The sequence below is a fragment of the Procambarus clarkii genome, chromosome 69, assembly GCF_040958095.1.
Source record: "Procambarus clarkii isolate CNS0578487 chromosome 69, FALCON_Pclarkii_2.0, whole genome shotgun sequence".
Taxonomy (NCBI): domain Eukaryota; kingdom Metazoa; phylum Arthropoda; class Malacostraca; order Decapoda; family Cambaridae; genus Procambarus; species Procambarus clarkii.
The window spans coordinates 17,603,481-17,675,569 of record NC_091218.1 but is presented as its reverse complement, the minus strand read 5'-3'; positions in this window follow the sequence as shown (position 1 = coordinate 17,675,569).

The following is a 72,089-nucleotide window of genomic DNA, read 5'->3' as shown; positions in this document are numbered from 1 at the left end:
CTTGCCAAGTCTCTATAGGACATAAAGCAAGTTTTTCCCACTGAATTTAATATGATACTTACAGAATTAGCGAACTTTTGTGCTCTGAAAAAATAAGCTAATTCCCTACCGTTGTATGTATCATCATCTCTGACTGACGTGTAGGGGTGCGAGGTGTCAACTGGTGACGAGAACTGCTGCTGAGGTCCCAATTCAGCAACTAAAGTTCGAGCTAGAGGAACTATGGCCCTCTTTGTCCTCCTACAGTCAGATTGCAGAAGATTGGGTACTCTTGACCCGGGGCAGACCACAGTACCAGGGTACCAATATGATGATCTGTCAGAATGAGAAATATTCAAGGGACATAGATGGTAAATACGAGTAATAACATGGAGGGAGAGATGACCAATTAAGAGTATGACTGAGGCCTACAGTCACCACGTAATCCAAAGTTGTCTCACCTTCACTATATGTTACTCTCGTAATGCACAATACACCGCACCTTATAAAAAATGAAATTGAATGAAAAATAGTAAAGCTACGTTAACAGAGTTAAATACGCTTACCATAAATTACCACTTGGCACCAGTACCTGAGTGAAGCTCCCGGACAGGCCCCCATATAACTTGTGACGGTAACGCGTTGGTGTTCGGCTGTTTAAGGCTAGGGGTATGGCCTCGTCACATAGTTATAAAAAAAAAATAGAAAAACTGGAACTTCGTCTGTGGTAAGGTAAGGAGAAGACACACAAAACACAAGTAAAACTTTAACAATGAAATTTTAATTACGTTAAATAAATCAAAACATGAAAATATGGACAAACAAATATGTATAATAAAATCAATCAATCAAAATAATAAGAATACTTAAATGACACAATGAAAAGTTACGTTAAGGCAAAATAACAAGAAGTGCAACACAAAGGTAAGTGGGAGGTGCTGGAATATTGGCTTAAAGCCACCACCTCTCTCAGTACACGCTAACGTCTAGCTGGGAGGAGTGCTGGCTACGAAAGCACGGAACATTCTGAGGACTGATGTTGGGGCGACCCCAGACATCAGGTAGTATTGGGGGCGAGTGCAGGTGCAGCCAGACCGGCGACCAATCAGCGGAGCCGTAGCGATCAACGGGTAGTTTGGTGGTTGGAGTTCGAACAGGTGGCTGGTTGCATACGTTTCTGCTCACCCTGGCAAGCCTTGCTGGTGCTGGTGTTGTTGTTGGACATTTCTTCCATAGTCTTTTATATAGTTGTGAAGACGTAATTTTGGAGGGAAGAGCAGGCTCAATCTCTTGAAGGAGATTATCGTCACAATATATATATATATATGTATATATATATATATATATATATATATATATATATATATATATATATATATATATATATATATATATATATATATATATATGTCGTACCTAGTAGCCAGAACTCACTTCTCAGCCTACTATTCAAGGCCCGATTTGCCTAATAAGCCAAGTTTTCCTGAATTAATATATTTACTATAATTTTTTTCTTATGAAATGATAAAGCAACCCTTTTCTCTATGTATGAGGTCAATTTTTTTTTATTGGAGTTAAAATTAACGTAGATATATGACCGAACCTAACCAACCCTACCTAACCTAACCTAACCTATATTTATAGGTAAGGTTAGGTTAGGTAGCCAAAAAAAGCTAGGTTAGGTTAGGTTAGGTAGGTTAGGTAGACGAAAAAACATTAATTCATGAAAACTTGGCTTATTAGGCAAATCGGGCCGTGAATATTAGGCTGAGAAGTGCGTTCTGGCTATTAGGTACGATATATATATATATATATATATATATATATATATATATATATATATATATATATATATATATATATATATATATATATATATATATATATTGGTTGGTGTAATTCTTTCTTGTAGACTTGTGCGGTTGAATTTGCCAGAAAGAGTTAATCAACGATTCTACCATGAATCTTCTTAATGTTTCCTATGTACTTGGGAAGTTCATATTACAAATGAACTCTGCCAGAGCACAATGCCCAGCAGACACATAACCTGTGTTTCTTCAGACGTATAACTTGGGCAGACGACCTTGTTACTCAGAGTAGATCACGAAGTATCCACGGAAGAGGGAAGAGCTGCTGGGGTAGCCAACCCAAGCTGATCCTTATACCGACGAAAGTATTGGCACCGCCAATTTAAAGGAAGTAACAAGAACCTACAAATATTTGGAACCGGTTCATCGGTAAACCTTCGAACCCATAGGATTGGAAACTTCCCCAAACATCAAGATCCCCCTCCCTGACTTTCCCAAAACGTCAAGAACCCTCTGAACTTCCCCAAACGTTGTCAAGAACCCTTGACCTTACCCCAAATGCCAAGAGCCCCTTGAATCCTTCACCATCGTCAAGAACCCCCCGTGACCGTCCCAGAACCTCAAGAGGCCTGTGACCTTCCCAAACGTCTTTTTCAAACGTCACGTTGTCATGAAACCCCCTGACATTCCTCAAACGTTGTCAAGAGCCCCGTGACGTCCTTCTAATGTTGTCAAGAGCCCCCTGACATTCCTCAAACGTTGTCAAGAGCCCCGTGACGTTCTTCTAACGTTGTTAATTTAAGAGCCCCCGGACCTTCTTCAAACGTTGTCAAGAGCCCCCCCGTTGTCAAGACTTTCTTCAAAAGTCTAGAATCCCTGACCTCTTTTCCCAACACAAGAGCAAAAACATACTGAATTACAAACTAAGGTTTTGGTGGAGTTCTGAGAGGCGGTAAGAAGCTCTTCCCTTTGTTACGACCCTCCTGAGGTAGAGCGCCTGTCAGGACAATACAAAATATAAAAGATCAGCCCTAGTCGAAGCTTAATTGGCTTGGAGGCGATGTTTCTACTTGTCCAGGCACTGATACTCAGTAGGGGGATGGGGGAATATGGATGGGGAACGGAGGGAGGGGAGCCAGATGGGATGGTGGGATGATAGTGGGATGGTAGAACCAGATGGGAAAATGAGAGAGAGAGCGGGATGGTCAACATAGTGGGCATAGAGGAGATAATTCAGAAGATAAGGGAAGAAATTATGGTGAGGGAGGAAGCGGGTTCCAGAGAGCTGAGTGGGGACCAAGATAGGTTCCAGGGAGGTGAGAGGGTCTCACAAGGTGGGCTCCACCACGTCTATTTCCCCTCTTCATTGTTCTCCGTCAATCGGTCTTCTTCCCCCCCTTGCCAAGAATCCACCTCCCTTACTCCCTAAACTGCCCCCCTCTCCCTTCATTCCCTCCCATTTCCTCCACTTTATGTCTCCAATCTTGTTCACCAAATCCTCCCACTCTTTTGCCTTTCCTTTACCTCCATCCCTCACTCCCTCGTCTACTTTTCCAGTCCTCTCCCTTCCCTCCCCTCCATCCAACTTATCCCTTCCCTTCCAGTCAACAATAACTCACCTGACTAAATTAATCCAATTGACTGGTCTACCTGTTCTCCCTGGCATCACACACACTCCCCCCCACCCCACACACACAAGGAGGGGGGGGGGAATATCTATATCATTCATCAAAGTAGTACACACACACACACACACACACACACACGCACACTCTTATGCAGCACATATAATCAGAAACAAAATGATTTAGCATTATTGCATTATCTGACCGTCAGCAAAAGGCCGATACCAAGGAGCTATAATGCTCGCCCTTCCAAGCACAATTCAGTGAGCACAACTTGGCGAGTCCCTGCTTTCAGCACCCTCATTCTGTATGCAAATTAAACCTATGAACCGATATCAGAACCAACTACCAGCAGCTGATAAGGATGAGGACAGGTCTATAACCTTCAGTGGTTGATGGTGGCCAGCACAGCCAACAAAAACGCATGCATTTTATGTGTAATAATTATCTGATATATATATTATAAATATAAATTAATAATTCGCCAAAATGCAACGAAAAAATACTAACAGACATGGAACTTCAGTGACCAGATAACCACTGACGATCATGCTAATTATTATAAAACCAAGTGCATAAACAGAAATAAACACTTTATTAAGCGAATATATACACAATATACACCAAAGAAATAACTGCATATTTACATAAACAAAAGTGGGTGGTAGGAGAAGACAGTATATAAGCGAACGAGGAAGCCAATTAAGGATACCTCCAGTGCTCCATTTTCTCTTCTCAGAGGTTTTGTATTGAGAGCTGGGTTTTTTATATGTATTGGGATTTTCAATAATAGTATATAAGAACAACATAAGAATAAAGGTAACTGTAGAAGGCCTATTGGCCTATACGAGGCAGCCCCAATTTATAACCACCCAATCCCAATATTGAGAATCTTTCTTGTGCCCACTACCACACGGGATGGGTATGGGGTGCATAATAAAGAAACTGAAATTGAATCTGGTTGCCTTAACACACATGCAATAATAAGTAAGTAATTATCAAAAGAAGAGGGGCCAAGCCTCCCACTATGTTCCACTCATGCAATAATAGAATTCTAATTATTCGTTTAAAATATTTTTGTTTAATTTATGTTGGTTGTTTGTTATTGCTTTCTCTTCCGCAAGAGAAGTAATGATCCTCAGTAATGACGTCCATTATTTTACCTGACACTGTTTTCAGTGTAATGGGACGATAATTGAGTGAATATTTTGTTGTCATTCTTGAATATTTGAGAGAGAAAGAGAAAGAGAGAGAGAGAGAGAGAGAGAGAGAGAGAGAGAGAGAGAGAGAGAGAGAGAGAGAGAGAGAGAGAGAGAGAGAGAGAGAGAGAGAGAGAGAGAGAGAGAGAGAGACTAAATCTATAGTAGATATAATAGAGAAAATGGGTACAGAGTCAGTACATTAGACAACCGCCAGTTAGAAAGGCGGGGTCCAAGAGCTAACAACTCGATCCTTCACTCATAAATAGTAGAAACAAATAGTAAATACACAGACACATTCATCCCAGAGAGGTGGTCACGTCTGTTTACCTCTGGTACTGAGAGAAGTGATGTATCCCACTTTAAGCCCACCTTCCTTGTCTTCAAAAACAATAACAAACAAGAAAAGCTGGCCCAGGAGCTGGGTCTAAACCGTCAGAGAAACAAGCGAGTGCAACGAGTATAACTAGTCGAGGATAGTTAACTACAGTTAGAGTTATTAAAGTAGCTATTATACAAGTTATTAAGTAGCTTTTAAATGTAGACTTAAATACGATAAGAGGATTTGTTTCCTATCTGCATATATATATATAAAATCCAACTCAATACACTTAAACGTTTAATCATAAATTCGCAAATTTATTGCGTGAAAAAGAATATACAGGATTAAGGGTCTCAGAAAGCATGATATATATACAGTAATAATACTATACAACCAGTACTATAATTCAATATGTTGAATTAACGCCTCTTAAATACCAATATACTGTCCTTCATCAAACATATTTCGCGTGTGAGGGTTATTCTTGTCCTTGTGAAGCCTGGATGGTCATGGAAAGTCCTGTGCGGCTTGGAAGCTCTCTAGTAGTTCGTAGAAATCATCTAGAACCCAAGACGGTCGCTGCGAGGGTCCTGCATGGATGCTCCTCTAAGAACGTTCTTGTAGGATCTGGGAGGTTACCTACTTTGTGGTTACCTTCAGTTGGTTCCTGGGATCAACGTCTCCGCGGCCCTGTCTCAGACCAGGCCTCCTCGGTGATCTGATCAACCAGATTGTTAAACGCTGATTATTACACCACTATTCATGCATCAGCTCGCAGCCTGATGCATGAATCACCTGGTTGATCAGGTATCCTTTGAAGGTGTTTATCAAGTTGTCTTTTGAACACAAGGAGAGGTACCTGAGAGAGGCTTCGGGAGGGTTCTAGGAGAGGCACTGAGAAGCCTAGAGGAATGGGCCCGGGGGGGACATTAGTCCTAGATAGATCCTTTTTCTGGGGGTAGGGGGGAAGGGGTAAAGAGGTTGAGGGGGTACAGAAGGAATGGTCGTTGAAAAGTTTAATACAGTGAAAAGTTATGATAGCAGGCAGGCTGTCCGCCTTGCTTACACGGTGTGTTTGGAAGCTGAACTATACTAGCTCTCTTTTACACGGTGATTGGCGAGTATTTATAAGGTCCTTCACATGTATTTCAACATACATGGGCGTACAAAGGTGAATACTTTGTAGCACTCATGTATACACACTCAGATGCTTATGTATATGTTTATGTTGTTTTGTTTATGTATTATCGTGGATGTTTCTTGGTCTGTATTTTATCTTGGAATTATATATTGTTGCGCTTATTTACTTTCGAGTACATCTAAGCTCTTGGGCTACCAGAGTAGGGAGCTGCTGGCCCAGGAGCTTGTACTCACCTAGTTGTGCTTGCGGGGGGTGAGCTTTTGGCTCTTTGGTCCCGCCTCTCAACTGTCAATCAACTAATCTTGGATCTTGGGAACTATGGAAGTCCTTTGAAAGTGGTTCTGGAGTGGGGAAGGGGGACTGAGGGGGTCTGATAGGGTAATGGGTGGGTGGGGGGGGGGGAGCCTGTTGATGATGTTAGCGCCACTGTGAGAAACCCAACAGTGTGGTGAGGGGACAGACCGCGGGAGGCTGGTGTTGAGTGTCAGGGGCGGGACGCCTTTTGATTCCACTTTTCTAGACGGTGGGTGTTGGGCGGTGGGTTGTGGGATATGGGGGGTGGGTGGGCGGCTGTTGGGTGGGTTGTGAGAGAGAGGTGGGTCGATGGTTTGGATGGGCTGCAGCTGGGTGATGGGAACGGGTGGTAATAGGTGGTGACAAGGAGGTAAACTCTGGTTGCCATGAGTCAGTAGTCTGGAATGAATGATAGTATGAGACGGATCCCCTACTATCCCAGGAAGGGACTGGAGGGGTAATCACTATCCCTTGGACTTGATGGGTTACCACTATTCCATGATGCGACTGGAGGGGGTCACCACTACCCAAGAAGAGGAAGGAGGAGCCACCACTATCCCAGGAAAGGACTGGAAGGGTCACAACTATCCCAGAAAGGGACTGGATGGGTCACCACTATCCTAGGAAGGGGACAGGAGGGGGGTCACCACTATCCCAGGAAGGGACAGGAGGGGGGTCACCACTATCCCAGGAAAGGACGGCTGGTCGAGGTCTGTCTTCCCTGCCGTTCTTGTCATCTGGTGAGGCCACAGACCCTGTAATCACGAGGTAAATGGCCCTCCCGCCTTGCCCTTCCCATCTTCCTCCCTCCATCTGCTTTCTTACTCACCATCTCTCAGTACTTCACATCTCCTATAACCTCTTTCCCACCGTCTTTTACTTCTTACCTATCATCTCCTACATATTCCCTACCCTCTCCAACAGGTCGCGTTTTGAATGTTATGGTAGACAACGTTACAAATGCAACCTACTATGACAAATAACGACTCACAAATGTCTAATGTTTTCTATGCATAGGACTCGATAAGTTAGGTGGGTTGCTTGGGTTGGTACGTTTCTTGTTAGGTTAAAAGGTTGAACTTGTGGCATGTCAAGAGAACTGGCTGTCTGTCAGAACCTAAATTACTGGAACACGCAACATGAGAGCCATGCTCACTGGATTAAAAATACCTTGATATATTTGGAGCTTTTATTCCTTAATTCGTGGCATCACCGAACAATGTTGTCATCTGTAGTGCTGTTGAACATAAGAACAATAGGAATACTGCAATAGGCCTACTGGTCTATTCGAGGCAGGTGAATGAATGGATGAGTGATTGGGTGCACTGAGTACTCATCTACATGGGATCGAGCTTTAACTCCTGTGCCTTGACATTCCAGTTATTGAAATCTCTAATGCAGTGACTCCAAATTCTTCAGTTTCTTGTCATCTAGATGCTGTAGCATTCAGGAGAGAGAGAGAGAGAGAGAGAGAGAGAGAGAGAGAGAGAGAGAGAGAGAGAGAGAGAGAGAGAGAGAGAGAGAGAGAGAGAGAGAGAGAGAGAGAATGAGTGAGTGTGTATTTAACTAATGGTGGCCTCATTTCCTCTTTCCTCTGGTCTGGCGTATTTCAAGTGAACCGCAAATACCTGCTAACCCCCACACCCCCTCCCTTATCCCCCCAAGCAAACCATTTACCCCAAAACGCTACCCACAAGGTCCGTTCATTTCCTGCCCTTCCCTCCTCCCCACCATTCCCTACACCCAAACTGCCCCACGAAGAGATCGTCCCCCCCTCTCTCCCTCTCCCCCCCGACCTCCGAGCCTTACCCACAGGACTACCACGGTAAACACGGCCATAAAGCGGGACTTGGTAAGGGCTAATCTCCTTAGACCATACCGTCCATTGTACCATACAACAGGCTGAGTGGGATTTTATGAGAGGGGTGAGCCATTAGCCTCTTGTGTTACCCATTTGGCACAGGGTGCAATATGAATGGTCCAATTACTTGTGATATTCAAACACTGGAGAGGTATCTCATATTCTAATTTTTAAACATCTGTCTCATTTTTGGACAATACTAGATCTATATTTGCTATGGTCTCTTACTCTTGTTGGTTCTGTAACATGCTGTAATATGTCTACCACTCATGCTATCCCCGTCTCATCACCCTGGTGGTGGTCTTTATTTATCCAGTCTTCTTCCTTGAGGTTGAAGTCCCCTAGTATTGTATTCCCATTGTTCCCTTTGACACTGTGGTAGCTTTTTCCAATGCCTTCAAGCAGTTCTCATTTCATTTCTCGTATTCTTCCTTAGGCCTTTTATAGTTTAGTGGGTGTTAATAAACCACTGCTTTCATTATCTTATGTCTCCTTCTGTTGCTATTCATAGTATGAACGCTAGTTGTCGGATTCTTCTGATAATTTTTTGTCTTCAAAGATGCAGTGTAACTATAGCAACAGGTCTCCACCATTCATCTTTCTGCACTTTATTGTCTTATGTATGACCCTCTGTCCTGCGTGACAGTGAATACCAGCATTATCCTCACTTAAGATTTAATCGAAATCCTCAGATTAGGCAAAATTGTAATTAATTTTGTCAATAAAATGTTAACAATAATAATCTATCTTCCCTTACTTTTGGTGGTGGTGCTAATAGTGGTGATGGTGACATCGATGGTGATAATGATAATGGTGGTGGTGGCGGTGACAGCAAGAAACAGTGTTGGTTCACCAGATTAACGATGTACTTGGACAAAAGGTCCTATTGTACTGGAGCGGTGTTTTCTCTCAACTGTCAGGACAACTAGTTGAGGCTAAGTACCTATCATAATAAACAGCAGCAGAGGCTGTCGTCATCTGTCGCTCGTCCAGTCTCCTGACACCAGGCTCGACAGCTGTCACCCGCCCAAGCTCCTGACACCCGTTTCGTCAGTTATTACTCATCCAGGCTCTTGACAATAATATTTTAAAAGAACAAATAAGTAATAATTACGAGTTCACTTATTAAGTAATAAGTGAACAAATATAATAACAGAGGTGATGCCATAATCACACATATAATTAGCAGGTGATTTGCAATCAGATATTTGAAGGTAGAATTCTCCGTCTTAGCAATACTATTGTTTACAAATCTGAATTTTAAGTGGAATAAATTTAACTCCCTTGACACCGCCGTTGAATACTGTCTAGAACTAGGTTCTTCCACCTCATCACGTCAGCAGAAGCAATAGTATAAACACCAGCAATTACAAATAAGGTTCCTATTGGGGTGTAGGTGGCATGTTCACTCACAGGATGAGTGACACTGCCCAATACTGTCCGTCCGTTTGGATGATATAAATTAAATGCGCAAAAAATGTAATTGAGGAGGCAGACTCCATACTTAGCTTCAAATGAAGATATGATTGAGTCTATTAGACTTTAAAACGTGTTCACCAGTTGATTGAAGGTTGATTAACAGAACCAAACAGCTGAAGCTCAACCCATGCAAGCATAATTGGGTGATTACAGCTGTAGCAGCAAGAACACAAGCAGAGCCCAACACAAGCAGGGGGAGAAGCCCAGGCCACCACCAGGCGGGGCAACTGAGTCTACTTTGATGTTATCTTGCCCCAAGACCAGCCAGTAACCTGACCCCAACCTCCTTTCACGAAGATGTGTTATCTCCCCTCACTCATAGATAACTCCCCACCATTACCTCTCCCCCTTACCATAATGGTAACCCCCAACAACACCATCCCCACTTCCCCTCTTATTTCTTAACTCTCCACCACCTCCATTAACACAACTATCACCACTTTATTTCTTCCCCATTTCACCCCCAACAACAGCTTTACTGTGCCAGCAAGAGGTATTTACCACCACCACCTCCCACAATCACCTTCTATCACGACAAACAAACAATAATTCCTTCCCTCATCCCTACCAGGACAATTAACTTCCCTTCCTCGACTCCTCCAATCACCACCAAGACAATCAACCTCTTTTCCTCAACCCACATTACCCCCAGAGTGCCGGACGAGGTTATCTCCTACCCAACATTTAAGAAACAACTGGTCTCATTCATCACATTCATCGCTTCTAATGTAGTGAGGGTTGCAGCTACAGCGCAACAACAAATAGACTAATGTATTATTCCCTACACTACCTAATGAACTCCCTTCTTCTTACCTTATGCCTGCCTTCTGCTCACTTTATGCCTGCCTTCTGCTAGTCATGTGGTAACGCCCCGGACCAAGTGTTCTCTCACACACTGCTCGGTGTCCACCTGACCCCTCTCTTAACACATGCACTCTGGTTAATGACTCCTTTAAAGGTAACATGAATAATGAAACTATTATAAGTACACTACACCTCGCATCACTCACAAAACCTGTCACACTCACTTAACCCATCACATCTTCTTAACCAATCATACTTCATTCTCTTGTACTTCAAGCAATGGATTTAAATATTTTTATTTTCTTCGATAGTTTTCAATGTAAATTAGTTATTTTCTTTACATGTTTACTCAATAATTATAACCGGTTATTGGATAGCCGAGATTGATTTACTTGCTTCCTTTGTAATTCCTTTTTAACAAATACAACCTATTTGATCTTACTTGGTTAATTATATAATTGGAAAGGCTGGTGACTTAAAATTAGGTTATTAATATTAACACACACACACACACACATATATATATATATATATATATATATATATATATATATATATACATATATATATATATATATATATATATATATATATATATATATATATATATATATATTATTAAATATGACCGAAAAAGTAAGATTAATAATTCTAACATGAATTTTCTCAATCTTTCGTACATTACGCTTCACTGTTGGAGGTAAATCAAAAATCACTTCTCCAAAATTCATTTTTATTTCTAGTCTGACGCGACACGGGCGCGTTTCGTAAAACTTATTACATTTTCAAAGACTTCACAAATACACAACTGATTAGAACTTGCGTTTCCCTGATTTTATATCTACATTTGAGTGAGGTGGGAAGGATGATGTGGCATTAACACAAGACAGAACACTAGGGGATATTAATAGGGTATTAAAAGTATCAACACAAGACAGAACAGAAACAATGGGTATTGAATAGAAGTGTTTGTAGAAAGCCTATTGGTCCATATTTCTTGATGCTTCTATATTGGAGCGGAGTCTTGAGGTGGGTAGAATATAGTTGTGCAATAATTGGCTGTTGATTGCTGGTGTTGACTTCTTGATGTGTAGTGCCTCGCAAACGTCAAGCCGCCTGCTATCGCTGTATCTATCGATGATTTCTGTGTTGTTTACTAGGATTTCTCTGGCGATGGTTTGGTTATGGGAAGAGATTATATGTTCCTTAATGGAGCCCTGTTGCTTATGCATCGTTAAACGCCTAGAAAGAGATGTTGTTGTCTTGCCTATATACTGGGTTTTTTGGAGCTTACAGTCCCCAAGTGGGCATTTGAAGGCATAGACGACGTTAGTCTCTTTTAAAGCGTTCTGTTTTGTGTCTGGAGAGTTTCTCATGAGTAGGCTGGCCGTTTTTCTGGTTTTATAGTAAATCGTCAGTTGTATCCTCTGATTTTTGTCTGTAGGGATAACATTTCTATTAACAATATCTTTCAGGACCCTTTCCTCCGTTTTATGAGCTGTGGAAAAGAAGTTCCTGTAAAATAGTCTAATAGGGGGTATAGGTGTTGTGTTAGTTGTCTCTTCGGAGGTTGCATGGCTTTTCACTTTCCTTCTTATGATGTCTTCGATGAAACCATTGGAGAAGCCGTTATTGACTAGGACCTGCCTTACCCTACAGAGTTCTTCGTCGACTTGCTTCCATTCTGAGCTATGGCTGAGAGCACGGTCGACGTATGCGTTAACAACACTCCTCTTGTACCTGTCAGGGCAGTCGCTGTTGGCATTTAGGCACATTCCTATGTTTGTTTCCTTTGTGTAGACTGCAGTGTGGAAACCTCCGCCCTTTTCCATGACTGTTACATCTAGAAAAGGCAGCTTCCCATCCTTTTCCGTCTCGTAAGTGAAACGCAGCACGGAACTCTGCTCAAATGCCTCCTTCAGCTCCTGCAGATGTCTGACATCAGGTACCTGTGTAAAAATGTCGTCAACATACCTGCAGTATATGGCCGGTTTCAAGTTCATGTCGACTAAGACTTTTTGCTCGATGGTACCCATGTAGAAGTTTGCAAACAGGACACCTAGGGGAGAACCCATGGCGACCCCATCTACTTGCTTATACATGTGCCCATCCGGGCTCAAGAAGGGTGCCTCTTTAGTACAAGCTTGGAGTAGTTTCCTCAGAATACTTTCTGGCATGTCAAGAGGAGTACAGGCTGGATCACGATACACTCTGTCGGCTATCATTCCGATTGTCTCGTCCACAGGTACGTTGGTAAACAGCGATTCTACGTCCAACGAGGCTCTTATCCCTGTGGCCGTGCGCCCCGCAGTAAGTCCACAAATTCCTTTGGAGACTTCAGGCTGAAGGCGCAAGGAACATAAGGAGTCAGCAGGCCGTTGAGTCGCTTCGCCAGTCTGTACGTGGGTGTGGGTATCTGGCTAATGATTGGCCGAAGTGGGTTTCCAGGCTTGTGCGTCTTGACATTTCCATACGCATATCCAGGTTTATATTCCCCAATGATCTTTGGCAGGTGGAGTCCGGATTTCTTGGCGTTCACAGTTTCGATCAGTTTGTTGACCTTTGCTTTTAATTCGGCTGTAGTGTCCTTCGTTACCCTTTGGAACTTAGTTTGGTCAGAGAGTATGATGTTCATTTTCGCCAGATATTCGTCTTTTTTAAGAATGACATATATTGGCGACTTGTCACCTCTCCTGACAACTATCTCCTTGTTCTCACGAAGGCTTTTAGCTGCCGCTTTAAGCTCGGGGGACAGTATGGTGCTTCTGTAGTTGCCTCGATTCTTTCCTCCTTCTGCAATAAGTTCTGCTTGTAAGGTATCTTTGGTAGTGACCTTCTTTTGTGTCTCAAGGTCGAATATGTCGTCCAACAGAATTTCCAACTCTACTTTCCGGGCCATTTCATTGTGTTAATGCCACATCATCCTTCCCACCTCACTCAAATGTAGATATAAAATCAGGGAAACGCAAGTTCTAATCAGTTGTGTATTTGTGAAGTCTTTGAAAATGTAATAAGTTTTACGAAACGTGCCCGTGTCGCGTCAGACTAGAAATAAAAATGAATTTTGGAGAAGTGATTTTTGATTTACCTCCAACAGTGAAGCGTAATGTACGAAAGATTGAGAAAATTCGTGTTAGAATTATTAATCTTACTTTTTCGGTCATATTTAATAATATATGTCTACAGGAAAGACTGCTACCAAAATATACTAATGTTAAAGTGCACGACCCAGCAGCAAGGAATCAAGCTTTCACGATAAAATATCGCCAGGATCTGATTCGTGATCAGATATACAAGGCAGAGAATGAAATCAAAGACAACAAAACGCAACTACTTCATGCTACAAACGAGTGGAGAAATAGCAACATCGACCATAGTATCCGTACCCGCATTGAACAACACCTCGACATCCTCACAGACCAACATCGCCTCAGCACCGAAACAAGGATTATCAAGAAACTAACAACATTGTATGGAGGACCTATGGCAATTCCACGACCAAGAGATGGCTTCCTGAACCTTGCAGGAATTAACCTCACTGAGGACCAAGTCACTCTCCTAAATCTGGGCATAAACTGTCATGTTATGTCCAGACCAAGTGAAATGGCCCGGAAAGTAGAGTTGGAAATTCTGTTGGACGACATATTCGACCTTGAGACACAAAAGAAGGTCACTACCAAAGATACCTTACAAGCAGAACTTATTGCAGAAGGAGGAAAGAATCGAGGCAACTACAGAAGCACCATACTGTCCCCCGAGCTTAAAGCGGCAGCTAAAAGCCTTCGTGAGAACAAGGAGATAGTTGTCAGGAGAGGTGACAAGTCGCCAATATATGTCATTCTTAAAAAAGACGAATATCTGGCGAAAATGAACATCATACTCTCTGACCAAACTAAGTTCCAAAGGGTAACGAAGGACACTACAGCCGAATTAAAAGCAAAGGTCAACAAACTGATCGAAACTGTGAACGCCAAGAAATCCGGACTCCACCTGCCAAAGATCATTGGGGAATATAAACCTGGATATGCGTATGGAAATGTCAAGACGCACAAGCCTGGAAACCCACTTCGGCCAATCATTAGCCAGATACCCACACCCACGTACAGACTGGCGAAGCGACTCAACGGCCTGCTGACTCCTTATGTTCCTTGCGCCTTCAGCCTGAAGTCTCCAAAGGAATTTGTGGACTTACTGCGGGGCGCACGGGCCACAGGGATAAGAGCCTCGTTGGACGTAGAATCGCTGTTTACCAACGTACCTGTGGACGAGACAATCGGAATGATAGCCGACAGAGTGTATCGTGATCCAGCCTGTACTCCTCTTGACATGCCAGAAAGTATTCTGAGGAAACTACTCCAAGCTTGTACTAAAGAGGCACCCTTCTTGAGCCCGGATGGGCACATGTATAAGCAAGTAGATGGGGTCGCCATGGGTTCTCCCCTAGGTGTCCTGTTTGCAAACTTCTACATGGGTACCATCGAGCAAAAAGTCTTAGTCGACATGAACTTGAAACCGGCCATATACTGCAGGTATGTTGACGACATTTTTACACAGGTACCTGATGTCAGACATCTGCAGGAGCTGAAGGAGGCATTTGAGCAGAGTTCCGTGCTGCGTTTCACTTACGAGACGGAAAAGGATGGGAAGCTGCCTTTTCTAGATGTAACAGTCATGGAAAAGGGCGGAGGTTTCCACACTGCAGTCTACACAAAGGAAACAAACATAGGAATGTGCCTAAATGCCAACAGTGACTGCCCTGACAGGTACAAGAGGAGTGTTGTTAACGCATACGTCGACCGTGCTCTCAGCCATAGCTCAGAATGGAAGCAAGTCGACGAAGAACTCTGTAGGGTAAGGCAGGTCCTAGTCAATAACGGCTTCTCCAATGGTTTCATCGAAGACATCATAAGAAGGAAAGTGAAAAGCCATGCAACCTCCGAAGAGACAACTAACACAACACCTATACCCCCTATTAGACTATTTTACAGGAACTTCTTTTCCACAGCTCATAAAACGGAGGAAAGGGTCCTGAAAGATATTGTTAATAGAAACGTTATCCCTACAGACAAAAATCAGAGGATACAACTGACGATTTACTATAAAACCAGAAAAACGGCCAGCCTACTCATGAGAAACTCTCCAGACACAAAACAGAACGCTTTAAAAGAGACTAACGTCGTCTATGCCTTCAAATGCCCACTTGGGGACTGTAAGCTCCAAAAAACCCAGTATATAGGCAAGACAACAACATCTCTTTCTAGGCGTTTAACGATGCATAAGCAACAGGGCTCCATTAAGGAACATATAATCTCTTCCCATAACCAAACCATCGCCAGAGAAATCCTAGTAAACAACACAGAAATCATCGATAGATACAGCGATAGCAGGCGGCTTGACGTTTGCGAGGCACTACACATCAAGAAGTCAACACCAGCAATCAACAGCCAATTATTGCACAACTATATTCTACCCACCTCAAGACTCCGCTCCAATATAGAAGCATCAAGAAATATGGACCAATAGGCTTTCTACAAACACTTCTATTCAATACCCATTGTTTCTGTTCTGTCTTGTGTTGATACTTTTAATACCCTATTAATATCCCCTAGTGTTCTGTCTTGTGTTAATGCCACATCATCCTTCCCACCTCACTCAAATGTAGATATAAAATCAGGGAAACGCAAGTTCTAATCAGTTGTGTATTTGTGAAGTCTTTGAAAATGTAATAAGTTTTACGAAACGCGCCCGTGTCGCGTCAGACTAGAAATAAAAATGAATTTTGGAGAAGTGATTTTTGATTTACCTCCAACAGTGAAGCGTAATGTACGAAAGATTGAGAAAATTCGTGTTAGAATTATTAATCTTACTTTTTCGGTCATATTTAATAATATATGTCTACAGGAAAGACTGCTACCAAAATATATATATATATATATATATATATATATATATATATATATATATATATATATATATATATATATATATATATATATATATATATATATATATATTAGTATATTTTGGTAGCAGTCTTTCCTGTAGACATATATTATTAAATATGACCGAAAAAGTAAGATTAATAATTCTAACACGAATTTTCTCAATCTTTCGTACATTTCTTTTCACTGTTGGAGGTAAATCAAAAATCAATTCTCCAAAATTCATTTTTATTTCTAGTCTGACGCGACACGAGCGCGTTTCGTAAAACTTATTACATTTTCAAAGACTTTAGTTTACAAATACACAACGATATATATATATATATATATATATATATATATATATATATATATATATATATATATATATATATATATATATATATATATATATATATCTATATCGCCTCTAGGAACTGCATACAAGTACTGGCTTAGCGCTTTCTCCTAATGACTTTACACGGTCAGGTCAAACTAATTTATTTATCTTTTAATCATTTCAGTGTACTGTGTAAAGTGATAATTGAAAACTAAATTATGACAAGTTAATTAACTTTTCCTTCTATAATGAATCCCTGCAGAGAATCGATCCCAATTTAATCTCAAATACCATATCCACGACACCCATAATCCCCCATCCCTATACTCCCCCTATTATTAAGATCCCATATTATTTCTTATTAACATGCCCATTCTAGAGTCACCAATACTTCTACGCCATCCTAGGTTATTGTTGTTGTTGTGGTTTTTAGATTCAGCTACTCAGAACAATAATTCCAAGTAGCAGGAGCTATGGTGAGCCCGTAGTGAACTTACCTGGCACAGGATACCCATCCTAGCGTATCCCTTGTCCCTAAATCCTACCTGTAAGTCGATCCTTTTCGTCAACAGGACAAATCCTGCTAATCCCGGCGTTTCCTTACACATATCCCAACCATTACCCTACTTTCCCTGCCCACTACTACCACTCTACGCAATCCTGAGTCACGTATCAGATGGTCTACCTATTACTGTTTGTCCCCACGGAGCCATGCTTATCCTTAACCATCTTTACTCAACTCTACCAGCTTAAACAAATTCTTACTCGCCCCATAACTCATTACCCATCTTTTCCCCTCCTATCACACATACTTGCCCTATTTATCCCTTTCCACCTCATCATCCATCTCCACCAATCACATAATGCATCCATACCCACCTTAAAACCAATCCGATGGGTGATCGTTCTAATCCGATCACCCATCTCTACCCACCCTCCCTACCCATTTAATCACCCAGGGTCCGAGAGGTCAATCCAGGTTACTGGAGGGGCAGAAAGGAGTCTGACCTGTCTTTCAAATTAATCCTAATAACACTCACACGCTGGACACAGATCACATTGGTCGAGAATTCCTTGGTTGACATCACTCCTGTGAAGTGCTCTTTGTTTACTGTACAATAAATATGAACACAATATTATTAGTTGTTAAGGAGGACAAGCGTAGCAACCAGAGGCAGGTGTAAATCAGCATATTTATATAGTAGTTAGTAGATGGAATCGTAGGGTATTAGTGTTAAGAACAGAAACGCTAGCAACGACAGCTGCGGCGGCTGTTGTAAGAAACATAGTAATAGAAGTCCCTTTTACACCCAAACCATTGTCACTCGTTTATCCATTCTTATATATTTCCCAAACTACGGTAGCGTAGCCTAGCCTAATCTAACCAATCTTAAACTTTAAATTGGTTCAAAAGTGGTGTGGTATAGAAGCTGACTTTTTCCCTTGTAAGTACATCTAAGTGGGTAAACCTAGGTGAGTACATCTAGACGAGTACATCTAAGTTATCTTGAGATGATTTCGGGGCTTAGCGTCCTTTCGGCCCGGTTCTCGACCAGGCCTCTTTTTTTTTAAACACCCCAAGGAAGCAGCTGTCTAACTCCCGGGTACCTATTTACTGCTATGTGAACAAGGGACATCAGTATGAAAGAAACTCTTCCCATTTGTTTCCGCCTCCACCGGGGATCGAACCCGGAACCTCAGGACTACTAATCCCAAACGCCAAATAGAGACGTTTGACGTAAGACGTCCATAAATTACTTACATTTATATGCATAAATAAATTATAACATAGTGAATAACTTGTAAACACCTTGTTTATTACATTACAGATTAAGTAATTTTTTCCCAATTGAAGAGTCATAACAGCAGTTGTAAAACTTACTACTACCAGGAAATATGTTAATAGTGCATTAACGCTTCTACGAATTAATAACAGCAGCGCATATATAGGCAAATGTGCAGCTGATATTTCAGCAGCAACCAATGGAAAAGTTAGATGTTTGAAAGTAATTATCGAAAGATAGATGATTGAAAATAAACTGATGTTCGAAAATCCTAGCACTATTATGTTGTATTAGTACACTGGTTTCTAAATGAACCGAACTTTAAATTTGAATTTAAAAACAACAGCAGCAGTATACCATACTTCTAAATTTTAGACTTAAATATACAAAGTAGACGTTGAATTAGGTCTATCAGGTTGAGGCAGAAGCACAACTAGGAGAGTACTTACATACCACTTAACATAGTCTTGAATATGACTCTGTACATTTAAAACTTCGAGAGGAAACACTACACTTAAGATCTCGAAAATAAACAGTAATGTATCTTAATTCTATATTATCAAGGAGGCTTTTATCTTCATAATTACAGTGACCCCAAAACAGAGAGAGACAGAGTGCAAGGCCCAAATACATCACTAATCAACTCCCCTGAGTACTATCAATCATTTCCCCTACTCTTTTTTTCCTCCCTAACTCAACTCATTCACCCCCAGCACACGAAACACTAGTGAATATATTAAGATAATTCGTAGATTCCCCATTTAGAGTGGGACAAGAGCACTCAGTGGCCCTCGCCCGGGGCCAGGCAGGCAAACAGCCTCGTCCTTGTGTGTGTGTACCCAGCTGAAGATTTATGTTTAGTCAACCTGGACGGGGGTGTCTATAAATCACCGCACCGTCCTGCTTGTTTGTCTGTGTCTCGCTGCCGATCCCAAGTCGAACAGGCATCAAAGAGGCAGATAACTGGCGTGCAGGAGTGAATAACGGGCGTTTACGTGAGCGTAATTTGCAGCGCGAATACAATACTGGCATTTAGAGTGGAGTGATGATCCACACGTCAGCTGAAGGGGTCATCCGGCAAGCTCTGGCGAGTCTTGGCGGGGTTTGTGGGGGAGGGAGTGTTTGTTTTGCTGCTCGGTGCTTGTGGGGGGAACGAGGGGAAAGGGACCACTAACGTGAAAGCAGAACTCTTGTCATATTACAGATGGTGAAGGAGCCTCCCTGGATAATCACAGCTGCCATATACTTAATGCACTGCTCTTCCCTATTTTATCTCCGGGTTATCTTGAGATGATTTCGGGGCTTAGCGTCCCCGCGGCCCGGTCCTCGACCAGGCCTCCTTTTTGTTACACACCCCCAGGAAGCCTTGAAAGGCTTGTAGTGTAGGTCGGTCCGTCCAGAGCTTGGTAGCGTGACTTAATTTACAGGAAGAGCTGGCTGGTGTCTACGTGAAGACGGTGGTCGTTTCGTTGTTCCCGAGTCACACACAACTGCTCCAGTTGTTTTTAATAAGTGTACTAGTATTCTGCTCTTGATGTCAAGCTAAATTATGTTGCAGCAACTACGCTAATGATGTTGCTGCTGCTTAGTTTCCATCTCTTCTGGATCGCTAAACGTTTGCTAGTTGCATAATTTCTACAACACACGTGAAGTGTTAAGTCTCAAGTGTTGCAGTGTTGCGAGAAGGCACGCACGCATGCAAAGTTAATATTTGCAAAATATATTTGCGCTGTCGGAGTGGTTGAGTACAGTTGTGAGGGGCCCGGGGCAGGTGAAGACATTATCCTCATTTACATGGTTAAGCGCAGGTAATATATCTTAGTGGACTGGTTGCCAGGGAGTGCTTGCTTTGCCTCCCTAGTCGGGTACACCACGCTGCACACACATGCTCGCTAATTGTCTGCATGTGTATATATATATATATATATATATATATATATATATATATATATATATATATATATATATATATATATATATATATATATATATATATATAATTACATACTGCATGTAATAGTTGGTATCTCAAGCATAATAAACGTATCTTTCAAGCAGATTTTTTCTAAATATATTTTTCAACAAGCAGGAAAATGTTTGTGGTATAATCTCAGTTGGCATTACAGCAACATGAAGTTGTGGTATAATATTTTGTATTAAATATTCAGCACAGTAGATAGTTTGAACATAAGGCAAATGTAGAAATTTGTAGTTATTAACTGCAATAATGTGTATTATCTGGGGATCATACAAATTGGGCTTTTCGGCAGCAAGTTTCTCTTAACTGGAGTGCAAAGTGCTTTCAATTGCAAAGTGCAGAACTGAGGAGTGTATTAATGATGACTGAGGAGTGAGCTGAGCACGCAAACACACTTTTTTCATACAAAAACTGTATTTTAACGCAGTCTATAATTCAGTGTATGATGTATGAAGGTCTCCCTCTTCATAATGTAGAAATCTTCGTTTTGGCTTTACTTTTTTACTTTTCATTCATCATTCTAAGTTTCATTAGATGAGGATTCCGCGCAGGTACTGCACATTGTAGCCCTACTCTCCCGTAGGTTGTGCATATTGTGTAGAGTCATAACTTAAGTTTTTGAACGTCGTTCTTGAGTTCGTTAATTTTCCAGATGCCGCTGATGTTATTATATTTAAATGTTCTTAATGTTTAATTGCCGGTATGTCTACTTACCAGTCTTCTGATACTTGCCTATCTCTAATGGTGATGCTTGCTTGAGGTCTTCTCCCTTTCCCATTTTCATTTCCTTACTTGCTAGGGTTTAAATCTACCAGCCTGGAGTCTCCTCACCCCAGCAGTTTGTTAACATTTTTTTTTTTGTGGGGAGGAGATAAAGAGGATTCAAAGATACAGGTGAAGGGAAAAGTTTAGAAATGGGAAATGAGTTATGATAGCAGGCGGGTTCTTCCTTTGCTGACACGACGAGTAAGTGTTTTATAGCTATGTTAATCTTGATCACTTTTGTTAAACATCACTCTACAGTCTCCTTTAGTTTGTGCTATCCTAATTAGTTTAGGATATATTCAATAACATGTACGAATTCACTTTTTCCAGTAAATTGTTAATGTAGATTAAAACAAGCAACTGGTCCACGACAGAGCTTTAAGTGATGCCAGATTTCTCCGTTCCAATGTGTCTTATCTTAGACCCTTTGTTTTCTGCTAGTTAGGTACTTTTTTTTACCCAGTTTTCACAGCCTGCCTCTCCGCCTTATGCATTAGTCATTTGTGAGGAGCTTTATCAAGTCCTCTTTTTTGGGGGGCCAGTGTACATTCTCCAGAGCCGTCTCTCTCCCTTCCCATATCATGTGATATCGTCTGATAGACAAGATATCCACTTTCCTCAAGACAATTCCTGTCTCTCTGGTACAGATTTTATTCTTTCCAGATGCTGCATGAATAGCTTTTGGATAATTGTTTCCAGTACTGTGAATGCCTTATGCGTGTTGTGAATGACATATGAGTACTGTAAATGAGACATGTAAGTACTATAAGTGAGACATGAGTATTCTGAATGAGACATATGAGTACTGTGATTGAGACATGAATAATGTTGAAAAAAAGCTTTATTCTAAATGGTTATTCAGTTATAATTGGGAACGTTTACACAAAATTACAATACGTTAATTAACACTTGAGATTATTGTCATTATCAAAATCATAAACTTAATTCGTAACAACTTATACAAATCCTCTGCCGCCATTTTATATAAAACTCGGCAATTGGTGAACGACTATTTTTTAACGCGAATTTCAAAATAAAACTTTAGAATACCCGATCTGTTTTGTTAACAAATACGATGTACCATCAATGGGGATGAGTGATGACACTGGATGACAGATAGCAGCACCGTCGTTACGGTGCCGCTTAATGTAAACAAAGAGCACGTGGTCAGAGGACAGGGAATGATCAGTTAACGGGCAGTGGGATTGAGCAGGGGAAGGGGCTTGAGTTGAAGTTGGCTGAGTTGAATGTAGTTATTGGTGAAAGGGTTGTGGGGACGATGGTTGTCAATGAGATGGGATATGGATTGAGGCGGAGGGATGATTGGGACTGGGGTGCATAGAATACCAAACCTCCCCTCGGGTCCCTACCCACATACTTGGATTCAATCCAAGTCTGTGGGTAGGGAGACGAGGGAGCCCTCTCCCTTTCCAAAACCCGTGTCAATACAATTTAGACATCAGTGACAGATGTAATTAGGAAAGAAGACGATTAGCAAGCCACACGGCAGCAGTGTGGGCCTGGGGCCATGGGCCTCGGGAGGCCAGGTAGCAGAGCATGTTCTTTTGAAGCCTAGAAAGTGGTGACAAAAGTAGGTTAATGCTCTTCAGGTAATATTCACTGGTTTATTTAGAGTAGAAAACAAGTGTTGCTGTAATAGTAGTAGTAGTAGTAGCAGCAATAGAAGTTGTAGCAACAACAGCAGTAATAGTAGTAGTAACAGTAGAAGCAGGGGCAGTAGTAAGAACATAACACAGTAAACTGAAGGCCAATTTACCCATGCGAGGCAGCTCCTGCTTCCACGCACCCAAACTCAGTTATGTATGTCTATATCTTTTTCTTAAAACAATTCAGCGATCCGGGTTCTATTATGTTACCCGGTAATTTGTCCCATAAATCAACAACCCTATTTCCAAACCAGTTTTTTTTTATTAGTATTTATCCTGGTCTCTTCAGTGTATGTACACCGAGAAACGGGGTACTTCAGTTGCTGTATATATCTCTGGCCAACTGGGATGCATATTATATCCTGTAATAGTTGAGAGAGTATATGTAGGTGTAATATCTTGAAACCCAGATGAGAGGATAATACGAGGAAAGTTTATTTTTCACATAACGGAAAGGACAAGTATATGAACGGGAGGGGGGACGCAGAAGTAGTCACTCATCCAGTTACTGGCCAGAGAAGACGGTTGTTAACATGACTGAGAGACATGTACAATTGTACATCATCCATTAATTACACTACTAGGATAGAATGTTAGGAAAAGTTGGGGGGGGGGGGTATGCCATGTGTGTGTGTGTGTGTTGGGGAGGGGGGGTATGCCATGTGTGTGTGTGTGTGTTGGGGAGGGGGGGTATGCCATGTGTGTGTGTGTTGGGGAGGGTGTGTGAGGAGTGGGAGGGGGAGAGCGCAACGAGTGGGGGGAGGGGGAAGTGTAACGAGTGGTGGGAGACAGAGAGGAGTGGAAGTATGTATGGCGTATGAATGTAACGAGTGAGGACAGGAAGGGAGAGGGAGGGGGGGGGGGAGGGTGAGCAAGCGAGCATGCGCCCGTCAAATGATCATTTGAAGCCTCGACGAGTACGGACACTCTGAGTGTTCCTTTGTTTCAACAGCACGGCGAAAGTCACTAAAAAACAGCTCCCGCACTATAAACTTTGCCATTAGAGTGCATGCGAATGACACATTTCATGGGGCAAGCGCCTTTTGCAGACCAGACGTTGAACACTTTAAGATGGTTCAAAATAAGTCATGTAGGATGAAGTTTAAGGAGGCTCCTTAATTTTCTCGTGTGTGTGTGAGAGAGAGAGAGAGAGAGAGAGAGAGAGAGAGAGAGAGAGAGAGAGAGAGAGAGAGAGAGAGAGAGAGAGAGAGAGAGAGAGAGAGAAAGAGAGAGAGAGAGAAAGAGAGAGAGAGAGAGAGACTATATTACTGAACGAGGGGTAGATTGGGTGAAGGGGTGAGAGGTGGAGGGTAATCACAGCAATGAGAAGTGACCCCCTTTGTCAGGCAACGGATACCCCCCTCCCCCCCTCCCTTCCCACAACACCTGCCCCAACACAAATTCTCGCAGCTGGAATTTGGGGTTTCCAAGTATTTTTAAGATATTTTTGTTATTAATGTCGTCAATGGATTTGTATTAATTTGTTATTTGATTGTCGACAATATTATTATTTATTTAGAAAAGTAGTCTCATACATTTTACTTTAATTACTTTAGGCTAGACAATTATTTGTATATTATATAAATACTTTAGTGTATGTACAGGTAAAAGTTAGACCAGTCTTCTCACTTCATTAATTAATTTGCCTGTCAGCTAGTTTGCATGTCTATTTCCCTATCTATTTGTTCTGTTTGTCAGCTAGGCTATCTCTTTGTATATATGTCTGTCTGTCTGTGTCTGTCTGCCTACCTGTCTGACTGTGTGAACTGCTTGTGACCTCCTAGCAGCCACACCTCTGGCTTTGCTGTTCTTGTGTCGCCCATATCGGAGAGTGGATGTATCTCAGCTTACCCTGCTGCCTGTCAGCCTGCTTTCCCTGCCGTCTGCCCCTTCTGCTTCCTCTGCTCCTGCCAGTTCATGTCTCAGCTACCCTGCTGTACTCCTTCCAGCTATATCTGTTAATCTTTGCAGCTCTCACAGTCAACTTATAAACTTTGAACGTGTAAGGAAGTGACAAGCGTAAAATGTATGCGTTTCTACAGTACTAAAGTGTGCATTGTCTACGCTTCTATCGTATCAACAAAGCTAAACTGTTTACACCGATTTTCATTTATTCTGAACGTCGAAATATCTATCAGAAATTGTACATATATAATATTTTATAAACCTTTCTTACCATCCCATTATCTACTTATTGCTTTTATTACTGACATACTAAGGTACCTGAACTCAAATAGCTATCCTAGACTATATGAAGGGTTACTTAGCGTGCCAAGAGTTCGCCAGGTATTATTATAATCACCATCTTGCTGGATGGTTAGTCACACAGGGCCATGCGATCAGTAGTCTACACTGGCAAACTTTAGGTGTACTGAGGGGATATTCTCAAGAACACGGGAGTGCATGAAGCAATTGCAAAGCTCCAAGTACCTCATACCGGCGGGTCTGAAGTGCCTAGTGACTGGATGTTCAATACTGTAGTTTGTGAGATCATGACCCAGTTCCTCCTGTTCACACAAGTTTACACTTGGAGTGCTCACGATAAAATTAGTTTTAGCAGAGAAATATTTTGCAGCTCAGAGATCAGTCTCAAAGTGTTGTATATTATGTCATCTTCTCTAGGTAACAATTTCTTTCCCGAGTGAACTTATTATTTCGAAGGAACTTTTCATAATTTGGATGCAGAATCGAGCTATTACAAGCAATCTGAATGGTGAAATTACGAGTAATATTGTCACTAACAAGATGGTTGTGAACTGTGGCAAATTTAGCATACTGGCAGTACTTGCATATTGCTCAAGTAGCATAGCGGAGGTAGCAGGTGATTGGCAGGCAAGTTGAGTGTCCACAGACTCCCTGCCCTCCCTCCTCTCGCCCACCTCCACTATCAATCTCCGACCCACACCCCTCCATTGACCCCTCCCCAAGTGCCCTCGCTCTCACTAACACTGTTCCTCCATTTCTGTTGAATATCCGCTGTATTGCTACGATTATCCGGCATTCAGCTCCTCGAGCCACTAAGAGCTACGGACACTAGACTTCCCTGTGGAATATCCGACCAAAGGGAGCCGCGCGAACCTAACCTGGGCGCTACACTAGAGACTTCGCGGATGACGCTGGTGCATTATGAGTTATCTGGGGACAGCTGGTGTTATCGGTGCCCAGGGCGGTGGAACACTCTTCACCCCCATCACGTGCCCAGGGCGGCGGAGCACCAGTGCCCAGGGCGGAGGAGCACCAGTGCCTGCAGCGGAGACTACACAATACTCACACAGCATTCACAGCTTCCGATAGGTGTAGATAGAACGGGGAAGTGCGATATGCATAGACAGAATAAAGAGGGGGCGATATAAGGGAAAGAGAAAGAGAAGATGGTAGAACAGGGCTGGGGAGGTATAAGGGGGAGCGAAGCTATAGAGAACGGGGACGACAGAAAGGAATTAAAGGGAGAGGGAATTTTGGGGAGAGAAGAGGTAGTGTTTCTAACAGAAGAACTTCAGAAAATATAAGAATTAGAGACATTCCTAGGGGATACCGTCGTTTTTACCTCCCCATATCCCACTATGTGATGGTAAAATGACGTGGTTTTTCCCAACAAGGAATGAGTTGGAGAGATGGTGTCACGATAACATGAGCGACATGACATAGAGGTCTAGTCATGTCTTCCCATCTCTCTTGTTGACATGACATGGAGGCCCAGTCACGCCTTCCCATCTCTTGTTTGACCTCCTCGTTCCTCCGTTGTTTGCGTATCGTGTTATTGCCTGCTTTTGTTTACACTTGAGAGAGCGTTGGAGTGGAAGCCGAGGGAGGGGGATGAGAAGAGGGGAAACAAGGGGAGGTAGGGAGATGAGGGAAGGGAAGGGAGATTTAGGGTAGGGGAGGATGTTTGATTAGGGAATGCGGTGATTAACAGTGAAATATAAGACTCTGGTAATGGTTCTCTGGTTGAAGTGCTGACCTTAGTGCTAATGTTAGCACTGATCCATCCTGCTCGTTCTTGTTGACTGTTGCATCATTGTTGCTCTTGTTGATATTGTTACTATTGCTTGTATATTGTTATGAATATTATGAAAATAATTCATGATACAGTATGTTATTTTCTTCCATTTTAACTCTCACTTGTATTGTTAAACATATTTGTGTCACTGGGAGGGGAATTTATTATATTGTAAACGTCTTTCTCACAATCTACCATCATTGTATTACTCCCATCTTCCCTTCCTCATCCACCATGTCCTTTCCACTACTTCCTAGCCCCTTTATCCCCACCTCATATTTACTTTTACATAACCTTCACTGGTATCTTTTTTCCATCCCACACCTCTTTCCTCCCTGCTCTTCCCTTCCATCCCACTATCAATTCTTCACTTTTACAACTCTTTCCTTCCCCTACCTCCCCCTCTCCCTTCAACCCCCCTATTTTCCCCATTTTCCCTCATCAACATCGACATTTTGGTGTTTCCTCAGAAATTACTAAACTAAACCTTAGGATGTTTAAGGATGCGTTCTGTGGAAGGGAAGGGCACCACCATCCATGGTCTTGGTCGTGGTCAAGGGCGTGGGTGTGGGCGTGAAGAGAGCAGAGGTCAGTAAAGGTCGAGGGTGAGTGGGGATCGAGCCTGCTTCATAAGGTTCTGTAATCCTACTCACGTTCTCGTTATTGGTTCCTCTCTCTCTCTCTCTCTCTCTCTCTCTCTCTCCCGGGTCTAAATGGTTTTCCCAATAAAGACCTATGTATAGTGAGAATTCGACTCCAGGACCTGAGTTTCAAAATCACTTCTCTAACCTTGTAAACATGGTTGGGTAGTTTGTATAAATGCTGGTTATTACCGCGAGAGTCGAATTATTGCAACTTCGTTACAAATATTATAGGAATTATTATTACAAACAGTTACATCATATGAATCTGTTTATATTATAATTATTTGCATAATTATATATTTACATAATTAATATTTAATTATTATTATTTACATTATAATGTTGTTTATGTTAATTTAGGCTTCGGCCAGGTACTTTAGGTACATGAGGCTATTGAGCGCCATGTTTTCCTTAGAACATGGTCCGGTAATTGATTTCCATCCAGGTACCCAATTACTGCCTGGTGCGCCATCCAGGTTACCAATTACTGCCTGGTGCGCCATCCGGGTTACCAATACTGCCTGGTGCACCATCCAGGTTACCAATTACTGCCTGGTGCGCCATCCAGGTTACCAATTACTGCCTGATGCGCCATCCAGGTTACCAATACTGCCTGGTGCACCATCAAGGTTACCAATTACTGCCTGGTGCGCCATCCAGGTTACCAATACTGCCTGGTGCGCCATCCAGGTTATCAATTACTGCCTGATGCGCCATCCAGGTTACCAATACTGCCTGGTGCGCCATCCAGGTTACCAATTACTGCCTGGTGCGGCATCCAGGTTACCAATTACTGCCTGGTGCGCCATCCAGGTTACCAATTACTGCCTGGTGCGCCATCCAGGGTACCAATTACTGCCTGGTGCACCATCCAGGTTACCAATTACTGCCTGGTGCACCATCCAGGTTACCAATTACTGCCTGGTGCACCATCCAGGTTACCAATTACTGCCTGGTGCACCATCCAGGTTACCAATTACTGCCTGGTGCACCATCCAGGTTACCAATTACTGCCTGGTGCACCATCCAGGTTACCAATTACTGCCTGGTGCACCATCCAGGTTACCAATTACTGCCTGGTGCGCCATCCGGGTTACCAATACTGCCTGGTGCACCATCCAGGTTACCAATTACTGCCTGGTGCGCCATCCAGGTTACCAATACTGCCTGGTGCACCATCCAGGTTACCAATTACTGCCTGGTGCACCATCCAGGTTACCAATTACTGCCTGGTGCACCATCCAGGTTACCAATTACTGCCTGGTGCGCCATCCAGGTTACCAATTACTGCCTGGTCCACCATCCAGGTTACCAATTACTGCCTGGTGCACCATCCAGGTTACCAATTACTGCCTGGTGCGCCATCCAGGTTACCAATTACTGCCTGGTGCACCATCCAGGTTACCAATTACTGCCTGGTGCACCATCCAGGTTACCAATTACTGCCTGGTTCGCCCTAACCTTCCCGACATTTTGTGTTTGGCAACTATTGTTGTGTTATATAGTTAATTCTTCTAGTTGCTATTATTCAGAATATTTTCAATATAATTATTAACAAAACCTGAGAAGTAATTATATCTTTATTTAAATCGAATTATTATATCAACGCAGTGGGTGTGTGCACATATTTAAGTGCGGGGGCTGAGCTTCGGCTGATGGGTACCACCTCTCAGCTTGAATGTTGTTTGTTTGGGTGTTTATTTACTATTTGTATTTACTTTTTGTGTCGACAGAATCGAACTATTAGCTCTTAGACCCCGCCTTCCTAACCAATCTATTTTTCCTCTATTATGTCAACTACATATATTTTTTTCTAACACACACACACACACACACAATTAGGTGAGTACACACACATATCCAGGAAGCAGCCCGTAACAACTGTCTAACACTCATGTACCTATTTACTGCTAGGTGAACAGGGTCACCAGATTGAAAGAAACTTTGCCCATTTGTTTCGCCTCCGCCGGGAATCGAACCCGGGCCAATAAGACTACGACCTCTGAGCGCTATCCTCTCAGCCGCAAGGTCCCTGTGTGTGTGTGTGTGTGTGTCAGAGAGAGCTGAAGGCCAGGCTATCGTAAAACACCACAAACAGACCACAATACACCACTCAACCGTCGCTACACGATGTCCATTTAATTGGACGTAAGTTCCTTTACAATTACATTTTTATTATACAAATTATATAATTGCACAAATACGCCGCATTTTGCCTAACTGGCGGTAATGCAAATTGCTCAATTACAAGATTAGAGTCGAGTCATATCACCAGATTACCTCACCGGCCTAATGGCTTTTAATTATACGATCAAAATGTGTATTTAGTGTTCATTCTGGGGTTAAAAATAGTAATTCTAGCTTGTAGGATTTGAGCAGCAATAACTACTGGTTATCTGTTCCGCGTAAGGTTTTGGGGGTGGTAGGAGTTTTGGGGGTGGTAGTGGTGTTGGGGGTGGTAGTGGTGTTGGGGGTGGTAGTGGTGTTGGGGGTGGTAGTGGTGTTGGGGGTGGTAGTGGTGTTGGGGGTGGTAGTGGTGTTGGGGGTGGTAGTGGTGTTGGGGGTGGTAGTGGTGTTGGGGGTGGTAGTGGTGTTGGGGGTGGTAGTGGTGTTGGGGGTGGTAGTGGTATTAGGGGGTGGTGGTGGAGTATAAGGGATGGTGGTAGAGTATATGGGGTGGTGGTAGAGTATAAGAGGTGGTGGTGGCAGGGATAGTAGTGGTGGTGGTGTTTTTTTGTGGTATTGGGGGGGGTGATGATGGTGATATTAGGGGGTGGTTGTAGTAGTGGTTGTGGTAGGGGTAGTTGTGGTAGTGGTGGTGGTAGGGATGGTTATGGTAGTGGTGGTGATTGGGATGGTGCATACCCAACACTACTTACCTCTCACTGACCTTTGCAAAATGCAAGTGAAGTCCAGCTCTTCATGTCCGCCTATTAGCCTTGTTGTTCATGTTGCTTTATAATTTAATTATCCTGACGTTCGAATTCTTTGTCGAATCAGATCTATTACAGCTGTTTGGGTTCTTCTCTCTCAGTTCAGCTCTCATCGCATCCACGAGAGCGTAGTGAATCCTTTTACGTTAATCTGGATCACTCTCCGTGTGTGTTGACGGGGATGACGTGGGGGCCTGGCCTGTGGTGTTGTGATGTGACCTTCCTCATGCAGGACGCGTGTCGCACGGTCCGCCTCGCTAGATTGCTGGAGCGTGATCCACACCTGGGCCTGTTGGTTGAAGGCTTTGTTTTATTCCTAGGATCATGCAAGCACTCATGTGTGTCCCCCCCCCCCACACACACACGGTTGATTGACGGTTGAGAGGCGGGACCAAAGAGCCAGAGCTCAACCCCCGCAATCATAACTAGGTGAGTACACACACACACGCAAAAGGAGGGAACGGGGAGATATGACAGCAACATATAAAATACTTAGGTGGATAGACAGAGTGGAAATAGACGAAATGTTCACACTGAATACCAACAGAATAGGGGACAGGGGGTGGAAGCTGGAAACTCAGATGAGTCATAGAGATGTTAGAATGTTTTCTTCAGTGTGAGAATAGTGAGAAAATGGAATGAACTTCAGGAGCAGGTTGTGGAAGCAAATACTATTCATAATTTTGAAACTAGATATGATAGGTAAATAGGACAGGAGTCATTGCTTTAAACAACCGGCGGCATGAAAGGAAAGATCCAAAAGCCAATGCTTGATCCTGCAGGCACAAATAGGTGAGTATACATTCGCACACCTGTTTCCCTAGTGAGAGACTTTTAAGTGTGACTTAAGTGAAGGCTACTTTGTAATGGTGAGTAGCCTATGAATTACGCTTAAGTATATCCCAAGCGGTCCCTGAGTGACACTCAAGGCATTGAGTGTATCTTGAGTGACAGTCTCGGGCAAAATGATGCTCATTAGCATATCTCTGAGAGAAAATGAGCTTCTGATTCACCCGATTTCAGAACTCGTTCCTTGGAATAGATGGAACCAAGACTCTTTATTTCCACTTAAGAACACATTAATTTAAGTGAAAAACTTATAAGTTTCCCAAACATTTTATATATGATTATGTTTTTCTATTTTTACACAGAAAAAACAAAATCTGTTTCAAAATCGTTTATAATAACATGCAAAACAATTACAGAAATTTCAAAATAAGCTTAATATCTATTTTTTTTAATGAGACACGAAGAAAATAAGAATAAATGAACCAACAGGTCAACTGGCCTACTTCCCCTTTAGATCATAACAATGACCAATATCCTTCAGTCTTCAGCAATTTATTTTGTCTGGATTTTAAAATTAAGAATTTCATAAAACAATAAACTAGCTTGAAACATCCGGCAACTTCGATGGAAATTTTAGTTTTGCATTTATGTTTTTTCAAATTGAAATATAAAAATTTCATAATAAGAGCTTATAATACTCTGTTATAATCGTTTGTTTTAATGTCTCCATGGGCACCTGTATAGTATCCCATCCCGGTATCAGATAAATACTCCGGTATCTCATACCAGGAGCCGGATAAATAACCCAGTGGCTCGGCCCAGGTACCGGTTCAATATTCCGGTATCCTGTTCCTAGAACCCGATTATTATTCCAGTTTCTCGCTCAGGGTATCGACTGATAATCCCGGTCCATAATAACCGGTGAGGATCATGCACCCGGAAACCGGTTCTAAAGGCTGGACTGCTGACTCCCACCTTCCCCCCTCCCCCTGACCTGTGACCCATGACTGTACACAGCAACCGGCAGAGAGAGAGAGAGAGAGAGAGAGAGAGAGAGAGAGAGAGAGAGAGAGAGAGAGAGAGAGAGAGAGAGAGAGAGAGAGAGAGGAGAGAGAGAGAGAGAGAGAGAGAGAGAGAGAGAGAGAGAGAGAGAGAGAGAGAGAGAGAGAGAGAGAGAGAGAGAGAGAGAGAGAGAGAGAGAGAGAGAGAGAGAGAGAGAGAGAGAGAGAGAGAGAGAGAGAGAGAGAGAGAGAGAGAGAGAGAGAGAGAGAGAGAGAGAGAGAGAGAGAGAGAGAGAGAGAGAGAGAGAGAGAGAGAGAGAGAGAGAGAGAGAGAGAGAGAGAGAGAGAGAGAGAGAGAGAGAGAGAGAGAGAGAGAGAGAGAGAGAGAGAGAGAGAGAGAGAGAGAGAGAGAGAGAGAGAGAGAGAGAGAGAGAGAGAGAGAGAGAGAGAGAGAGAGAGAGAGAGAGAGAGAGAGAGAGAGAGAGAGAGAGAGAGAGAGAGAGAGAGAGAGAGAGAGAGAGAGAGAGAGAGAGAGAGAGAGAGAGAGAGAGAGAGAGAGAGAGAGAGAGAGAGAGAGAGAGAGAGAGAGAGAGAGAGAGAGAGAGAGGAGAGAGAGAGAGAGAGAGAGAGAGAGAGAGAGAGAGAGAGAGAGAGAGAGAGAGAGAGAGAGAGAGAGAGAGAGAGAGAGAGAGAGAGAGAGAGAGAGAGAGAGAGAGAGAGAGAGAGAGAGAGAGAGAGAGAGAGAGAGAGAGAGAGAGAGAGAGAGAGAGAGAGAGAGAGAGAGAGAGAGAGAGAGAGAGAGAGAGAGAGAGAGAGAGAGAGAGAGAGAGAGAGAGAGAGAGAGAGAGAGATATTACTTTAACCTGAGATTAGGAAAAGTTGCCACAAATTATTGGTTTATGATGGTTTAGAGTCAGCAGGCAGAGAGGGGCATGAGTAGACCAACTTTCGCTTTGATGCGCTTACCTAACAGTGACTATCTTACAAGTGACTAACAGCGCCTATCTAACAAGCAACTAACAAGAATTGCCTATCAGTGAGGTCTAGTAGCTCTTAAGCTAACCAGAGACAACTGATTATCATCTTGGATTGCCTCTGAGCAGCCTGAGGGCAGCAATATACCGGGAATTGCAATAAATGTAGTTGACTTCAGGCAAACTGAAATTAACACCAATTTCTCCATCTATCATCATTCTATTATGCACGATTAACCGCATAATAGATGGTCCATACCTATGAATCATCCAATAAAGTTTAGCAGACTTCCAGATGTTACCAGTGCTAGGCTTAGACTCAACTACAAGTACCTCTGAGAGTTAGCACCTGCTGCTGAATTGACTAAATGTAAAATCTGTCACCAGAACTAACCGTTCACATACTTTGTGTCACCATGTATTTGAATGCGACAAAACGAAGAATACAGAAATATCTCCATCAATTGAATTCAAGAAATGTGATAGTACTTCATTCATAATGAAGTACTGTCAGAAATCTTAGCCAAATATCCAACATTATTTTACTTTAGGTAATGCATGCACATGACTGTAGAGCTGCCGCCCAGTTCCATGGGTGTGGATCAAGTTTATTAACTCTGAAACTGACATCATAGATGTAACATCATAGATTCCAGTTGTTAACCACCCGTACAAGTATTTCCTTACATTGCTTCGACTCATTAGTTTCCATCTTCCACCTGTGTCCTCTTGTCCAACTTTGCATGTACCTGTGCGCTCAATTAGCTGCGCTTTTGGAGAGAAGAGATGGGGGAGGGAAGAATATCACGCACACACGCACGCACGCGAGCAACATATATCTGATATGCTAATCTAGCCAGAGAATGCACTCTCTCACACACACACTTCTCCGCGAATTCCAGCGTTAATTTGACGATGAAAGAAACCACGAAATAGTTTTTATCTGCACATGAACTATGTTTGATGTCTTTGAGTGGTGGGAGAATGTGTGTGGATGCTTAACAGGCAGAATTTGTGTGAATGTTTAACAGACAAAATGTGTGCGTGTGCTTAGCCAACTGTGCGCCTCGTCTGCTGATCTTGTTTTACCTGTTTTATTTAATTTCTTCTTGAATGGTGATCGAGTTCTTTGTCATATGCGGCCTTGAAATTGTTGATGGAGGTGGATTCCAATACTTCTACATTTAGTGCAATCCACTTGATAACCATTTATACATGGTATGAATAAATATTACCTTACATTTCTTCGTCATATCTGTGCTACCAGCGTCCACATATTTTAAGCTGTTGGTCTTGTCCATCTTGTCTATTCCCTTCAGTATCTTGTATGTTGTGAACATATCCCGACTGTTCCAACTCTCCTCTAGGGTTATGCGATTTAATTTTCTTAATTCTCGTAGCTTAGTCCTCTTAATTCTTAGATTGTAATTTTTTTAAGTTCAGTTCTGTGCTTTACGAGATGCAGAGAGCAGGCTGGTGATGTATGTTATAGTACTGGTCACACACAGTCTGATTATATTTGACTTGAAAGAGCCCATATTAAGTTTATTAAATACCGTTGAAATAATTTCCAGTTTCTCCTATTCTCTCTACCTGTTAACTAATTAACGGGGAATTCTGGAGGAGATTGATTGATGAAGATTAAGCCACCCAAGAGGTGGCACGGGAATGAACAACCCGTAATGGAGCAGAAAATATGCTATGAATTGAAGTATTCTTTCGTGTTAAATATTTTCCCTTTACTATAGTAGATTTGGCGTTCTTAGAAGTTCTGGTTCCTTAAATGATGGTCCCGGTTACCTTTGTTTGGTTTTACAGGTGAGGGACGAACCAGCGTTTTTTTATGTTGGCGAATCACTGTCCCTTGTGTGATTATCTTATTACCTGAGACAGGGTGAAGGATGGAGATGCCTTCCGTCCTTACAGAATCAGAAAATTTATTCGTACACGTACAAATCATTACAATACTAGCTGGGTTAAACAGGTATATTGGAGTCTACACCACACTTACATTTTTGCCACAAAATGAGTAACATTTATCTTACAATTTGAAAGGTGATATATAAGTTAAACATAGTGTAGTTTATCATTAGAGCGGCGAAACAGATATTAGAAAAATTTGTATGACAAAATGACAACGATGATAAGATAATTTTTATCTTATCTACCTTTATGAATAATCCCTAAAGTTTCAAGAATCTCTTTACATGGTTAGTTGCTCGCTTATCTTTATCGTGTGGTGAAGGGATAAGAGGCTGTGGTTTGACGTTGCTGTAGAACCCTCCAGCATACCATACTTGGCTCTCAGCTATTCGGTAATCAGTGAACAAGCTGCTGTTGAAGGTGAAACACAGAATTGACGAGGGCCGCACTACTGGAGCTGCCTTCGACCTCCCCCCCACCCCCTCTCACTCTCTTTCTCTCTCCTCTCTCTCTCTGTCTCACACACACACACACACACACACATGTGAGTACTGAAGTATGCAAGCATCTCTTACACAAAGCTTGTATAAGAGGTATGAGTTTCGCCACTAACTATGATACAGCAAGCATACTACAGCTCATCAAAACATCTAAACAAATAATGCACATTTGTATGCACGTGTTTCAAGGCAACTGTAATATCATTAAACTGGCAGTATACATTTACTGGTGTACAGAGGTAGGATTTAATCAGTGCGTGCTGCTGTGTATTTTTTCTTGACAAGTAATTATTTGTCCATGCGATTATTGAAGTGTGTTTCGGGGAGAGTGGGAGGCGAAGCCTGTTTCGTAGCTTAGATTATAGGGTAACAGTGAGTCTTCTGGCTTGTGTAGGTACTTGGGTCCCCTGGGTAGAGTACAAGACACTCCTGGGTGTAACAGGATGCTTGTGTCTCCCTCGAGGTAACTGATTAATGATCCTTCATCTTAAGTGCTCACGCATTTTTTGAGGCCTATTTAGGCCTAGACTCTCATGAGTGTGTGAAGATTTTAACCAGATATTGTTGGGTCATATAGTATGTGCTTATCTATCAGTACTTCCCTATCAGTGTCGACTACCCTTGTTGTGCCTGTTGCGCTATACTTTAATTAGTCTCACTTTCAAATTCTTTCTCAAATTTGAGTTTAAATGTCGTGCATGGAGGTGACTTCCACAACTTATTTTAGTGCATTCCACTTGTTGACTACTCACAGGGTATGAGTATTTCCTTACATTCCTTCGGCTCCCTGGCGTTTCCAGCTTTCACTTATGTCTTCTTGTCCTAGTTTCTCTTAAATTTAACAGGTTGGCTTTGTCCATCTTATTTATGTTCATCAGTATCTTGTATATTGTGATCATATTTGCTCTGCTTTTTATCTTTTAGAGTTGTGTATGTATTAAACTAGTTGTGTTTACGGAGGTTGAGCTTGGGCTTCCCCTTGAGAAGTCCCGCCTCTCAACTGAGTGTGTTTAATATTTGTGTCTGCAGAATCGAGCTATTAGCTCTTGGACCCCGCCTTTCTAACCAATCTATTTTTCCTTTTATTATATCTGCTACATATATTTCTTTCTAACACACACAAACACATTCCCGGGAAGCAGCCCGTAGCAGCTGTCTAACTCTTAGGTACCTATTTATTGTTAGGTGAACAGGAGCATCAGGGTAAAAAAACTCTACCCATTTGTTTCCGCCTCCGCCGGGCATTGAACCCGGGCCATTACGAATACGCTTCCCGAGCGCTGTCCACTCAGCTGCGAAGCCCTCCTGTGTGTGTGTGTTTACTATGTTTATATAAGACATTAAATACATAATACTCTAGGAAAAGTAGCTTGGATACCTTAAGATCCAATAAGGGCGAGGAAGATGATTTATTGTGGGAATATGGACATTTTTACTTGACCTGTGGAGAGGTCAGCTGGTGTGTTCAGCTGGGACCTGTGGAGAGGTCAGCGGGTGGGAACAGGTGTGCGCCTTGTTTTGTGTGGAAATAAATTCGCTTTAATTAACAGATCCAGCCTGACAAGAGACTGATTCTAGTATCATGCTAACACGGTGGTCAGAGATGTGGTGAGTAGGATCATCACAGCACCCAGAGTCTGCCAGTGCAGACTACTTATCACATGCCTCTGTATGACTAACCATCCTGTGTGATGGGGATTTTTTTAGCACCACGTAGCTAGCTTTTTGGCACACTATACTTCCCTTCATATAGTCTAGGGTAGCTGCACAAATGCAGATGTACCTAATGTGTTAATAAAAAAAATAATAAATCCACCCCTAATAGCCCTTTCCATCCCTCATCCATTTCCCTCACATCTCTCCCTCCACTCTCGTCACCATCTCCACCCGTTCACATCCACCAGCAGTCTGGGGCAACAGTTCTGATCATGTCGATGATACTGACTCTGGCGTCTCCTGGACGCAGGTAGGAGAGACGAGCCTCCAGCTATTCTCTCAGGGACAAGATGTGGTACTGGTAGTCATCCATCATCACTGCCATAGTGGCTTATCTCCACGTTTATCCTCAATCATCACCCTCAATCATCCACTAACTCTACCCACACCCATCACTCTCAATCATCCACCTGCCCATGCTCTCGCGAGAGTTCTGTTGAGATCAGTTGTAACCTGGGACGTAGTCCTTGGTCCTGATAATCCATGCTCTCCCCCTCTCATCACTCATGTCTCCCCTATACCTTATGCTTCCCTTCACACCTCATTCTTACACCTCACATCTTATGGCTCCCTTCACCCCCTCATGTTTTCCCTATCCCTAATCCCTTGCCTCGCACCACATTCTTGCCCTCATCCCTCATGCATCCCCTGCCCCTCCATGACTCCCCCTCACAGCTCATGCCTCTATACATCCCCTCATACCACCCCTACCCTCATTCCTCTAAGATCGTATCTCGCCGCTTCACTCATACTGCATTGATACATAAAACTTTCACTTAAATTCACTTGTTTGCTTAACTGATCTGCTCGCTAATTATAACTGGTTATTGCACATCCAGATCTGAATCCCTCGTTTTCTTTGCGACTCCAGTTAATTACATCCTATTTTAATGACAGCTAATTATTAATGACTATATCAAGCTAGATACATAATAACAGACAAATTAATTAATTGAAAATATATATTAAAAGCTGACAGGATATATTAATTTACAGGTGTGTATTTATTTTCACCCCATCATGCCTCCCCACACCCAGTCCTACCCTCAGCCTCCAAGTGAGGGCTGAGGGTAGTGTTCTTCATTGTCAGCTTGGTGCTGCTCTGAGACTCGGGTGATTGGGAGGCCTCGCAGGATGTAACTATAATTTGTCCGTGTCTTCATGCAGTTGCTTTCTCTTACGTTATTTTCCTCTCATTTTCATTCTTTCCTTTCCACTTATTTATCGTAACTTTATGTTATTTTTTATAAAATGATATAATATTCTTCCTCATAAAGATATTTGTGTCTGCCCTTCTTATTTAAATTTACTTCCTCCTAGTTTTAATTTCTTCATTGTTCTCGTCTTAACATCCCACCTCCTCCTTGACTTGATATTTTTGTTTTATAACTAGTAATCTGGTTGATGTTCCCATGATACTGGTGGTGGTGGTCCTCGGAGGGCCCAGACGGTGAGTGGTGGTCCTTGGAGGGTCCAGACGGTGAGTGGTGGTCCTCGGAGGGTCCAGACGGTGAGTGGTGGTCCTCGGAGGGTCCAGACGGTGAGTGGTGGTCCTCGGAGGGTCCAGACGGTGAGTGGTGGTCCTCGGAGGGTCCAGACGGTGAGTGGTGGTCCTTGGAGGGTCCAGACGGTGAGTGGTGCTGGAGTCGCTGGCGGCGGGTCTGCAAGATACCAATCACCGGAGGTCGAGCACCAGTCTAGGCCACCTCCGCCACTCCTCATGTAAATGAGTTGTGCGGTAGTTGCAGGTGACGCGTTCCTCAACCTCCTTGGTCGTCACTTACGCTCTCTAACTGTCCTTCAAAGCTCCCTGACTCTCCCGTCCTCAACCAAGCTATCTCTTACTCTCTCAGATCGTCCCTTACTCTCGCTGACTGTTCCTCACACTTTGTAACAGTTTGTTACCTGGTTATCCCTCACACTCTCCAATCATTCCTGACGGTCTCTGTGTATCAAGCTTCTCAGCTGTTGCTGAGAAGTTACTCTGAGATATGAGAATTCATTACTTTCCTTAATGAAGCGATTAGTGGCTGCTGGGGGAGTTTTAACAAAAACCGTGTTGTATGATGAGTAAAATGAGGTTTTTTATATCTACCTAAACTCATTCATTTACATGTCTAATCAACGTTCGAAACAATCCAGCGATTCCTTTACTAGATAATTTGTTCCATAAATCAACAACCTTGTTTCCAAACCAGTATTTACCCAGGTCTTTTCTGAATCTTCTTATCCACTATATATCCATTTATTCGAGTTCCATTTTGTGTTGATATATTTCAAGAACTATTTATATCCCCACCTGCTGCCTCCCCTTCAACATTTTTATACTTCATTCAGGTCACCCCTTACTCTTCGGCTTTCTACAGAATTAAATTAAGCTTGTTAAATCTCTCTTCCCCTACTGCCTCCTCTACCTTTCCCTGGCGGGGTCCCCAACGTCTAGTATTGGATGATCATGATGACTGAAAAAGGATGGTGTTTCTCGTAGACCAGGAGACCAGCAATGAGGTTAAGACTATGCCTTGTTGAGTTCTTCTTTGAACAGGATTACACATGGTGAATGTATGTGTTTTTGTTTCAGTTATTTAGTGTGAGTGTAAAACCACCTGTGTGATTCTGTCGTTGAGGTCGTGTAAATTAGTGTAGTCACAGGTGTATATATATATATATATATATATATATATATATATATATATATATATATATATATATATATATATATATATATATATATATATATATATATATATATATGTTGCACCCAAGCAGTTTTCCTAAAGGTATATATTTTTCTTATGTTGTTTTCTTTTAAAATTATAAAGCTTTACATTATATTATATATGATCTTATTTTTTTAATTTGACTTAAACCTACATAGAAACATGACCAAACCTATTTAACCTAACCTAAACTAACATACCTAAGTCAGTAATACATGTTCTTATTATAGTATAATAATATTAATTCAAAAACACAAATTGGATTTTATTTAAATAAAGAAAATCCCTCTGCCTATTAGGCACATCGGGCCTAGCATACTAGGTAAAGTAGTGCGTTCTGGCTACTAGGTACGATATATGTTAATATATATGAACGGGTGAACGGTTTTAATCACTTAATCTTATTATTATTTAACATAATTATTTAAACGACGCTAAATCATAAGTTATTACTTTCACTTCGACACACTTCCTCCACACCCGTCAGTAACTATCACTTTACTCAGATTTGACTTCCTAAAGCACTTAACTATACTCCCAACCGCCCACTTAGAGTACTTAACTCTTCTTGACTTTTTACAAGACAGGATTATGACTTACAATCAATCATCACGATAACTATCTACTTAATATGATGGATGCTGGAGACCAAACATGAGGGAGAATAGTGAGGGGAGGAATTGAGGTGGGGAAGGAATGAGGGAGTGAGGGGTGGGGGGGGGGGGAGAAGTAAGGGTTTTAGGAGAGGGAGTAACAGTGAGAGAGGGTAGGAATTTGAGAGATAGAAATTAGTTGGAAGAAGTGGTGGGATGGGAGGGGAGATAAAGCATGGCATTATGGATGCAAGTAATAAATGAACGAGCAGTAATCGTGTAGCTATTAATTCAACACAATTGGAAAATCACCACAATACGAAGCTGTGTCGAGGAGCACTTCTGCTACAGTTTATAGACGGAACCTTGCAAAGCAAGTTACAAGTTCACACCGGTCCGTATCACCAGACCATAGGTCATTTGGACCTCGCTAACTCCAGACAGTTTCTGAAACCATCCCACACTCGACTCGTGGTCGTCCAGGCTGAGACTATCCCCAAAGGTGCAGTTGTTTGTTCGTTCTGTGTAATAAAAAATGGTATTTTCTTAAATATAAATTAATATTATTATATATAATGGTTTTGTGTGTAGTTAGGCCAAAGATGAACCATTTAGAGAAGTGTTCTTCGAACATTGGAACTGAGCGTAGGTATGTTCAAGGGAAGATTGAACATGTAGTAATTCACTCTTAAAACACTGGCCAAATGTTTAATAATCCAGGGTAAAAAAAAAAAGGCCGTCGGGTTCACAGCAGTAAAGTCAAACAATCTACATAAGTCAGTATTTGACTTATAGCCCATTGTAACATGTTCAAAGCTATGGCTTGAAAAGTTCTTAGTTCAATTACAGCCTATAGTGTAAACACCCCTAAATCAACCTAACCTTTCCTATTTCTCCTCTTATACACCCAGACTTCACAACAGCTGGACCTCACAACAGGCAATGATTATTTCTCTCGATACAGATTCTGCAACTCCCATGCTCAGCTATCGTTTCCATCCAGACTCTCTAATGGGTACTTGTATCAAAGATGATTTCTTGCTACTACAGATTTTCTCCTTCGACCACCTAATTTTCGTCGATAGAGGTTGTCGGCTGTAAAATTGCCTTGTACTCTATTAAAAATTATCCGGCTGTTCTACTTTTCTTCTTTTCACGATGCTGTTGTTTAATGATACCTCTAATTTGTAGTTTTTGGAGTGAAGTATTCAATATAGTCTCCTCCAATACCCACAGCAGCCTGTACATGTTCGTTCATTTCCAAAGACTGCTACGTAAGAGGGAATCCACAGGTGCTTGTTCACCCTTCCCTGATTACTTAACATCTTCACAGCTCTCTTGAATTCAGCGATGTCCCTTTCTTTATTATAAAGTTTTGTAGTGTGGGCGTTTGAATCAGTGCTGATCACTGCTTCTTTTGTGGTTATTTCTAGGTATCTTAATGTAAAAAATGGCAATGAGCTGTGCTTTTGTTGAGCCGTAGGTCAGAATCCGTGCTTTTGTTGAGCCGTAGGTCAGAATCCGTGCTTTTGTTGAGCCGTAGGTCAGAATCCGTGCTTTTGTTGAGCCGTAGGTCAGAATCCGTGCTTTTGTTGAGCCGTAGGTCAGAATCCGTGCTTTTGTTGAGCCGTAGGTCAGAATCCGTGCTTTTGTTGAGCCGTAGGTCAGAATCCGTGCTTTTGTTGAGCCGTAGGTCAGAATCCGTGCTTTTGTTGAGCCTTAGGTCAGAATCCGTGCTTTTTCTCAGTTTTCCGGTGTGAAAGGCGCTATACCTAGTTACACTGTACCGCTTCAGCCTTGCCATTAGAAGACGTATCAGCCGACTGAATGTGTGCACTAACGAACGAGGCGGAAACAACAGATACTGACAAATAAATCCACAGCTTGCATGTTTTCCTGTCAGCTTCATCTGCCAACAGTCTTACTTGATAGCTTACATACTAACCTTCCAGCAACTAACCCCAGCAAGCTACCTGTCAGGAGGTCTGGTTAGCGACCGGGCCGTGGGGACGTTGATCATTAGAATCACCGCACGGTAGGTCATCCTGCAACTAACCTGCCAGCCTAAAACTAACTTGTCAGTCTTTAAACTAACCTGTCAGCCTGTAAACTAACCTGTCAGACTTTATAATAATCAAAAAGCCTGTATTCCAACCGTGAGTCAGTCAGTAATCTTGTCAGACTGCCTGTGACCGCGTAGTTACGACAATAGTGATCTTGGTAATTAAGGCATATTCATCTGGTAGTTACGGCACAATTGACCCTGTAGTTACGGGGCTAGAAATATTTTAGTTGACCAAATTAAATATCAGGTGTTATGGCGCATTTTACCGACTCACAAGAGTGTTCTGTGAGTCAGTAACACTGTTAGTTATAATTAATCCTATGTAAGCATGATTAGTATAAGCGTAGTCGCTAACTACCATTACCTCTATCTCGAATCACTATTAACTACTCCTTCACCCTCAACACCACCTCATCCTACCGTCCCCACCACCCCAGCAAACCACTAATATTCTCCCGATGGGAGAATATTCCTGGACAATTTCCTCCCCACCAACCCCAGGAAGCCAGCTTTCCCCTCCCGACCACACCCACTACCCCCAGCAAACCGTTATACACACCACAACAACTAACCCCAGCAAACTATTTCCTCCCCCCCCCCCCCCACCCTCTCCACCACAACCACCAGCAAACCACTCCCCACCACAACCACCCAGCAAGCCGCTCACCTACCCTCACGACACATAAGTCATCACCACCAGGTACAAATTATACCCCCCACTTCTACCCCACCAACTTTCTCCCCCTCCCGTCCCCGGTCGTTGGGCCTGGGGATATCGGCCGGCCTGTTATTACCAGTTACCCACGATAACAGCAGCAGGGCCAGACACCCAGGGCCCCCTTGACTAGATAACCATCATGAACACACAGGTTGCAGATGAAAAGCCAATGTGCGCTGATGCTGGCTTCTCAAGAGGGCTTGCTGTCACACTTCCTGGTTTACGTGGGTTGCAAGAGTTAATCGGGGTTGGTGTCTGGCCTGTGTGATTATATATGATGATTTATAATTTGATGGGTTATAGGTTTGTGTATTCAAGTTACTTTTGTGAGTTGGTTAGTGACGCGTATATAAGGTGGCTTGTGGGAGGGGGGGACGCGTGCTTGGGTCTGATCATTAAGTACTAGAGGATCATAAGGTATTGTATCTATTGTAGCAATGTAGAGAAAATAGAGCACGTTGGTCATGGAGTGAAGGGGGGGGGGGGGGGTAGGGCCAATATTATGTGCGTGGCGTGTTTGGGTTACATGGGGTTGGGCTGGACACGTTTGGGTTTATGTAAAGGGGTTTGGGGACGGAAGAGAGAGAGAGAGTATTAAGACAATTAAGAAGCTGGAACAATACCATGCAAATCAATAATCACTAAACTCGTCTGGGATGAGAGATGGTTGTAAACTATTACTTTCATTGATTTTATTTGCATGTTGCCCAAAACACGTAATTTCCCCCAAAATTGTATATGTTTAAAGTAGACATGACAACATAAATACACAAGCGAATTGTTTTTTTTGGCTTTAAAAGCCTGTTCAAAATTCATATTCTGCATAGGAATTAATTATTCATGACGCTTATAAGAGGCTTTTTACATTCAAACGAACCAAACTTCAAACTGCATTTTACCTCTAAAAGTTCCTCGTTGGAACGACTATAGCTACTGTATATATATATATATATATATATATATATATATATATATATATATATATATATATATATATATATATATATATATATATATATATATATATATTATTGTATGTGATCGAAAGGGTGAGATCAATGATTCTACCGCGAATCTTCTCTATTTTCCTTACATTTTCTTTACTGGAGAAGGAAGTTGAAAAATTAACTCACCAAAGTTCATTTTTAGTTATATTTGGCTTGACGCGAAGAGATGTTTCGTTAACTCTTATCAACAGTGTTAAGGGCAGAGTTGGAATGATTACAAAGATTGATTGTTGAAGATAAAGCCACCAAAGAGATGGCACGAAAATGAATAGCCCGTAATTACAAAGCTTGTTGTTTTTGTTATAGATTCAGCTACTCGAAACAAGTTCCAAGTAGCACGGGCTAAGGTGAGCCCGTAGTGGACTTAACTGGCACAGGAGTGGTGCTGTGTGTGCCTAGAGAAGGGGTTGGTTTTCAAAGCTTCTTGCTGCATATATATACCCGAGAGTGAGGTAAAGGTATTGAGGTGAAGGTGAAGCACCTCACTTACATGTTCACTGTATACCAATCTCCTGTTTTACATACAATGAACATATTATATGAGAACTATATGTTCTCATATAATGTATATACATAACCAGACCATCTGGAGAGATATTCTGATAAACAACACCAAAATAGTCACCATATACAGTAACAACAGAAGACTGGACATGGGTGGGGCATTATTCATCAAGCAAACCAAGCCATGTATCAATGGCCAACTAGAACCAAATTGCACTCAACCAACTTTCAGAACACGACGGAACATACTGCCCCAGCCATCCTGCCAACAGGAGATTGACATACAATGGACCTATAAGTGAGGTAGGTGCCTCACCTTCACCTCATTCTCGGGTATATATTATGCAGCAAGAAACTGTGTAATCGTTCGAACTCTGCCTCTGACAATGTTAACAAGAGTTAACGAAACGCATCTCTTAGTGCCAGGCTAAATAAAACTGTACAAAGTAACTTTTGAGAGTTACTTTTTCAACTTCTTCAAGGAAAATAAAGAAGATTTGCACTAGAATTACTGATCTCACCCTTTCGGTCACATTCAGTAATATATGCTTTATATATTACTGATCTAATAAATAGGGGTTCAACGTCCAGTGAACCAATAATTCCTTCAAGCTGTGAAGTCTGATTATTTCTAAATATAATGCTGGTGACGGTGACTCTCAGCTGGTGAAGGTAACGGGTGAGGTGATGACGAGGGGCTAGTAATGTAGGAGATAGAGGAAGCTGTCACCACAAGACACGGCATGGTGACGGAGTGGCGTGCAGAGCCGATCTCCCAGATAAGGTAATGGTGCGCTCAATCCCTGGTACCATCATGCCTTGCGGCTTCCTCATACAAGCTGATAGTGTGGTACTCATGAGGTAATTGGTATCTGTAACTAGCTGACTTTGTGGTACACTCTGTTAATTGATACCTGAAGGTAGCAGACTCATTAATTCTTCATCAAAGACTTAACCAAGCAGGTATCAAACAAAACGTGTCTGAATTTAAACATACGTTCTTAGAAAACAGCTAGATTTGTGGTTCCAAAATCCCACATGATTTCTGTGGCTGTCTGGTAGAGTTTATCAAACAATAGCTGGCGCCCTATGGGTCTCTTAAATAATGAATGCTAAAATCTAGATTAACTCTTTGGCACAAACTGCCTTCGTGGCACTGTATGGCAGTTAGTGCTAGACAGCAACTGGTTTGGTAGTAGTGGGTACTAAAACACAAGCCAACTTTGTGGAAAAATTAAATACCAGCTAGTTTTTTCCCACATGTGAGTACAGGGGCCGACGATTCTGACTCCTGTTAGCAGGCTTAGAAACTTCTATTTCCATAGCTCATATTAAGCCGAATCCTACTAGATTTCCGCGGAACTCAACCCGGACATCACTTTATAACAAGGTCCCCATACTGCTAGGTGAATAGGAGCGAACAGTTAAGGAGTCTCACTTTGTCAACCCTCCCTGACCAGGGTTGGAACCCAGACGAAATAAATCGCAAGGTACGAGACGAGGGTGCTACACTGCGACACAGGGACTGTGAGGGGAGTAGGGACCAGATATAATCTGACTCTGCTGTACCCTGTATTAGTAGGTACCAGTAACCTGCTGGTTCTGTATCAAACTGCGCAGCGAAAACAGAGATTCACACACAGTAGAGACCATTTGACACAGTGCATACCACAGCAATTACCTGTTGCCAGTGGTACAGTACCAACAGGTGCAGCTCATCACTCAGTACTATAGTATCTTGGACCAGTAATGCCACCACAATCATCCCCGTTATTATGATTGCGGGCAAGATAGTGTCAAGCTCAGTATGTGCCAACGACATTCCACAAGACAGGCTGGGATTCCTCTTGGGTACGTGCAGTCGAAATTCTGTTACTTCACGCTTGGTAAATCAACCTTGTAGGAATCTTTTTATGTTGCTGACTACGGGTGGTGGGAAGAGAGTGCTAAACATACCTTTCGCATAGTTTGTTGTTCTTCTTGGCTAAGATGTGCAATATAGAACACATGAGGATTAATACGATTCCTTTATCTGACATGTAATAATAAAAATGTTGGTGTATGGTGTGGAAGTGTATAGTGTGGAAGTGTATAGTGTGTTGGTGTATGGTATGCTGGAGTATGGTGTGTGAGACGAAAGCTTTCATATCACAATAACTCTCTAAGTGACTTGTTCAACACACCTAAATAGATAACACAGTCACCATTCAAAAACTCATGATAACGATTCCTAAGATGGCTGACTCATCAGAGAAGCAAGGTAAGGTAACATCTGGAGAAAGCTATAAGTCACTATGACTGTATAGCACTTATAAGGGGTATAATGCAAAAAGCTAGAACATAAGGTAATTGTAACGGGAATATATAAGGAATAAAACGAGTCTGTGAAGACTGCATCTTGATTCTGAATTCCCAAAAGCCTGAGTTCAATATAATTAAGAAAAGCGAAGTTACAAGCTTCTTGCGGTTCTTGGATTGATCGGTAGAGCAACTACGGTCGCTTAATACTTGCAGGGACGGCGTTCGATCCCCGATGGTTCAAGTGGCTGGGCACCGTTCCTTCACTCCGTTCTCATACCCCATGCAAATGCTATATAGTTATACTGGCTTAGCTCTTTCTTCTGAGGATCATCTTACCTTGTGGTCGAGGCTGAGTGAAAGGCTGAAGGTAAACATTAAAGTCTCCACAAGATGACCTTAGCATTCTGTAATGTTGACAATAGTTTTTCATTTCTGAATCTATAAAAGTTAATAGTAAAAACAACTCTTACTAATTATCGGACGATTACCAGCTCTATTTCAAAAACAAATATCTCGAACCCAGGCGTTTCATCAATATATTTGTCATTATTCAATGTAAACTCGGTATAAATATTTTCAAAGCCTCCACATAGTGTTAAATTCACTTATGTAGAATCTTTCAGAACCTGAGTTCGATAATATCCTGGGCTTGACAGTCACATTCGACCTGTCCTATAAACCTTCCGTCTCAGCATCTGTCATGTGTGCACAAAGACGGACATCCTCTTCAGATTCACCAGAGCTGGGAAAAACTTCGTCGAAACGTCGTCGGACCGAAACGTCGTCGTTTCTTCATTGTCTGATGTGTGGTTTGGATATCATATCTTCAGCCACGTTACTGTGACTCATCGTCTGCTTCACAATTGTATCAAATACTATTTTGAGGACAGTTTGATTGTCCTCACAACTTTGTGACATTTGTCTCCTGTTAAAAAGTTGCCTCTTTTTCTCTCTCCAATCATTAATTCTATGTTTACACGTGTGCTTGTTTTGCTGGAGTTAAAGTTTATGGTCTCATCTGTGACCTGGATAATAGACACGACGCCTGGATGATACCTGAACGATACGTTGAGCTAAGCAAGAGCCTTGGAGGACAGAAAACTAAGCAAGAGCCTTAGAGCACAGAGAGCATTAAGCAAGAGCATTGGAGGACACGGAGAAACAAACACGACACCTGGGACATGGAGAACCCGACGAGACGTTCTATACCCAAGAGTACCAAAGCCACGTATCTGGTTTGTCTGAGGATGTCTCATTTCCATAGTACAAGTCGCTGCTGCTGGCCACTGCCTCGTCTGATCGTGCCTGGTCGGCTGATTGATAGAAGTGCCAGGCCTCGGACACGCCAACACACACACACACAGATTGACAGATAGACAAACTGACACGGGAGAGCAGGTAGACTAATAGAAATAATCTCCTACACTTGGCGAGGGGGGGTGATGGCGACAGTAACGAAGGTGGTTAATGATAAACTTTTTCTTTTCTGAATATTTCACAGCTGGCCTCGAGTCTCGGTCTGGCCTGCTCTGTGTTACTTCTGTCAGTATTATTTAGTTGAGTGTTTTTTACTTGTGTTATTTTTAGTTAGGTTATATACCATGTTTAACAACCTTCTGGGCTGTGTTAGATAATGTTTTTCTGGTCTGCCGGAGATTTCTTCACAATGCTGAAATTTTCTCTTTTCTTTTGGAACCAATAAATCAATATTCTATACACATTAGTATTAAAGTCTGATGCGTGCCTCTGTACCTCTGATCTTCTTGTATGACATTGCAACAGAAAAAGATAATCGTTATCTAATTCTTTTCGTACCCTGACAACATTATGGCTGACTACACTAACATGTTAGACTCTACTTCTGTGGCTAGTTGACAGAGGGACATCAGGAACAGTTTGGGTTCTAAGGCAGTTCCATGGGGGGACTCCGCATTTACCTTGTGCTACCCCATCTCTTCCTCACAATTTTATTTATATATACAAAAGTTCTTATATTCTTATAAAGCCACTAGCATGCATAGCGTTTCGGGCAGGTCGTTAAACTTATTTTTCCCTGGGATACGACCCGCCAAATCGTTTAGCAGCCAGGAACCCATTCACTGCTTGGTGAACAGAGGCGTACAGTTAAGGATTCACGCCTAATCAACCCTCCCTGGTCAGGATACGAACCCAGGTCAAATCGCTCGCAAAACGCGGGCAACTGTGACTCTCTGCCTTCTAGACGTGCACCTTATCTTATACATGTTTTTCTTTTAACTATTTTCCCACGGTGTGCTTGTCATAAACACCTCTTGTAATTAGTGCCTCCCTGCCTGTCCCCATTATTGCAAATTGGTACTATACTTGCTATACTTTCCAGCTGCTGGAATACTCACCCTTCACTAACGATTCATTAAAGACTAGTGTAAGAGATACACTGGGGTCGTGTATAGCATTTACAGTACAGCTTCCAAAGTGATACGTGTGCTGGTCCAAGTCTTGGTCTAATCCCACTACCTCTTCTGTTGTTGCCTCAATATCTGCCACGCTCATATCCTGGATTACCTCCTTTCTTACCACTGGGAAATATCCCGGCTTAGTTGTGACTACCACTTGGAAGCTGCCATGTAATTCCCCACACGTTTCCTTGATGGTTGTTAATTGTTCTCCTCTCCTCTTGTTTAGTCTAGACACGAGGTTATCTCGTGTATCTCTTCTCAACACCTGCACTGCAAATCTCAGTTTATTCTGTTCATATTGTTGTTGTTTAAGATTCAGCTACTGAGAACAAAGGTTCCAAGTAGCACGGGCTATGGTGAGCTCGTAGCGGACTTACCTGTCTTCTAGACCTGACGGCTGAGTGGACAGCGCTCGGCGTTCGTAGTCCTATGATTCCGGGTTCAATCCTCGGCAGAGGCGGAAACAAATGGGCAGTTTCTTTCACCCTGATACACCTGCTCACCTAGCAATAACTAGGTATCTGAGAGTTAGACAGCTACTGTGGGCTGCTTTCTGGGGGTGTGGAACAAAAAAGGAGGCCTAGTCGAGGACCGAGCCGCGGAGACTCTAAGCCCCGAAATCATCTCAAGATATACCCAAAATAACCTTGCACATGAGCGGGCTGTAACTGTGTCCTGTTCATGATTGATGAAGATTAAGCCACCCAAGAGGTGGCGCGAGCATGAATAACCCGTAATCCTGTTCATAATTTTTGGGACTATTTCTACCCAAGTTCTTCACCTCACTGCAACATAGCGAACGTTCTCTCTTATTCTCTTGTAATTCCCTTTTATATAGGCTTAAGCTTTCTCGCTTCTATATCTTCTTGTCTTTGCTTTTAATTCTACATATAATAGAAGATCAGGTAGCAATACTCACTAGCCTCTAATAGGACTTACGGAACGCGTACATCTTCCGTTCACAAGCCCGGAAGCGCTACGAGGTTGTTTATAACAATGATAACTTTGAACAAATCCACAAGGGTTCGACCCTCATCGAGAGTTCGAACTGGGATTGTACCGAACGAAGGTTCGAACCCTCATCACGGCACTTGTGGATTTGTTCATTTGATGTATCACGCTATTGTGATTTCTGTGCAGATAATAACCTTGGATTGTGAACGAACTCGCAGTGTTTCCCAGATCGTAAACTGTTTAATAAATACAGACTAAGCCGAAATGATTGAGGAAAGATGTACAGATTTCGTAAGTGGTCATGTAAATACTCGATGAGTCCTGACTTGACTTTATTTCTAAATACAACATTTGGAAATACCTTCATACACCTTACACTAATTTGGTACTGTATTTTCCTGCATAACAATGGGGATTCCTCAATTTTCAGTCTACTTCTCATTGATTTATATCTATTTAGTCCCATTTCCTTACATTTTTGTACACCAATGTCATATCCATCTGTTTCTTCTATACTCAGTTGTGAGCTTAATTCCCTCAGTTTTCCTCAGCGCTCAGTCTCCTCAGCTAAAGAATAAGCGTTGGGGCACTTCTTTGGACCTCATCAAGTTAAATATATTTTTGAAGATATTTTTGACACTGAAAAGGTTATTTTTAATGTCTCTGTGGCTCATTTGGGTACACAGTTTACATGTGAGTTCTCGTGCGAGTACATCCCGTGTTAAATAATCTGTCTTTAGCTACCCCGTCAATTCCCATGAGAATTTTGTATGTGGTAATCATGTTTCATAACTTCCGTTTGCCAACGACGTTAAGGTTCAATTCCCGCAGCCTTTCCTTCAAACTCATAGTTCTGGAGCTAGTCTAGTGGCATACCTTTGAACCTTCCCCAACTTCGTCTTATGCTTGAATAGTTGTGGACTCCACAATGGAGCCGCATACTCGGGTATTGGTAAGACATATGTGGTATACAAGGTTCTGTATGATTCCTTACACAAAATTGTAAAGGACGTTCTATGCGAGTGTGCTAGACACCGCTGATCGACTCAGGCCAGAGGATCGCATACCGGTCGCTAATTTGGGGGTATAACGATCTGTGGGGCAGCGTCCTCCCGACCTGGGTCAGGCTCCCCCAGCAGGCGCCAAGTAACCTTCTGAATATTCATAGCGAGAGAAGTAATAGATATTCAATGATGCGGTTTGTGTGTGTGTGTTTGTGCAAGTGCCTGCGTACGTGCGTTTGTTTTCCTATTCATGGTAAGTCATCACCATCATCATCATCATTATCGCTGCGTCAGGCCTTAGATAATTACTGTAAATATGCGTTGCTTGGGCGTATATTTATTTCCTCAGTTACGCTCTGCTTTACCTAGGTATATAGTCTTTTAATTTGATGTTTTGTTGTCTTTGGGCAAAATTTACCAATTACTTATTTTCCGTATATAGCCACCTCGTATTCCCTCGAAGGATGAATTCCCTCTTCCTATTTCTCATCTTGCTATATAGTTGTGCTGGCTTAGCGCTTTTTCCTCATAGTTACCTTAGACAGCCACTTTGCGTCACCTGAGCGTATATTCTCTCAATTATCCACTTTGCATTATCTAGTACATACAATTATCACATTGCCTGTGGTTCAGTAACTAACATTTTAACACTTTAGACGCGACAGGAAAACGTCATAATACCCAATGAAATCTTATTGTCTTATGAAGTCTTAGAGAGCAGGCTTACCACTGTGCCTAACGAGGCTCGACATCTACCCATACCAAAGCCATTTACACCCACACAAGGCACCCATCACCACGACTCGTCAAGACAAACGTCACATGGGGTTACGGCCCATTCGTGGGAGAGGGGGATAAATCACGGTACTCTAGTTGATGAATACTGCATCAGCTATCACTGTTACACTGACGGCAGAAGAATGACACCGCTGATGTCATCATTACCACGGCAACGGCCTAGCTTATGGCAGAAGAGGGAGATGAGTGGGGTACGGGGAGACACTATTGGTTGGAGTTAAAAATTACTACAAAATAAGAAGAAATGAAGAATAAATAATGAAGAAGAAAATAAGAAACTGGATGAATTCAAAATCGGTTGTCGCGTGTTAAACATTGCTTGTATATATATATATATATATATATATATATATATATATATATATATATATATATATATATATATATATATATATATATATATATATATAATACACACACGATTGGGTGTGACAATGGATTACTTTCAAAGTTACGAGCACTATTGGTGTCTCGTGTTATGTTCTACCATTAATAAGGACTTTGATGTTTAGCATCAAATTATCTTTTACATGTTTTGACAGAGGTTAGATAATTATCTAACTATTCTTTATCTAATTATCTAATTATTCTTATTCTGTTCAAGAACAGACTAAGGGTAGTCACGTAGTGTGCTTGGAGCATTTGCTTCAACGACCAACGACTTCTCATCCCTGACGCCCAGCCTATGCTGATGACTGACCTTTGACCTTCGCTTGTACAAGAGAGGAATGCCAACCACCACGAGGTTCATTAATCTGTCGGGGGTAATTGATGCCAAGGTTACATTGTCTGCTGGCAAATGCAGGTGATGATGATAACTACACAGCACTGAATAACTACTGAGACAAGCATAAGAGAGAAAGGAGTGATGCAGTGAACACTGATCAAGTTTAATCCTTCAGAGACCCTGAGACCCTAGCAATTAAGACTGGGAATAAATTTGTAAAAGGTGCATCTCTTATCTGTTTGACAGCATAGGCTACGAATTTTTTATAAAGTATCAAAAGAAAGCACCAAGCCTGAAAAGCTATAAAGGAAACTTTATATACAGCAAGTTTTCATTGGCATCTTAAGTATGCACCGCTAACTTGGATCGCTTCTAACCCTTATCTCTTCTTTGGTCTTTGAACAAGGAAGAGAACCATTCAGGAAGAGTTATGACAGATATTGAACCGTTTTGTCTGACTCTGTGAGTGCACCAGTGTGCTTAACTCTGGAGAGATGTTGGCTGTCATACTGTCATGTATAAGACGCAAATTACAGCCCCGCTCCTGTGCCAGGTAAGTCCACTACGGGCTCACCATAGCCCGTGCTACTTGGAACGTTTTGTTCCCAGTAGCTGAATCTTAAACAACAACAACAGCCATGTGTAATGCAGATGTTCTCAAGGTTTCTCATCTGGCTGAACTTCGTGGATACACAGAGGAACCACAACACAAGCATCTCTGGACTTGTGACCATTCTCAAGAACATCACATCGGCGATCATTCCCTCCTAGCCTAACTCGCAATAGGAATGTAAAAACAAATACACTGACCACATGAAGGCTCTGGCACACAGCTTCACCCTATACCAAGTAAGATTGTAACTTAACACTAAACAAAGTATAATCATCATGAAAATAATTATATATACCTATACAAAAAAAAATCATTAAATTGTATTCCATAAAAATAATAATGACAATAATATAATATTTTAATTACAATTTTTTTTACAGAGGGTTTGAATACAATTATTACATGGAGGGTGTTGATGTTTTTATGAAGCCACTAACCAGAGGCTCTGTGTTGATGAAGGAACATCAATATTAGTACCATTAAACCCTCCACCAGATGCACACATCACACTCCCCATCACCACTACGCACTCCACATCATCACCACCATCACACTCCACACCATCACCACTATGCACTCCACACCATCACCACTATAGAACATCACTACCACGCACACCATCACCATTATACACTTCAACACCATCAGCCAATCACTAAGTACTCTACACCTTACGGTTACCTTGCGATGATTTCAGGGCTTAGCGTCCCCGCGGCTCGGTCCTCGACCAGGCCTCCTCGTTGCTGGACTGGTCAACCAGGCTGTTGGATGCGACTGCTCGCAGCCTGACGCATGAATCACAGCCTGGTTTATCAGATAACACCCCACCACATACTTCACAAATGAGACAGTGTCATTAGGAAGAATTATTTCAATGTTACAGAAGTGAACAGATGGACTGCATTAAGAAGTGACGTGGTGGAGTACACAGTTTCAAATGTGGACATGATAGAGCCCAATAGGCTCAGGGACCCGCACATTAGGTCCCTGAGAGGCTGAACCAAGGAACTGAAACTCAATCCCCAAAGGCACCATTAGCTGAGCACACAACACAATCCCACTTCCCACAAATCCCACTCCTCTCAACACCTCTTAACCCACTCCCACAACACCTCTTAACCCACTCCCACAACACCCAATCCTCAAAACACCCACTCCCCGGAACACCTCGAGGCTGACAAACTAACATAGCAACACAGCTTCACATCAACAAGTACGCCAAACTATCACTCATGTCACCGCGTGGTGACGCAGCATGTTACCTGATTCATTACCATTCATCAGGTGGGCTGAGGATGAAGGAAAAAATGGTGGAAGGAGAGAGGGGAGGATGGAGGGGGAGAGGAAGGGGGGGGGGTCAGGGGGAGGGAGAGGGAAGAAAGGAGAAGAAATGAGAGGAGAGGAGATGGGAGAGAGGAAGATGGAGAGAGAATGTTTGGTGAGAGAAGGGAGGAGGGGGACAGAGGGGGGGAAGGGGGTGAGGGACGGTGTACCTGTCATAATCATTTCTGAGAAACATGTGTTAGGATAGGATTGGCAGCCTGCACCTACCGGCCTGGTTGCCACGTCACCAACACCTGCTCTGGCTGCACCTTTCAGTCTTAGTAAACCTGCTCAAAGTTCTCATAAAGTAGTCAAAACACATTTGTAAATCTCAAACTTTGTCCGAGAACAGTTCTTATCTAAGGCTTCGCTGCAAGCAAAAGTAGTAATTTTCAGCCTCGTCTGACACCTAAAACTGGATAACTTTCTCATTATTTTCAATGTTTCTACGTTCTTTTTGGACCCCTGCGCACAAAGTCCAGTAGTGTTCATTTGTGTGCCAAAATGGTAACGACTGTTATCTGCCCGGCGGAACAAATTAAACGGGTAATTACTAGCGATCAAGAAAGCTTTTTAGCATATAAAAATACGGAGCTGGTGGCTTTGGTGAATACCAATGTCTGGGAGCCGGAGACACTCTCATCCCCTTGTTATCTGTTTCTCCTCTCTCACCCCTTTGTTATCTGCTTCTCCTCTCTCTCTCTCACCTCTTTGTTATCTGCTTCTCTCTCTCTCTCTCTCTCTCTCTCTCTATCTCACCTCCCCCCCTTTTTATCTGCTTCTCCTCTCTCTCTCTCTCTCTCTCTCTCTCTCTCTCTCTCTCTCTCTCTCTCTCTCTCTCTCTCTCTCTCTCACCCCTTTACCCCTTTCCTATCTGCTTCTCCTCCTCTTCTCTATCTCTTGCCTTCTGCTTCTCCTTTCTCTGTCAACCCCTTCACCTTCTGCTTCTCCTCTTTCTCAACGCAAGGCGGCTTCCGAAACTTATCTAACAACCACGGTAATTCCATCTCTCAGTTTCACACTCTCTCTTGAGGGAAGTATCGAACTCACTCGTTACCCAGTTCAGGAGTTTGCTAATTTCGAACCTCACTGTAAGTTATATGTACCGTAGAGGCATGGTACTCGCACCACTGGTACACCAGCTGCCTGTGTGTGTACCGTAGTGGCACGGTACAAATACTCCAGGTACATCTCCTGCCTGATGTTGTACCGCCCCAGGGTGCGAAATTTGAGCTCCTGAGAGTTGAGCGACGGAACATTTTTTTGCGAATAGAGAAAATATGCTTAGCAAAAATGGTAATGAGGATGAATTAGCTGCAGGAGTGGTGTGCAGGCCAGGTAGCCCGAGCCAGATGATGCTCTTGTCCCCCACACCTGACAACAGCCTCTGGCTCTCCTCTACCTGCTTGCTCCCACTCTCTCCCTCCCTCATTTCTAATGCTGCTGCTGCTCGTGTTGAGTCTTGGGTATGATCCTGTCCTGTGAGACAGTGAGTACCAGTATTATCCACACTCTAATAAGACCTAAGTGAATTCATCAAATTAGGCAAAATTGTAATTAATTTTTGTCAATAAATTAAATTGTTAAAGTAATGGAAGAGGTGGGCTTCATCATGTTTAGTGGCCGCTGCAGACTGTGAAGGTTGCTGTTCTGGATCACAGACCTGAATTTTGGCAAAACTGTTATCCTGTTGATCAGTCTTTTCTGATTGCTGGTTGCAACACTTCTATCTACTTGGTCAGTGGCGGAATTGTGCTCTTTGATAAATATCCTTGTCAATCCTTAAGCAGGTATTCGCAGGTTTTATCAGATTCCCAGACATTTTATCAAACTCTTCCTGATGCAAGTTTTCTTCTTGAACTAATATATCCCAGGGAGCTAGCAATAAACTATGCTTTCATATAGATCAGGAGCAAAGAAAAACCTGAGACAAGGGTTTGGTGCTCTGCTGCGCTAATGATTATCTCTCAGGGCTAGTCGGTCATGTGAATCACAAGGAGGATGTGATCGAGGCTTGGAGGTACCCAGGTGGTCCAGTCCCCAGTGAACACCTAGACAACTGACAGCACGTTATGTCAACAGATAGAAAGACATCCGATTAGGCAAAAACACCCACGGACCCGGTTTCGATTCCCGGCAGAGACAGAAACAGTTTCTTTCACCTGATAGGTGCGTGTTTACCTAGTAGTACATACGTACCTAACAGTTACTCAGGTACTTTGTGTGTGTGTGTGTGTGTGTGTGTGTGTGTGTGTGTGTGTATGTGTGTGTGTGTGTGTGTGTGTGTGTGTGTGTGTGTGTGTGTGTGTGTGTGTGTGTGTGTGTGTGCGAGCGTGCGCGCGCGCGTTCTCTCTTCCTTGTCTTCTCTGTCTTTTGTGTTTTCTTCACTCAACACAAAAAATCAATTTTCTTAAAGATAGAGTTAATGAATTGCAGAACAGGTGTAGGATTTGCATATACAAGACACGCGGATAAAAGTTGTCGTTTGTTCTTTTCAGCCTCGAAACCCCTTCTCCAGACCCCCTTAACTGCGCCCACTCCTCCGAAGCCCTTAGATGAAGTTGTCAATGGTTCAGTTCCTTAGTGTTACGTCTTTGTGTGTGTTCTCAGTCTTACAATAAGTATTACTTCAATAACATAAATGTCCTCTCCTTAATGGGGTTACATGGTCGAGCGTCAGCTTATGGGTTTCGCCTTTTCAGCTGTCAGTTGTTCTGTGCAATGACTTCTTTCATGTTTTGTGGTCACATTTCTGCTTAAAGTTATGCCTCTCGTCCCTTACTGTATCACGTGAATCTATTATCTTTCAGATCCTCCTGAAGCCTCTTAGGCTCACTGGTGTCTGCAGTGAGTGTGTGTGTGTACTCACCTATTTGTGAGTGCAGGATCCAGCTCTAGCTCACAGACTCCGCTTTTCTGCTGCCGGTTGTCTAATGTAATGATTTCTGACCTATTTTCCTATCATACCTAATTTTAAAAAAGGAATGTGCGTGTGCGTGTTTGTTTACTATTTGTACCTGTAGGATCTAGGGATTAGCTCTTGGACTCAGCCTTAGCTGTCTAATGTACTGACTCTCGACCAATTTTTTTCTTTACAATATATTGTACATCCCTCTCTCTCTCTCTCACACACACACACACACACACAACAGGTCCTCGCGGCCGAGTGGACAGCGCTCGCGAGTCGCAGTCCCATAGATATAACTCCAACACTAATACCAGCCGCACATATAAATATGGTAACATAGGCAGCATATTTGAAGCTGACAAACATTTCAAGGGAATTTCCAACCCAAAAATAAGGACTCCTCCAAGACACTACACCTCTTACATGCGGCCTAAACTAGAACAAGGAGAACCTTCATGAACTCCTAACCTCGAGAAGCACAAAACTAGTGCCAGAATGAAGAGCACCAAGGCTACAAGGACAAGTTAAACATCAATCTTAGCGAACTGAAATTTACAACGTTCTAAGCATGCGTTATGAACTTGAACGTTTCTGGCTCCAACGTTTCAGACCCCACTGCGTTTCAGCCCTGGAAATAAGACGCTCCAGCCTAAACGATCCCTAACAGCGATGTTCCGGCTTAAACGTTCCCTAACATTGATGCTCTGGCCCGAACGTTCCCAAAATAACCAGCGAAGCTTAACGATAAAAAACGGCTGAGTCCAAAACGTTTATCCGTCAACTTACGATTTTCTCGAGGGATTAATTCTTCTACATAATATATTGTGGATAATTATGTTTAACTGTGAACAGTTGCCGGTTACTGGTATTGGCTAATGGTATTGGTCAGTGCTACTGGTTAATGGTACTGGGTCAGATACCACAAGTGTGGCAGGTGTTGGATACCACAGGTGTGAGTCACCGAGCACATGAAGAACCGCCTAAGGCGAAGACTGGTTCCTAGGTATCGGGATGGATACCCAACTATCAGGGCAGGTAGGCTGAAGAGGGTACCAGGGTATGCAAGAACACTCAGGTGCTTGCATACCCAGGGCACTAGGTAACAAGAATGGCTGGAACACGTGCCAACGCTAGTAAACTATTAACCAGCATCGTATAGAATGCTGAGACCTATACTGGGTCAAGCATCAGCTCCTGCGTCCCGCCTTTTCAGCTGGTCATTTGCAATGATGGCTCTCAACCCTTTCCGGACCCCATTAATAAATGTACCATTAGAACTGAGCATTTAGTCAGCTTCTGGCAAGGAGGCCATTCTGTTTACTCTCTTCTCGAATACAATGAATGTTACTTTATGCAGACGATGAGTCACAATAACGTGGCTGAAGAAGTGGTACCCAAACCCCATATTTGAAAATGGTTAAGGACGGACCGCAACGTCGTTGGGTCTTCATTTTCAGATGTTAAGTTTCTAAGGTCGTGAACGTGATCAGGTAGTGTCTGACGTAGGAAAAATATCTTGAAGCTTGCAGTATTTAGGAGCATCAATGCTGTTGTTATTGTTGTTACTCAGTTAAAAGTCACGGGTTCGCATCCCGGTCGGAGCAGAAACAGTTTGTGCACTGTTTCTTTTCACCGCATGCCTCTGTTCACATAGGGACTACATCTTGAGGAAGGTCAGTAGTTGACATAATAATTAGATACACATTCACATACACACTATCACACACACATATGGTACACCCACCCACTCGCCCCTTAACAAAACCCGGGGAGGATTGACTGGAAACGAATCTAAAAATGTTCACCAAACCCCTTGTTTACCCAGCAGTAATTGGGGATCTGGGAGGAAACCAGATTGGCGGGTCGTGTTCCAGGAAAAAAGTTGTAGGGTAAGGCTTACCATGAGTTACGGGAAGGGAAAGCTTTCAGCCTGGTAACAGGAGACAGAAGGAGTCAACTCCTGTACCTACCTGCCCAACCACTTGGACTGGACAATAGAGCGACAGTCTCACTTCATGCAGGTCGGCGTTCAATCCCCGACTGTCCAATGGTTGGGCACTATTCTTACTCCCCCCGTCCCATCCCAAATCCTTATTCTGATCCATTTCCAGTGCTATATAGTCGTAATGACTTGGTGTTTTCTCCTGGTAGTTCCCATCCCTTCCCTTCACCTGCATAAGAGAGAAAATAATACCAGATAAACCAACTCATCTCCTGTTTAGATATGACTTTTCGTAACTATGTGGACCATCGTACATACATGGACGTAATATAGTAGAAATTCGTACTATTCACTTAGTAGTCCGAAAAAATCAAGCTAAAAGCCAAACTTAAATATTCCTAGACGTAGTATAGCACATATATGTACTATATTAGGCCTCAGATTGCGTGTATTAGGCTTATGATGGTTAGGCTTGGTTAAGTTTCCTTTGCAACATCAGTATAAAAACTTTTCCGGGTTATCTAAATTCAACAGTACCGATTTCTTCTTTCTAATTGCCTTTTACGTCAATATAGGTACGATGGTCCTCATCGATACTGTAAGTACTACCTATAAACAGGAAGATGGGCTGAATATATTGTCTAGAATACTATCATGCTTTCATTCACCCGAATTCCTTCTATTGCTCTTCTCTCCATCTTCCATCGCTCTCTTCCCACTCCCTCCCCCCTCCTTGCCCCCCCCTCTCTCACCCAATTGGCATCCATTCATCTTTCTTAATCTCCGTGACGTCCAAAAATAAATATCTTCCCGCCCCCCTCTATCTCCATCGCTCAACACTGCCGTAATTGCCCACCATAACCCCTCCCCTTTCTTTCCCCCCTACTCCCCCCTTTCTGCCCCCTACACAAATCTTTGATATCCGGAAACCTGTGTAAAGGTGGCGAGTGTAAACAGGCCTTCAGGGACCAGTCCTGTGTAGTGGTCGGCCGGCCTGTTTATTATCTTGATATTCGTCATTTGTGATATTGTTTCTAACAATTTTGCAAATGCAAATTTACAGTGAAATTGAATGATTTTTATATACAAAAAATGCAAATATTGCTATAACCATTAACTTGGGTAATAATATATTTTTGTTGTGTTGCTATTATTAAACATTTTTTTAAATAAATTATTCTCATTATTATTATCGATAATTTCACTTATTGTTGCAATTTCCACCGTTAAAATGATCTGATTGTGTGACTCACAACCCACCTGATCTAAACAACCACTAGACTAAGCATCCCACACCCAATGAACAAATCCACAAGGACCGTGATGAGGGTTCGAACCTACGTCCGAGAAGATCCCAGACACCCCTTTATCGTACCCCGTCCCCTTCCCCTCGACACAGTCATCCGGTGATGTCTTGTACAGATCATTATGTTAATAAAACCTCATTAATGTACAGGTGATCAGTACAGCGTGCACAGGGCTCACGCACAGACAACTCATTAAAAGAATATCGTCAGCGGCGTATGCGAGGCTGGCTAACATCAGAACTGACTGTATAAACTTGTGTAAGGAATCATTTAGAACCTTGTATACCACATATGTAAGACCAATTCTGAAGTATGTGACTCCAGCATACTTTGTCAAGCATATGACGAAGCTGGAGAAGGTTCAAAGGTATGCCACTAGATTAGTCCCAGAACTAAGAGGCATGAGTTCCGAGGATTGATTGATTGATTTATAACGATTAAGCCACACAAGAGGTGGCACGGGCATGAATAGCCCGTAAATTTCCGAGGAAAGGCTGCGTGAATTGCGCTATTCGTCACTGGAAGACAGAAGAGTTCAGGGAGACATGATCACCAAATATAAAATTCTCAGACAAATTGATTAGGGTAGATATGGACAGATTACTGTCACGAGTGGTACTCGCAAACGGGACAGGTGGAAATTGAATACTGTTACGACCCTGGGTTCTCCAGTGGAAACCAGAGGTCAAAATTGAGCTATTAAACTTCCTAAGTAGTACAGTTGGCGCATTTCGAATGGAAATTGTTTGTATCTTCCCTGCCAGACGTAAGACTATTATTGTTTCTCAAAGAGCATTTAAAGACAGAGCTGGGGGTTGATTATTAAATAATATCATAGGCACCAACTTTGCTTACTAATACTTTCTAATCATTCATAAAGTAACAATACGTTGCATAGGGGAAGATCTTTAATGTGCTTAGCTGCACGATCAATTAGGCTCCTCCCGGCACCACGATGAGGGAGGCAGCAGGTGGTCGCGAGGAGCTCGCTCTTCTCTTGGCTGGTGGCGTGAGGTTAAGACCTACTCTGTGGCTGTATCCCTACTCTCCTTCCTTCTCCTCTTACTTATTTCCCTTACCTGAAGTTCCTGTACCCTTAAGTTAAGTATTATATGGTGTAAGTGTGCCTACTCTGGTAGTAACGATTGGGGAGACCTGGGGATAGTATTTTGCCAGTGTTTGGGGTACCCCTAAGTGTTGTGTTTTGTATTAGGGTCCCACGTGGTTTCACTACCCTAAGCTGCATCCAGCTTCAGTGCTTATCCAGTAGTACTTTACCCTAGCTTGTTATTAGTGTAAACCTTGTATCCTGCCTACGTGGACCAAGGCTTTTAACGTAAGATAGTGTGGTAAAGTTATTATTATTATTGTTATTGGTGTGAGTGTATATGGGGGGTTGTTAACGGGTTAATAAATAAGTACATGAATTACAGAGTATCTCTTCTTCCAAGGTGGGAGCGCAGTGATCAACCCTTAGACGAACTTATTTGGTCTTGTAGCAAGTTATTACTACTGTGGATAGTTTATTTTGGGGGCCGGGCCTTTTAGCTCTCCCATATTTGATACTCCTGTCTTCTAACTACCTATACCCCTTAATAGTACCAGTACCCCATAGAGTCCCACTCATATCATTTGTAACAAGTGGTTGGCCTGTCCGGGAGGAACATTATAAGTGTAAAAAATTAGATTCTTGAGTGCCAAAATTAAAATTTTTTATTTCCGCAGAACGGTTGTGTGCTAGCCTAGGGTCCAGCTCATCTAGCAAAGGACATTCTTGCACTGACTGGACACCCAGCTGGATCCCTTCACGATTAAGGTTAGTGTGGCCTTGTGTTAGGGGCCGTGCAAATTTTTGTTTTTTTTTCCAATTTTTATTTTTTAATTTTTTCTTTGGCTGGGAGCTAAAATTATTAGTGATGTCTTCTGAAATGCAGAACCTGGCAAGGGAGCCTTCAGTGGTAGAGATAAAGAAACTTAAAAAGTCTAATTTAGTATTGTTAGGCCAGGAATTTGGCCTAGAATTAAATGTCGCAGATAAAAAGTGGACTTTGGTGAATGAAATATTACAACATTGTATTGATGAACAACTATTGGCAAGTGATACACCTTTATGCCAGCCTAGCCAAGCAGAAAGTGCAACTCATAGGGAAAGTGAATTAGCTTTAGAGTTAGCAAAAATAAAATTAGAGGAGCAAAAACTCAAAACCGAGGAGGCTAGAATTAGAGCGAATGCCACTGGACCTCCACCTGCCGGGGATTCAAACCCCAGGCATTATGAGAAAAAGCATAATTTGCCTGAATTTTCCGAGTCTGACCCTGAAAGGTTTTTCAACCATTTTCAGAGAGTGGCCACGTCCATGAACTGGCCAAAGGAAGAGTGGGTGAAAATCCTACAGGGAAGACTTAGGGGTAAAGCACAAGATATTTTTATAAACATGCCTGACGACGAGTGTTTCGAATATGATAAAGTCAGGGAATGTATTTTGCGGGCATATGAAATTACTCCTGAAGCTCACCGCCAAGTTTATCGTAACCTTAGGCCTACTCACAACCAACCGCTCACTGAATTTGTGAATGATCAAATTCGATTATTTGATAGATGGATTCGCTCGGCGAAAGCCGAAACATACGAGGCTCTCAGGAACTTAATTTTAATGGAGCATTTTATAAATATGATGCCAGAGAATGTTTCACAGTATATTAGAGGAAGGATAGAGTTAAATTCTAAAATAGGGGATTTGGCCAAGTTGGCAGAAAACTACCAATTGGCGGGCAAAAGGCCCAATAAAAATAATTATACCCCACAGAGTAGCAAATCTTATACCCACAGCCAGTCCAGACCAGCTCATTCTAACCCTTTACCTAATGCACCTTCTGTTTCAGACATAACTAACCCTGTTAAAGTGTCTAGCCCAACGGCACCTAAAGGTGAACCGAAGGGTAATTCTGTTAGTAATGTCTCTTCTCCCCGACGTTTTTGTGGTCACTGTAATCGTCCAAACCACACTATTAGCCGTTGTTGGCAACTGCACCCTGAAAAAAGACCCAATGCTCTAGTTGTGACACAGGGCTTGAGGCTTTCAGAAGGGTTAGGGAGTAAGACCTCCAACCCACAGTGGTTGGACTTGCTTACCCCATTCTTATCGAAAGGGAGACTACTTTTGTCTGAGGGTTCTTCCTGGAAGGACGTGGTGATCTTCCGAGACACCGGTGCCATCCAGACTTTAATTTTAGAGAGTGCATTGCAAGGTGCCAACACTCTCGACACTGGAGAGGTGGTACTGGTCGAGGGTGTCACTAGTGATACTCGGGCAGTACCCCTCCATAAGGTTACCCTGGAATCTGATTTCCACAAGGGTGTTTGTACAGTCGGAGTCACTTCATACCTACCTTTCCCTAATGTTGATGTAATAGTTGGTAATGATTTAGCAGGGGATAAGGTAGGGGACTCCAGACTGCCTATTATGTTGCCTACCCCTAAGGTTTGCCTGGATCCACCCGCCGCAGAGGATAATGTTGTGTACCCTGCGTGCGCGGTGACCAGGTCTATGGGACTTAAATGTAAGGGCAGCCCTGTGCTTGCCAAGGTGGTAAATCCCGAGGTCACGAGGAGCTTTCCGAGTGGTGAAAACCAAGTGGACCTCGCGGACACATTCATGGCCCGACTCGATGACGTGGCCGAGGACATTGTGGAGAGCCTGCCACCGCCATCTACCGAGAGTAGTGGGGAGGTGGAGAACACTGTTGAGCCTCGGCCAATGGCATCTGACCAAGGCCTAGATGCCTCCTTGAGTGAGTTACTGAAAGCTGACCCCACTCTTGCAGATTGTCATGAAACAGCCGTCTCTATGGAGGAAATTGTAGACGCAGCAACTGGGTACTACTACAATGATCGGATTTTGATGAGAAAATGGAGACCACAGGGTGCTCCCTTGTCAAATGAGTGGGAGGTAGTCCACCAGGTTATGTTGCCGACCTGCTATAGAGAAAGAGTTTTGGCAGCTGCTCATGATGATCCTATGGGGGGACATCAAGGTATTAATATTACGTATCACAAAATTTTAAAGTATTTTTTCTGGCCCAAGCTGAAAAGCGATGTGGCAAAATTTTGTAATGCGTGTATTGTTTGTCAACTGGTTGGGAAACCAAACCAGACTCCACCTAAAGCTCCTCTAAGGCCTATTGTCGTGCCAGAGGAACCATTTTCTCATGTGGTAATGGACTGTGTTGGACCATTACCTAGAACTAAGTCTGGTAATATTTACCTAATCACGATGATGTGTATCACTACTCGTTACCCAGAGGCTTTTGCTGTAAGGAACATCCGAGCAAAAACTGTTGTTGCTCGTATGTTGCAATTTTTTTCCACTTTTGGACTGCCTCGGGTCGTGCAAACTGACAATGGTACTAATTTTAAGTCTGATGTTTTCGAGCAATTTTGTAAGGAACATGGAATAACTCATAAGGTTTCCAGCCCATACCATCCACAGAGTCAGGGGGTAATTGAACGTTTCCATCTAACTCTGAAGCAGATGTTGAGGACATCGTGCGAGAGTTCCCACACCTTCTGGGATGAGAATTTACCGTATGTTTTGTTTGCGGCTAGAGAGGGATTACAAAGTTCACTGGGCTGTTCTCCTTTTGAGTTAGTCTTTGGCCATAAAGTTCGTGGGCCCTTGCAAATGTTACAGGAGAATCTGTTAGGGAACGTAACGTTATCCGAAGGTTCGGCTTTCTTTGCGCAACACCACCAGAGACTCAAGGACTGCAAGGCGGCTGCATTTAAGTATCTTGGCAAGGCCCAAGAAAAGATGAAAGAACGTAACGATGCTAAATCTAAGTTACGGGTATTTCAGCCTGGCGACCCTGTCCTGGTATTAAAGCCTCGACTAGGGAACACTATGTCCCACAAGTACGAAGGCCCCTACATTGTGACAGAAAAGACTGGGGACCTCACGTACAAAGTGAGGCACTCTGACAAACGTAACCAGGTAATGCTCATACATGTAAATCGACTGAAGAAGTTCCAGGGCCCCAGGCCCATTGCACTAACCAATGTTTCCATTTCCAGTGAGAGAGGGGATGATTGTTCTGGGGACCCAACTAATCTCATTTTCAATAATTCTAGTTCTGTGAATGCTGTGGAGGAACTGTCCCATTTGCAGATGGCCCAACGTGAAGAGGTGCAGTCGTTGGTTGATGAATTCTCCAGTCTGTTCGGGGAGGTCCCGACCCAGACTGATGCCATTTGCCATGATGTCGAGTTGACGGACTACACTCCCATTCGCCTTCAACCCTATCGGATGAGTCCAGAAAAGAAGGCCATCGTACGGAAGGAGGTCGACTTCTTGCTCCAGCACGGCCTCATCCGGCCGAGCCAGGGCTCTTGGTGCTCGCCCTGCCTTTTGGTCCCCAAACCAGACGGATCCTGGCGATTATGCACCGACTATCGGCAGCTCAACAAGGTGACCATTGTGGATGCCTATCCGCTGCCCCTCCTCGAGGACTGCATTGACGAGTTGGGAAATGCCAAGTACGTTTCGAAATTCGACCTCTCGAGGGGGTATTATCAAATCCCACTCACTGAACGTGCTAAACAGCTCACCGCGTTCGTGACACCCGAGGGTGTTTTTGAGTATCAAGTGTTACCGTTCGGCTTGCGTAATGCCCCTGCCACGTTCCAGAGACTCATGAACTCTCTACTCGCTAAGGTGCCAAATTGTCGGGCGTATTTAGATGATATCGTGCTGTTTGACAGTAATTGGGCTGACCACATAGCTAGGTTACGCCAGTTGTTTGCCATCTTGAAAAGGGCAAATCTTACCTTAAATGCTAAAAAGTGTCATTTTGGCCAAGGCACAGTGACGTACCTCGGTTATGAAGTGGGCCAAGGAAAAGTGTTACCTCGGCAAGATAAAATCAGTGCCATTCTGGAGTATCCAGTACTAAAGTCTAAAAAGGACGTTCAAAGATTTATCGGTATGTGTGCGTACTATCGACGTTTTTGTCAGAACTTTTCCAGTGTTGCCACCCCTCTCACAGACTTGTTGCGGAAAGCCGTTAAATTTAAGTGGTCATCAGACTGTGCAGAGGCATTTAAAAATTTGAAATTGATCTTAGCTTCCGCCCCAGTGCTTGCTAGTCCAAGGTTCGACCGACCGTTTAAAATTCATGTTGACGAGTCTGACTCGGGTGCTGGTGCAGTGTTGTTGCAAACTGGGGATGATCAGGTGGAACACCCAGTATATTATTACTCTGTGAAATTCGACAAGGCGCAACGCAATTATTCAGTGGTAGAAAAAGAGGCGTTGGCGCTAGTGTTAACATGTAAAAAGTTCGAAGTTTACCTCACAGGTAATATAGTGGAAGTGTACACGGACCATAACCCACTAGTCTTCCTGACTCAGATGAAGGGTAAGAATAAACGCATCCTCAGGTGGGCGTTGTACCTACAGGACTTCAATCTTTCCATTACCCACCTACCGGGCAGACTCAACGTGATAGCCGACGCTCTGTCCCGGTTGCCTGAATAACATTCATCTGAGCCACAGAAAGCCATTTACCAACTGTCATGCTTTAGTTATTTTTTTTTTAGGTTCTCCTGTGACATTAAATATTCCGTGTCCAATTTATTTACTTCCCTGTTCTTTTATTTTTTTTGTGTATGTTTTTTTTTTTTCTTTCAGAGAACTCCTTTGTATTTTTTTTTTGCAGAGAAATTGCTTTTGATTGATTTTTTGTTTTTGTCATATGTTTTTCTTTTTGTTCTCTGTATACTCTTACAAAAAAATATGACTACTATTCTAGTAGTCACATTTTTTTTTCTCTGAAGGGGGGAGGAGTGTTACGACCCTGGGTTCTCCAGTGGAAACCAGAGGTCAAAATTGAGCTATTAAACTTCCTAAGTAGTACAGTTGGCGCATTTCGAATGGAAATTGTTTGTATCTTCCCTGCCAGACGTAAGACTATTATTGTTTCTCAAAGAGCATTTAAAGACAGAGCTGGGGGTTGATTATTAAATAATATCATAGGCACCAACTTTGCTTACTAATACTTTCTAATCATTCATAAAGTAACAATACGTTGCATAGGGGAAGATCTTTAATGTGCTTAGCTGCACGATCAATTAGGCTCCTCCCGGCACCACGATGAGGGAGGCAGCAGGTGGTCGCGAGGAGCTCGCTCTTCTCTTGGCTGGTGGCGTGAGGTTAAGACCTACTCTGTGGCTGTATCCCTACTCTCCTTCCTTCTCCTCTTACTTATTTCCCTTACCTGAAGTTCCTGTACCCTTAAGTTAAGTATTATATGGTGTAAGTGTGCCTACTCTGGTAGTAACGATTGGGGAGACCTGGGGATAGTATTTTGCCAGTGTTTGGGGTACCCCTAAGTGTTGTGTTTTGTATTAGGGTCCCACGTGGTTTCACTACCCTAAGCTGCATCCAGCTTCAGTGCTTATCCAGTAGTACTTTACCCTAGCTTGTTATTAGTGTAAACCTTGTATCCTGCCTACGTGGACCAAGGCTTTTAACGTAAGATAGTGTGGTAAAGTTATTATTATTATTGTTATTGGTGTGAGTGTATATGGGGGGTTGTTAACGGGTTAATAAATAAGTACATGAATTACAGAGTATCTCTTCTTCCAAGGTGGGAGCGCAGTGATCAACCCTTAGACGAACTTATTTGGTCTTGTAGCAAGTTATTACTACTGTGGATAGTTTATTTTGGGGGCCGGGCCTTTTAGCTCTCCCATATTTGATACTCCTGTCTTCTAACTACCTATACCCCTTAATAGTACCAGTACCCCATAGAGTCCCACTCATATCATTTGTAACAAATACCCAAATGAGCCACAGAGACATTAGAAATAACTTGTTATAGGTAATAGGTAATAAATGGAATGCATTAGGAAGTGAAGTGATAGAGGTTGACTTCATACACAGATTCAAATGTAGATATGATAGAGTTCAATAAGTTCAGTAACCTATACACCAGTTTATTGACAGTTGACAGGCGGGACCAAAGAGCCGAAATTCAACCCCCGGAAGCACAACTAGGTAAGTACACACACACAAATAGGTCCATCATTCAATGCTTTCTTCCCATAAACACGCGCGCTTTTCAGTCTCACATTGTTCTATGATAACAAAAAAAAAACCACGAATAAAATTAAATAAAAGCATATCCCCACCATCATCAAAAGAAAACGGGAAACGGAAGCAGTAAATACGAGGTTTTTGTCTCATTCTATCTATATAAGGGGAGACGGGTGGAGGGAGTCACTCCACGTGGGGATGTTTACTGACAAAAACTTCATGAATGAGGTGGTCCGACGGAGATAAGGGCCTATGTGTTCAAGCAAACATCAAAGAAGTTTGGCAAGAGGTTGTGTTTTGAAGCAAACATCAATGTGTTGAGAGCATATATTGTGTGCGTCTGCATCAATAGAGGTTCAGATAACATCATATGTTTACAAACAATTAAAAGTTTACTTAAAACTCATCTTACAAGAACAGTTATTAAGTACAGATTACATTACCCGCGGGTTTTGTACCCAGGAACAACAACTTTCAAAGCATCATTATGAGTAGGAAAAATAAATAAAGTACCTCTGCATAGTCGGCAATTCAAGTATTGCATGACAACTCTGGCAAAGATACTTCTTATTCAGTAAAGGAGCGACGTGAGAAGAAGAGTTCTATGTTATTATGTAAGTCTTTTTGGGCTGGAGCAGTTGGAATATAGTTCAGCGTCTTGAGAGTAGTAAGAGAACCATTCCATCTCCCTCATGGCGAATGTCGACGCTTATAAAATATAAACTTAAAAAATAAATATATAAAACGACAAAATAACTATATGAAACGAGAAGATAATTAGATAAGTAACAGGAAAAGCTAAAATAAATAATAGAAAATAAGTGGCAATAGCTGCAGCGGTGGTGCCGAGCGCCGGTTGCCCGCGCCCCATAACAACTCTGGCTGTTAATGCCCCGAGAATGACATTATAATTTGGGATAATACGATAATGGGATCATTTTCTCTTTACTTTTACACACACACATACTCACACGTACTCAGCCACGCCCACATGCTTGTGTGGGCGTGGAAGCTGGAACAGTTGAGTGCCCAAACACCTGGGCCAGATTCACGAAGCAGTTACGCAAGAACTTACGAACCTGTACATTTTTTCTCAATCTTTGGCGGCTTTGTTTACAATTAATAAACAGTTAATGAGTTCCAAAAAACCAGGAGGCTGTTTATAACAATACCAACAGTTGATTGGGAAGTTTTCATGCTTGTAAACTGTTTAATAAATGTAGCCAAAGCCGTCAAAGATTGAGGAAAGATGTACACGTTCGTAAGTACTTGCGGAACTGCTTCGTGAATCTAGTCTCTGCTCTAAGAGTCTGCTGTGTCTACTCTCCTGTCGAAACATTGACTCTTCTACTGTTCGTCTTATGGTCGCGTTTTGAACGTTATGTTAACCAACGTTACAAATGCAACCTACTGTAAAGAGCAACGGCCCACAAATATCTACGTTTTCTATACATCGGACTCGATAGGTGTTTACGTCTCTGGTTAAGGTAGCATTGTTTCCTTAGAAGTGCATCATGAGAACGGGCTGGTAGCCGAGAGGTGAAGCGTGGGGAGAGAATAGATGGTGGGGGGATAGAATGGTTCCTGGAAGAAATAAGTGAAAGAGGGATGAGAGAGAGAGGGGATGGGAGAGAGGGCAGAGGGTTGGGAGAGAGGGCAAAGGAATAGAACAGAGGGCAGAGGGCAGAGGGATGGTAGAGTGGGCAGAGAGATGGGAGAGAGAGGGCACTGTGGGAGGCGCGAGTGGAAGGGGTAGAGGGAAGGCAGAAGGGAGGTGAGGCTGGCTTTTAGGTCAGAGCTGAAAAAAATTTGATGAATGTTGCCACTACTCCAACACGTCCAGTTCTAGACATTTCCAGGAGATATATCACACACGCGTGTAAAGGAATCCATTGGTATACCAGCTCGGTTATATATCATACGAAAGTCACAACAATCTGTGGTATAACAGACCGATTATATGTAATATACGTTCTTCCTCATTTAGTACCCCTAATACCATTTGGTATATTTAATATCAGCCAAGTTATACATTATACACACGTTAGAAAATATGAGGTAATTCAAATACAAGCATTACAAAGATCAGATGTATGTCACTCAGTAGTCCATCATACACATGCCAGGAAAATCAGGTAGATATATGCAGCTCTGTATATATGCAGCTCAGTTATACATCACATACACGTCAGGAAAATTAGATGTATACCAGTTCGACTTCTCTCTTTCACACACACATACACACTGGTGGGCGCTGGTGGCTGAGTGGACAGCACACTGGATACGTAGTCCTGTGGTCCGGAGTTCGATTCCCGGTGCCTGCAAAGTTTCATTCATCCTGATGCTCCTGTTACCTAGCAGTAAATAGGTACCTGGGAGTTAGATAGCTATTACGGGCTGCTTCCTGTGTTTGTGTGTGTGTGTGGGGGGGGGATAGTAGTAGTTGGAAACAGTTGATTGATTGACAGTTGAGAGGCGGGCCGAATGAGCAGAGCTCAACCCCCGCAAACACAACTAGGCGAATACACTAAGTCTTCTGAAGGAGGCTTCACAAAAGCTATTTAAACCCTCCGCCAGGATACACACTGCAGTGCTAGATGAGGCAAATTACAAGATAGTTATTGTTA